Raw genomic sequence first — 70,567 nt, forward strand, 5'->3', positions numbered from 1 at the left:
GCTAAGTAATAATTTCCATGTCCAATTCCATTTCTTTTCTAGTTCTGAAACCTCTAAGCTATCAGCAAGAGGATCGTTCACATGAAAACTAATTACACAAAATCAATATTTAATCACAGACCAACAACCTGATCCTGCAGAAAAATCCTTTTAAAACTCCACCTCCCTGTACAAATACTTCTTCCCGGATGCTTATTTATGGACCTAATTTTTGGTGGGGGTAATTTTCATTTTTAATTTCAAAAAGGAAAAAAAATATCTGTAGACATCCACAACAGGGAGGCCCCACGAAGGGCCTTGGATCTGAGCTTGCTTCTGCTCTCTGAGCTTTAAAGTTGCAGGTTTTTATTGTTTGCTTTTATTTTTATTCTTATCGAAGGGGGGGGTGTTATTTTCTCCCGGAGTCCCTGAAGACCCTGCTTCTTCCTCCCCTCCCTCTAAATTGAGCCCATTTTCCTGGCATTTTCTGTTCTGGAACACCCAGCGTCTGCCTTCCCAGCAGTAACTCTGGGGAGCGATGAATCCGCACGCTCGTCCTGGTAACTTTTTAACTCCCCGCCCCGCGACGGTGAAGTGCAATCTGAGGTTTTTAAATAAAAAGGGCTCAGGGGTTGGTTTTATTATAACGTTTATTTCATTTCAGATTTCATGCACAATTTAGCAAACGCTAGACAGTCTTGGGCGATAAACACTTTCTTTTGTTGGGGGGAAAAGGCATTTTTATACACCATGCTTAATTTTATTTAGATTTAATAGCGATATCAGGGGCACTTCAAAGAAAGTTCCTTTTTCTCCCCTTCTCCTAAGAATGCTGGTCTGCTAGCAAAATCTCCTCGTGCTATTTTATGGCAAGGAAAATTAAAAGCCTGCTCCCCCTTCCTCCCGTACAAACGCTTTAGGGAGGAAAATACACACATGCAGGCACAGAGAATAAATACTTCCTCTACCCTCCATCACCTCTAACTCCCAACTTCTAATTGCAAGACAGATTGCAGACTCAGTGGGGATCAGGAAGATCTAAACATTTTAACTAAGATTATTGGGATAAATATTTCATAAAGAGCAGGGCAGATATTAAATTACTCCTATTGATTTTAGTATCACAACCCAATTCCGTTCTTTGGGCTCTTCAGTTTAATTGATCTCTTAAGGAGGCCAACCTCGCGCCCCAAGAGGGCCTGGGCCTTGACCGGGGTGCCTGAACTAGGGTGCTCCGGCCGGCCAGTGTGGCCCTCTGCGCGCTGGTCCTCTCGGGGCTCCTAACTGCCTGGCCGCTCTGGCGCTGGGCTCCTCCGATATGCCCCCCATAAAGTGGCCCAGTGGTTATGGTTCCTCCGGGCGGAAGCCGGCCATTGAGAACCGGGAACCCTAGACAGTGGGATATGAAACAATTGTGCGCGCCCTAGTGAGGGAGGCGATCCCTAACTTCGGGGTTCCCCGTCTGCTTTCACCTCCAGGGAAATCCGAGGGCCGGCTAACTTGGGTGCGACAAGTAATCAGACAGCGGTGGAGAGCCGAGGGTTCGCTCCAGCTGAAGCGCAGTCGACACTTAGCGACTTTCCGCGGTGAGTCCAGGATCTTTGCCTGGCGACCCCATTGTCTGAGCGCCCCGCACCGCTTACCGCCCACCTCCCCGCCCCTTACTCACACCGCAGGTCTCACTTCAGTTGGGGGTGGGGAGTTGGGAACTGTGGTGAATGGGAAGGGGGGTGAACAAAGCCAAGCTCCCGCCATTCTCTGCCTGCGCCCTCTCCAGACCGATGCGCGAGGAGGCCAGGGTGCGCCCGCAGCGCACTGGCACCGGACCCCGAGGCTGACCGGCGCTGGGGACCCCCGAGCTGGCGAAGTGCGGGTTCGTGGTGGGGGCCTCAGCAGTCAGCACCCAGGACCACCTTAAAAGCGGGCCCCGCCCCGGGCCCGGAGCTCGGGCTGCGCTGATTGGTGCAAATGTAATGGCTGAAATTGATTGCTGAAATGCAAAACTTGTTGCTGCTTCTCCCGGCTCTGGGAGAGAGGCAGACACAGAGAGGGGACCCGAGACCCTCGGAACGCCCCACGCAGAGCCCCCCCGCCAGCCAGGAGAGGGGTGCGCGGACCCCCCAGCGCTGCCCCCGCCTCCCTCCCATTCCGGGCTCCGAGAGCGCAGACGGAAAGCCTTAGCCTGCTAGCCCAGCGTGGCCCCCAACCAGCGTACGCCCCCCTCCCTGGGTCCGAGGGCGACTTGCGAAGCACCTCGGCGGGGAGGCAGGGAACCCTAGCCTTGGAGCGACCCAACCCCTCGTTTTGCTGCCCGCCCGTGCCTGGAACGGGGCGCGGAGATCCCTGCGAACTCAGAGACCTAACAGCGGAGGACAGAAGCGTCAGGCGGCGGACGTGGCCGCGAAGCGGCGCGCCGGGGTGCAGCGCACCCGCCGCGGAACAGGGGAGCCGCGCCTTCCACCAACCCTCGGTTTCAACCCCGGGCACCCGCCTCCTCCTCAGCCCCGCTGAGCTCTCGGCTCTGGGACCGGCACCGGTGATGCAGAGCGGAGCCTCCAGTCCTCCGACTCCCTGAAGAAGCAGTAGTCGTTTGCTCGGGCCGACGGGGACTGTGCGAGCGGATCCTGCTTGGCTGAGGCTCGGGCTGCGGAGCGCGGGGACTCCGGGGGGAGGGGGGAGGGACCGCTCGGTCTTTGCCCCGGCGCCAGCCACGGCTTTGAAGGGTCTCCCTGCTTGGCCCCTTAGCAGCTCCGCCACGGACTCCGGGAGGCTTCAGGCAGCGTCCAGGGGCTCCCCACCCAAACCGATCGGACTTAAGAAGGTGATTGCTCTGCTTTCCCTCCCTCCTTCCCGCCTCCTTCCCCCCACTTAACTTTTTGTCTTCAGTCACCCGCAGCTCCGTCCCTCCCCGCAAACCCACCCGCGGCTGTGCTAACGTCCCAGGGCATGGGCCCCCCAACACGGCTCCTGTAGGCCCCGCGGCGCCGCAAGATGTGAGAGGCCCGCGTCGGGCAGAGCGAGAGCTTCGGGAGAGGAGCTGATAACCCCCAGCCTTCACAAGCCAGGCGAGGTGGCGGTGCGCGCTGCGTCCCTGCGCTGCTGAGCGTCTCGGAGCGCCCAACCCAGGGCCGGAACGAGTAGCTGGCCGGAGGCGCGCCGCGGAGAGCAGGCTGTCATGCCCTATTGATCTCCCCGCCCCCCGCCAAGTATGTTTGGGCTGGACCAATTCGAGCCCCAGATCAACAGCAGGAACGCTGGCCAGGGCGAGAGGAACTTTAACGAGGCCGGACTAAGCATGAACGCCCACTTTAAGGCCCCGGCTTTCCACGCGGGGGGACCCCCTGGCCCCGTGGACCCTGCCATGAGCGGGCTGGGCGAATCCCCGATCTTGGGCATGAACATGGAGCCTTATGGCTTTCACGCGCGCGGCCACTCGGAGTTGCACGCGGGGGGGCTGCAGGCGCAGCCGGTGCACGGATTCTTTGGAGGCCAACAGCCGCACCACGGCCACCCGGGAGGCCACCACCCCCACCAGCATCACCCCCACTTCGGGGGCAACTTCGGCGGGTCGGATCCTGGGGCCTCGTGCCTGCACGGGGGTCGTCTGCTCGGCTACGGCGGCGCGGCCGGCGGCCTGGGCAGCCAGCCGCCCTTCGCCGAGGGTTATGATCACCTGGCGGAGAGCCAGGGGCCGGAGAGCTTCGGCCCGCAGCGACCTGGGAACCTCCCGGACTTCCACAGTTCGGGCGCCTCAGGCCACGCCGTGCCTGCCCCATGCTTGCCGCTGGACCAGAGCCCTAACCGAGCCGCCTCCTTCCATGGCCTGCCCGCCTCCAGTGGCTCCGATTCCCACAGCCTGGAGCCCCGGAGGGTGGCGAACCAAGGAGCCGTCGACTCGCTGGAATACAATTACCCGGGCGAGCCGCCCTCGGGACATTTCGACATGTTTTCCCCCTCTGATTCTGAGGGGCAGCTGCCGCATTATGCAGCGGGTCGTCAGGTTCCCGGGGGCTCTTTCCCGGGTGCCTCGGCCATGCCTAGAGCTGCAGGCATGGTGGGCTTGTCCAAAATGCACGCCCAGCAGCAGCAACAGCAGCAGCAGCAGCAGCACGGAGTGTTCTTCGAGAGGTTCGGCGGGACCCGCAAGATGCCCGTGGGTCTGGAGCCTGCAGTAGGCTCCAGGCACCCGTTAATGCAGCCTCCCCAGCAGGCCCCGCCGCCGCCTCCGCAGCAGCCCCCGCAGCAGCCGCCGCCGCCGCCTCCGCAGCAGCAACAGCCGCCGCCGCCGCCGCCGCCGCCGCCGCCGCCTGGGCTTCTGGTCCGGCAAAATTCGTGTCCGCCTGCGCTCCCGCGTCCCCAGCAGGGCGAGGCGGGCACGCCCAGCGGCGGCCTGCAGGACGGGGGCCCCATGCTGCCCAGCCAACACGCGCAGTTCGAGTACCCCATCCACCGGCTGGAGAACCGGAGCATGCACCCTTATTCTGAGCCTGTATTCAACATGCAGCACCCTCCTCCGCAGCAGACGCCCAACCAGCGGCTGCAGCATTTCGACGCGCCCCCCTACATGAATGTGGCCAAGAGGCCGCGCTTTGACTTCCCGGGCAGCGCGGGAGTGGATCGCTGCGCTTCGTGGAACGGCAGCATGCACAACGGCGCTCTGGACAACCACCTCTCGCCCTCAGCCTATTCCGGCCTACCCGGCGAGTTCACGCCGCCTGTGCCCGACAGCTTCCCCTCGGGGCCACCCCTGCAGCATCCGGCCCCGGACCACCAGTCCCTGCAGCAGCAGCAGCAGCAACAGCAGCAGCAGCAGCAGCAGCAGCAGCAGCAGCAGCGCCAAAACGCGGCCCTCATGATCAAGCAGATGGCGTCGCGGAACCAGCAGCAGCGGCTGCGCCAGCCCAACCTGGCCCAGCTAGGCCACCCCGGGGACGTGGGCCAGGGCGGCCTGGTGCACAGCGGCCCAGTGGGCGGCTTGGCCCAGCCGAACTTTGAGCGCGAAAGCGGCGGCGCGGGCGCCGGGCGCCTGGGCACGTTCGAGCAGCAGGCTCAGCACTTGGCGCAGGAGAGTGCATGGTTCCCAGGTCCGCACCCGCCGCCGGGTGACTTGCTGCCCCGCAGGATGGGAGGTTCAGGCCTGCCCGCTGACTGCGGCCCGCACGACTCCGGACTGGCGCCGCCCCCTCCGCCCGGTGGCTCGGGGGTGCTGTTCCGGGGCTCTCTGCAGGAGCCGCTGAGGATGCCCGGAGAGGGCCACGTGCCCGCGCTGCCCTCCCCTGGCCTGCAGTTCGGGGGCAGCCTGGCCAGCCTGGGGCAGCTGCAGTCGCCCGGGGCTGGGGTGGGGCTGCCCAGCGCTCCCTCCGAGCGCCGGCCCCAGCCGCCCGATTTCACAGCGCCAGCGCTCGGGGGCCAGCCTGGCTTCCCGTTCGGCGCAGCGAACCGGCAGGCCACGCCGCACAGCGGCCCAGGCGTGAACTCGCCCCCGAGCGCGGGCGGGGGCGGCGGCAGCACGGGCGGCGGCGGCGGCGGCGGCGGCGGGGGCGCATACCCGCCGCAGCCTGATTTCCAGCCCAGCCAGCGCACCTCGGCCAGTAAGCTGGGCGCGCTCTCGCTGGGCTCCTTCAACAAGCCCAGCTCCAAGGACAACCTGTTCGGCCAGAGTTGCCTGGCTGCCCTCTCCACAGCCTGCCAGAACATGATCGCCAGCCTCGGGGCCCCCAACCTCAACGTTACCTTCAACAAGAAGAACCCGCCCGAGGGCAAGAGGAAACTGAGCCAGAACGAGACCGACGGCGCGGCCATGGCCAGCAACCCGGGCTCGGATTACTTCCCAGGAGGGACTGCTCCTGGGGCCCCAGGGCCCGGAGGCCAGTCGGGGACCAGTAGCAGCGGCTCCAAAGCCTCTGGGCCGCCCAATACGCCCGCCCAGGGAGATGGCACCAGCCTCTCCCCCAACTACACCCTGGAATCAACGTCGGGGAACGACGGCAAGCCGGTTCCCGGGGGCGGCGGCCGGGGACGGGGTCGCAGAAAAAGGGACAGTGGTCACGTGAGCCCCGGGACCTTCTTCGACAAGTACTCGGCAGCGCCGGACAGCGGGGGCGCGCCTGGAGTGAGCCCAGGGCAACAGCAGGCGCCAGGCGCAGCCGTCGGGGGAAGCTCCACAGGCGAGGCGCGCGGGGCGCCTACGCCTCATGAGAAGGCGCTCACGTCGCCTTCGTGGGGGAAGGGGGCCGAGTTGCTCCTGGGGGACCAGCCGGACCTCATGGCGTCCCTGGACGGTGGGGCAAAGTCGGACGGTAGTTCCCCGCACGCGGGCGAGTTCGCCTCGGACGAGGTGAGCACGAGCTACGCCAACGAGGACGAGGTGTCATCCAGCTCCGACAACCCCCCAGCCCTGGCCAAAGCGAGTAGGAGCCCTCTGGTGACAGGCTCGCCCAAACTCCCTCCCCGCGGGTTGGGCGCCGGGGAACATGGACCGAAGGCGCCCCCAGCCCCGCTTGGCCTGGGCATCTTGTCTACCTCTACCTCCACCCCCGACAGCTACGGCGGCGGGGGCACGGGCCATCCCGGCACGCCGGGCCTGGAGCAGGTCCGGACCCCAACGAGCAGCAGCGGCGCACCGCCGCCTGAGGAGATCCACCCCCTGGAGATCCTCCAGGCACAGATCCAGCTGCAGAGGCAGCAGTTCAGCATCTCTGAGGACCAGCCCCTGGGGCTCAAAGGTGGCAAGAAGGGTGAGTGTGCTGTGGGGGCTTCTGGTGCGCAGAATGGTGACAGCGAGCTGGGCAGCTGCTGCTCCGAGGCCGTCAAGAGCGCCATGAGCACCATCGATCTGGACTCGCTGATGGCAGAGCACAGCGCCACCTGGTACCTGCCGGCCGACAAGGCTTTGGTGGACGGCGCAGAGGAGGACAAGACGCTGGCACCCTGGGAGAAGGCCAAACCCCAGAACCCCAACAGCAAAGAAGGTATATGCACTCATTCCCTGTTCCCTTCTCACCTGGTGGATACCCGCCCCACCCCCATTGCAGGCCTTAGCTTCTGCCTTGAAGGCTCCATGAAAGGGTAGTGTCCCTTGGGGTCAGGAGGGCGCAGTTCAGAGCTGGGTACCCTTCCTTTGGTTACACCTAGGGCTCTGTGGGCAGACCCCTTCCCTCCCCCCAGGTGCTGCCAGGTAGATTCTGGTTCCAGAGGGTGGTAACAACTTAGGCGGAAGCCCTTTGGGGATTATTGTAGAGCCCCACCCCCTCAAGTTTTAGCTGAGTTACTGGGTGCCCAGAGCACTGGGCCCCTTCCCTTTCACACTCAGACCCCCTCCTCACCTTCAACATTCAGGCTCGTTCCACTTTTCAGGAGTTGTTTGCCACCCACCCCCCCCTTCCTGGCAGGACACCTGGGAAGTTGTGTTAATGCCTCCCCACCTTTTCCTAGTCAGCCAACCTTCAGCTTGAGTTCCCTTCTGTGTGCCAGCATCTTTGGGAAAAATAAGTTACCAGTTCTGGTGTCTGCAGCATCATTCAGAGGCAACGCCTAATTTGACCTTTGTTCCTAATGAATAACTGTTTTGTCTCTTCTTAACTATTAGAGTTTCATTGAAAAACTGGAGACCTGTCGGGATGGTAGGAGGCAGGCAGTCTTCAGAGTGCACCTCCCTGACATTTGATGGGGGGGGCCTGGGCTGCAGTGGGGTCCACTTGGCAGAGACCAGACCAATCGGCCAGGGCTTCATTTGTGTATGGGGATATGGATATATATTCTTAAGACACAAAGGACCCGCGTTTGTCAATATCTCGCCTGGCTTTGGTGACAGATGTCCGGTCCCGGTTCTCCTTTGCATTCTAAGCGCTCTTTCCCCACCAGGCCTGGAGGCCTTTAAGGTGGGTGGGGTGGGGGTCAGTAAATGGACCACCATTGCCGATAAAATAATAATAGTTTTTTTTTTTAAACCTAAACACGACTGGGCTGCGGTAGCTATCCATTTTATTTTTTAATGGGGCCTTTTTACGTAACGTCATTTCCTACCTCACCCCCCCCACCCCCACCCCCACAATGCCTACCTTTTTCTTTTAAATACTCACTGGATTTCCTTGGTTTCACCAGGCTGAATGTTACCATGGAGTCAGTAGCTGGCGATTTAACCGTGTCTTAAAAAAATACATCCCCCATCCTCGCCTTCTCTTAAGGTTCTTTTCCTCTGCCTTAGTTTTCCTAGTCCACATCCTGCATCTTGCCATCTCTTGACCCAGGGTTTAAGGTGATGGTAGGTTTTAGGAGAAGGGGATGGGGGCGGGAGGAGGGGGAGGGGAAGTGCGGCAGGAGTTGGGTGGCTCAGAACTCCGGGCTTTCACGCCCGCCTGTCCCGGGTAGCTTTCCCGCTTGGGTTTTCTAATTCATGAATGCGGCCTTGCTGCTTTTCTCTTTGTTCGCCTACTGCCCAGCCCGGGACGCCGCTCTCTCATTTGAAGCTGGGTGTTTAGCATGCACAGCAGACGCTGCGGCCAGCATCAGCATTCTCCAGGCTTCTCCCAGGCAAGGCCATAAATTGGTTAGTTTGGGACCCTCCGCTGCCTCTCCCTTTTTCCCCCCTCCCTCCTTTTTAAAATGGAGTTGGACCCAGCATCCTGTTTGCTCTGCCCCGCTTCTCTTTTATTTTCTTGTACACAACATCTCGGGCCTGCCGATCAATAACTGGTTAGCACAAATCCCAGACCCTGTCACTTCTACCTGGCTTGGTCTGGCTGCCCCTCCCCCTCCCCCCTCTCCCCCCCCCCCCCCCCCCGCCCCCACAGTAATTAAGACCACATTGGCCAAAATGGGGTGAGAAGAGTTAAAAAGAAAAAAAAAACCCCACGATTTAGAGAATTAATAAAGAAAAACCGGTAACGCTTTGCCTGCAAGTCGTTTGAAGGGCCTTAGGTGCAGAGGAATTGGGTGGTTTTAACGAGACTTTTTTTAAGGTGTTGCACTGTTCCCTTCCCAGTCTGACTAATGTCCTTTGCAGAAAAAAAATGCAGACTGTGAATGAAGAAATGTCATTAAAGAAATGTTTTGTTTTGTTTGTTTCATTGTCACAGTCAGACGAAGGAAAATATTTTTTTGGAAACAGATGCTAGTCACTTTGGGGTTGATTTCCCCTGTATACTAAACTCAGCCCTCCCCTGCATACGGGAGACGGAAACTTCCTCCAGGGACCCGCTTCAGGGCTGGGCGCCTTAGAAGCCTCGGCAGGGACACCCACTTGACCTCCTTTGTTTTCCACTCTGTGATGTGGGAAGGACAGTTTCCTAGATAAAGCCCCGAATTGAGGTCACTCGCAGCTTCTACAGCCTTGGGGCTGCTAGTTAAGGCTTTATAAGGTATCTGCATATGATTCCTGCTCCCTTACTGGTAGTAAATAAGGATGGTTAAACATTTCATTATGATAACACCCTGCAGCTCCATCTGCATATGTTGTATAAATAGGTACACAGAGCCTTCAACGGGCCCCCGAGTGCCCTGGCTGAAAATCAGAGTGAAGTGCACCACTTTGAAATAGAGTTGAGAAAAAAAAGAATTGAAAGGAAAGCGTCCTGCTTTTCCGTAAACACATGCCCAGGGTCCCATCAGCCATGAAGCAGCTTTGAATATACCTTTTCCAGGTTCCAGCCCCAGCGAGCACTTTCTTTGACCGCCTGCCCCCGACCTTTCAGGCAAAGCCCAATTTTGTAATGATATTTTATTTTGTCACGCCATAAAACACGCCAGTACTAATGTGATTAAATATTAACACTGTTTCTGAAATTCTTCGCTCCGATGACAAAATACTAGTCGGTCTTTAACAAAATGATCGTGCTCAGGTTGGAGAGAACGAATAAGTCTTTAGAACTGCACAAGCTGTGTAGCCACTGGGACGTGCCCAGATTGTCTTATGGGGTTTAGATGTCCTTTGGAGGGGAGGGAACTCTACTGGCAAGTAACACTTCTCACAAAGTCTAGGCCAGAATCACATGTGAGGATGATTTTTTTTTTTTTAACCAGGAAAGTAAGCCTCTCCAAATTATGCTTCCTCTGACTTCCTAACCCGCCAAACAACTCTTATATCATAAAACTCTACGTCTCATCGTGAGATTCTGTTTGCACAAAGTTGGGGTGGGGGAGGGGTGAGGTTGTGCAAAGGGAAAGACAACAACAACAAAAAAAAACCAGCCTGAGTTTGGGCCTATTCAGACATCTATTAAGTCAGCGAGGATCACATAAATTTGAAATTAGTTTGCAAAATCATCCACCTATCTTTGTAATAGCTGTGTGGCTATGGAAGAATTTCAAAACAGAGAAGGAGAAATAATGATAGTTTGTAGATAAAGGATATTAAGCCTAAAAAATTATGTCCCCTGCCCGCCCCCCCCAGCCCCTTACAATTTTCAAAACTTGAATTAACTGTATTCCTGTAATAAGTTTACCATTGCCAAACTTCTAGTCCGTTGGTTGTTCTCTATCTTGAAATCTGGAGATGTCTAGAAATGCTCTTTCACACACCGTGAAACGGGAGAGCTCTCTGTATACACTTTTGCATGCAATTCTGCCCCTTTTGGAGGTATGATATTTTTACAGTGATGCGGGAGAAATCTTTGGAATTTCATGCTTCTCTCAGTGTTCCAGTCGGAACACAGTAAGCAGTGCTAAGAAATACTAGTCAGGCAGGATTTGAACATTGAATTTCCTTAGACATGGGGCAGGCTTGGGGTAAGAGCCGGAGGGCTCCTAGTGCCGTTTTTCTGAGTCATTTCCCTCGCTCCTTACACCGTGGAGAGAATTTTTAAGACTCCCTCAGAGTGGTTTTGGGAAGGCATGGAGCCTCGCACTCCTGTTTCCCCCAAAAATTACCCAGCACGGGTTGCATGCCTTCATGTGACTTTTGCAGCATCCGGAAGATGTAACCCAAAACTTCGCAGGTGTTAATCAGGGGTAATGTAAACAGATAGGAGCCCCCTTTGTGCAGCTGACGGTCTGGGTCTGCCTGCTCCCTGGCTAGTCTGGGACATACTACTACTCTTCTTTGGTGCTTGTTCAATATTTCATGGTTGTAATAAACCAGTCTTCTTTGCCCGCATCCTGACATAAAATCCCCACCTAGCACACAACTGCAATTATACATTTCTACTAAATATTAATAAAGGACAAGGATTTCTAAGGGCCTGAAGCTTATTGGTGTTGAACTTATGGTTTCTGCCACTGGATTTTTCTGGCTGTTTTGATTTTAAATAGCCTCTGCCTTCTAATATGTAATATATACTTATATATTCTCCTATATATATATATATATATATATATATATATATATATACAATATTTATAGATTGAAGGCATTTTCTCAGGATTGCTTTCTTTAGCTTTCTTAATTTAAATCTAAATTCAGTTAGATTTCTTGTGAGGCTCCTTCAGACCGGAAGTAAGAGACTGTTGCAATGTACTTCTATTTTATTGAGATTTCTAGGAAAGGAGTGAGGGTTGGTTAATCTAATTTCTCTTTCTAGAAATGAAATTCTGTGATTCCTTATATGATTTTGTTTGCCTGACAGAGGTATTTAAATTTCCAAAGAAAATCTTAATAGGTCCTGAAAATATGGCTGCCCTTGCCAAGAAGTTACTTGATACTCTCTGCTGATATAAAATATACATCTTTAATAAACAGTCCAGGAGGACCAGGTGAAATTAGAGGAGGGAAATTCTTCCCACTCTGGAAGGGCAAACTTGAGTGTATCCTTGGGATTTCACAGGATCTCCTGAACTCACTCCATGCTGGAAGCTTTAGCAAAATCACCTTTCTGTCCACTTGAGTGACAATAACCTTGGGTCGTGTTCTTTGCCCAGGGAGTGATATGCTTTGCCGAAAGCATTTAGGAGATAAATATTTCTAGTTAGGAATATGGTATTTGCCTCGGTTTGGTTAATCTTAGAGATTAAAAGTCGATAGCTTTATGTAATAGGATCAAATGTCCGGGGGGTGTGTAAGGGCAAGTAGGCCTCCCAAGCACACTGCAATATAAAAACACCAAACCTCTTGTGCCAGAGGGGACCTGAATCTATTGGGGGGGGTCCCCTGTAACTAGTGGGTGCACCTTGTATTCTTCCCTCGATGCCCCTCTGCTTTTTCCACCCAAGTCTTCAGTCTGGAAGGGCAGGAATAACCCAGCTTCATCATTTTGACTCAAGTCAGATTTTGACTTGCCCAGCGATGTGTTTGTTTTAGGATGATGTCTATTTTTAGGCGTGTCTTGGGTGGACAGATTTGAGTGTGGGTTTTGATTGCTAGTGGCGGACATGTTGATACATACATGAGTGCATGATTGAGAAGAGAGACATTTGGGGAAAATTTTTCAAGTTTCCTTGCCTTCTGGTACACCCTGGGGCCCAGCAAAGTGGTCTGGGGGCTGGCTTGAAAGGGTGTGGCTGAGGTGCCATGTCCGGTCTGGGTCTATCTGCAGCCCACAGGAGGAGAGCAGGGCCCATGCAATTCAGCGTGGGAAGGAGCCCCCCACCCCCAAACCCCTCACCCCACCCCAGCGTACGCACATATACATATGCACGGCCAAGTGTATTTCCATCAAATCATCCAGCTACTCCTTTAGTTTACCGTTAATCTGCTTTCCAAAAGCAGAGTTGGGGGGCGCGCGGTGGCAGGGAGAGAAACTAAACCTTCAGTCTCTTTGGCCTTAGCTGACAGGTTCTGATTCTGTAAAGGACTGAATGAGCGCAAGTCCTAAAAATAGAGGAGGATTTTGAAGATCCTAATTATGAAATCTCGGCCTCCCGGGCCTCCTGGGCTGGGGGTGACTTTGATCTGGAGTATTTCGGTAGCAGACGTACGTCGCCCCTTGCTGAGTTTTGCGCGTGGAGGTGTCTCTGTCTGAGTTCAGCTAACACCACTCTCCAGCCGGGAGAGGAATCTTTGAATCGGTGCCCACCCACCCCTCCCCCACGCCCCCTCCCAGTTGTGGGAAGCGGGCGCTGCTTCTCATTTATGGAAATTCCTCTCCTTTATTGTAATCTTTTGGTACCAACGACTTGGCGGAGAGGACGGTGGGCTTTTGAATTAGTCACAGCTTTGCCTTCAGGGACCCTCTCTGTCCTGGTGCACAACAGCTCAGCCAATGGTCTCCTCAACTCATGAATGGGACCGGAAGGAAGAGATGGTTCTGGGACCCTGGCACATCACGTTTTGCTGGACGGGTCGCCCAGTGCCGAGGCGGCCCTGATCATTTACTGCCATCTTCCAGTGACAGGACAACACACATCCACACGCAGCCTCACGGGGCCATCAGTGACTTTAGGGTGTGGGTAAGAAGCTACCCCACGGATGTGCACTTCAGGGGCCCAGAACCCCCAACTTATTTTGTGACAGGGATGGAAAAGCAGAGTTAAGTTTGATATACTTGAACGAGGAGGGGCGTTTGAGAGCCATCATTCTCACGGGGGGTAATTATTGTGGGACTCCGAGGCCTGCTTTGTTTGCTGGCTTGCATTTTAATCAGCGTCCTCTGAGGTTTGGGAAGCAAGTGGAGGGTCTGCTCCCAACATGATGTTTGCCCAGAAAGGACATGGGGTGCGGAGTGGCGGAGAGGCTTCCCAGCATCGTGAAATCCAAGGGGCTCTTTGTGGGCCCTGATAGCTTCAAGTTTTGGCCCCGCAAGGCCACTTCGAACTGGCATCCCTGATACCTACTGCTGGGGGGTCCATCGTAGCCCCAGCATCCCAAATTCTCATTTTCCTTCTTGGCTGAGAAAGCTGGTAGGTTTTCACCACCTCCGCATCCTCGCCAAGCAGGATCAGAGGGAGAACTTTACAGTGGTCGTGTGCTGATCCTTTCACGATTTATGCATCATCATAAGGACCCAAATGCCCTTTAAACATAACGGCAATTGAATTTAACAGTTTGGAGGTCTTAGCGCATTCATGATAACAAACTGGCTCTCTGAATGTCCCAGATGGAACATCTTATGTGGGATAGACTTTTCCCCAAGGAGGGGGAACCTCCAATAAACATCCCAACACAAACTCACATGGTAGGGGGAAAGCAGGCTTTTACGTTCTGATCATTAAAGCTCAGGGGTCCAGCGAACTCAGCTCGCCCCACTTCCTCTGTAGCTGGTAGGATGGATTGTGTGACCCAAAGGCTCTGTCTTCTTCCTGTCTTTGACATCTCTGTGGAAGATCTTGGATTCTTCATGGAACGATTGGCCCTGGGATTCCGATTCTTAGGAGAGATCTCTGATTTTCTGGGTCTCAGTATGACTTACCTCTGCTAGTGTTCAGTTTAAGTGAATCAGGTGTGTTGGAAAATGATTTAGGAAAACAAGGAGACCCTTCTGTGAAGGCATCTTTGGGGCCCACTGACGCGGATGGTCTTTGGAAAGTTGGAGGGAACCAGCTCTTGTTTTTATCCTGCACGTGTCAAAACCCCGCTCCAGGGTGACTCAGAAATAGACGACATTGTCATGCCTTCAGAGGAGATGTGGACTAACTTGGGTGCTGAGACCCTTCTGGGCCTTACCCCACCCTGCTCCCTCTTCCAGCAGACCATCTTGTGAGAACTAAGTGGCCCGGAGGTGCAATCTGAGGACTTAAAATAAGTTTTCCCTTCTAACTGCTGATGATAATTTAAAGAGTGTTTGGGCACGAAGGTTTCATTTGCTCTCAGAGCTTGGGTCAACACTTTCACTGGAATGGGGTGGGCTTGGGCCTTTCTGACCCAGCTGGCTTTGCCTGGTATGACTGGAGGACTCTGTCTGTCCCCAGTTTGAGAGACCCATTGGTGGTGCCCCTGGTCATATTTGGGAGCTCCTGCAATGAGAGGAGACACACACACACACACGCACACGCACACCACACACACACACACACACACACACACACACACACACACACCCTGCCCCCTGTTCGTCCAATCATCCGGGGCAGGGTGAGATGCGGAAAAGATATGACCCTTTAAAGTTACCATGAAGCAGTGTTTTTCAGATGCCCTTGGATCTGGGGACACAAATATTGTCGAGTGATTGGCAACGACCACCAGGAATAAAATACTTCTGAGGGACCATCTTATGATCAGAGAAGGGCTGGGGAAGTCGGCAGAAAACATAGCCTGCTTTGAAATCCCCAGAGCTCAGCCTTCCAGAGAAAGCCAGGCTTGGTTGAGTGTTCACTGGGAAGTAAGCGGGTTCTACCCTGACCGCATGGGCTGTTGGAAAAGTCCTTGAAATTCAAGGGCCTGAGTCCTGATGTGGACACTCTGTCCTTTCCTCTGAGCCGGAAGGCAGAGAGAGAAACAGCCCCAGTTAGGAAGACTGGATGGAGATGGGGGTGCAGTTTATTTTCTCCGGGGGCGGGGGCAGGTGATCAAGGGATGGATGGAGAGGGGAGAAGTGTGTCCCTATGAGTCGAAATATTTACCGACACAGGGTTTAGGAGTGGAAAATAATTTGTAAGTGTGGAAGTCATTTATAGTAACACCTCCCGGGCGAGGCTGGGAGTGAGGGAATTGCTTGGGGGCTGGTGTTGGCCATCATAAAGGACAGAAAGTTCTTGGCTCAGCTCTCCCTGCTGGGCCTGGGGCTTCCACGTGACCGCAGATGTATGGGGGAAATAGATGTGGGGAACCCAGCCTGGGGCGGATGACCACGTCATGGGTCTTTTAGCAGTCAGAGCCCCTTTCTGTGTAGTTAGTGGCCAAGCTAGCCATGCGGTGCCGGGGCGTGGGGCGCGCGGATGAAGACCCAGATGGGCCCTGGGTGGATCGAGCCTCGTAATGTGGCTGTGGCTAACTTTTCCTGCAGAGAAGCTGGTCCCACGAGGCCTGCTGCAGAAGCATAGAGTTTCACAGATGCACCCAGATCTTTCCATAAAAGAGGGACGATGGGGGTGGGAAAAAGGAGTGACCTTTTCCCTGATGACCCCGTAAAGTGACCACTGATGCTTCTCTCCCAGCACTGAGCCTCTTTAGGGATAATCTTGCCTATTACAGACTTTGCAGGCAGGTCCCACTGTCTTAAAACGCAAGCAGTGCCCTCCCACACAATACATACATTTTTTTCCATTTTCTGAATGGTAGGCAAAAAGGGAAGGCAAGTAGATGACAAATTCAGCAAGAGGAAGATTTCCCTGACTCGAGATAAGCCGAGTGTGGAAAGGAGCTGGATGAATTAGAGGTTCACTTTCCTCCCCTTCAGGGGACCCACGGTCCAGCCATCAGCAGGCCTAATTGGCTCAAAGCAAATTGACCATTTTCGTCTCCTACGATGTAACTTTTGGTGGTTGTTTAGTATTTGAGGGAAGGGAGGCTGTGGACCAAAATTTGGCTTTTTTAAACAGGAGCAATTTCACGATCCTTATGCCGTGACTATTTCTAAATTGTCTGGGCATAAAGCTCTGGATGCCTTTTGCCGGTTTCTGCTTGTGCACGCAGGCATGCGCGCCCCTACTGGAGTATACACATGAGTGCACACACACACACATGAACACACACAGGCCTGAGAAGTCTTAATAAGAAACGAAAAAATAAATTAATTTTTTCCCCAAGAAGCAGCTCATGCAAAGTTTTGGCCCTGTTCAGTTTTAAGTAGAAGCTTATTGATCTCCGTGTGGTCAATTTTTGCCGAATTTGTAATCCTGTTAGGCCTCCAGGAGAGGCGTGATTAATTTACTTGTACATTTCACCATTTGGGGTCAGTTTAGTTAATAAGCATTTATTTTGTGCTCAGTGTGTGTGAAGCATTTTGCCGGGATTAGAAGTGTGTGTGTGTATGTGTGTGTGTGTGACTGTGTGCACTAATGGGCCCCCTTGGCCGTCACGGAATAAAGGCCCCCAGTTGAGGTTCCCACCACTTCCTCAGGACAGGAAGGGAGGGCGAGGCCCCTCCAAGCATCACTTGTCTGGGAGGAGGGAGGAAAAGCCCAATCCAACAAACTCAGCCCCCCAGAGCCTTGGACACGGCCAAAGAACATCCATCGGCTTCCTTCTGGTGTCTTGGTCCCCGGAAAGTTTTCAAGCATTAATTCTTAATTGACTGGGAGCTGAGCACAGACGTGGAGAAGAGTAAAGAATCTTAAACCTCTCTGGGGCACCTTCCATGCTGCTCCTTGACAAACGGTGGTGCTGGGTGTTTGTGCGTGTGTGTGTGTGTGTGTGTGTGTGTGTGTGTGTGTGTGTGTGTAACTTTTAAGGAAACGTGTGGTTTGACTTCCAAAGAAGGAAGAAAAAGTATGCTTAAGTCTCGAAAGCTGGGAAAAAGAAAACCAGAGCAAAACAGCCTGCAGCTTTGGCCTTTCCGAACACCGAGTCTCAGAAGGGGAGAGTGTGTCATTCTCGATGGCGGGCTCTTTAGCCAGGCATCGCTGGGTACACCCCCTCCCTTTCTTCCTGGGCTCCCTCCAGCCTTCCTGTCTCTCTATCTCTGGATGATGGGTTAAAATTCCACTTTTATTATTATTTTTTAAACGACAGATTTTGGCTTAACAGTTGTAGAGCAAATGGGTTTCCTGAGCCACCCTCCCCTCCCCAGTTGCTTAATTCCTTGAACATCAGTTCCTACTGAGTCCTTGCCTTTGCAGAGCGAGGGCTGGACAGGAGTATTTTCGGCGCTGGGCCAGCCTGAAATGAACTTGAGGCGCTGGGAAAACAGGCATTTGGAGAGATGAGGATACAATTTCTCTTTTTATGTGGGCCCGTTAAAGTCTGATGGACATCGGTCTGGCCTTAAATTTGGAGAGGGTCTTTATCTAACCCTTAAAACCAGAATCGTTTCCGGTAATTACGACACCCCTGACTAGACCACTAAATCTTCCAGCAGCTTGTCTGGAAGGCGGTGTCAGAGGTGGGAGGAACAGAGGGGCACACCTGTTACCTGTATCAGCTATAATTATGACATTTCTGGGCTCCTGGTTTGAAAGGGAGAATTTATGGACTGAGCTTTGCCGGAAGAGAGCAGCCCAAGACGTTCTGGCTCATGGCAGCGAAATCACAGGGGGCCCCACGCTCCGTGTCCATCACAGCCCTTGCATTTCCTTAATGAATTAATTTAGCTCCCCGACATTTGGTATTAAGTAAGTAGTTATTTTGGAAATCCAAGAGAGAAAGAGCTCGAAGACTTTTTTTAAAAAAACAAAAAACAAAAAACAACTTTTCGGAAAAAAGAAAAAGTATTGCATTTTGAAGTTGGAGACCACTGGGCATTCAGGCATGTTGGGGGAACCCGTTTGGTGGGACGTGGCAGGACGTGGCAAAACCGACCGGCCCCATCCCCGCCTGTGTTTTTCCTTCTCTACGGAGGGGATTTTTCCATTGTTAAAGCCGTCGGAGGCCACAACACCCAAGCTCCCTGCAGTTTGTTTGGAAGTATTGTTTAGATTATTCTCACTTTTCAAATTGAGAGAAACTTAGTTTAATGGGAAAATAGCAGTATTGCTATCTTGGTGTGTTTGCTTTAGTGTTTAAAAATAGTTTGTTTTCGTATCCTGAATTTCATCCTTTCCTTGTTTGCTTTTTTGATGGAAACCCGTGAGTGTGTGTGTGTGTGTGTGTGTGTGTGTGTGTTCGGGGTGGACACACACGCAGGCAGTCAAATGGTTGCAATCATGCAGCCAAAAATCGGTTGCAATTTTAAAGCTGGCTAAAGGGACCCAGAGCGCTTGCTTTTAACTTAAACCATCTTGTCCCTTCCTCTCCCATCAGCACACCACTCCCAACCCCCTCAGCAATATTTATTTCTTCCTTAAAAAAAGGAATGCCGGGCCTGTTTGCTGAGGTCCCTGTTGGAGTAGATTTTCAGGGGTTATGTATTAAATGTGTTTGAGGGCGATTTCAGCCCTCAGCCTGGTCGTCCCGCTACTAATGGTAGCAGGGCCTATTATAGAGAGGCAAAGAATATTGTAAATGGCTTATGCAGAAAAACCATTTAGATAAAAATGCAATTTTCCTTTCTGCATAGAGTGCTAAGAATTAATAGCATATTCTTTCTAAATGGGTATTTTTATATTATATTTTCCTCCTAATGAAATTCTTTTCCCAAACAGGAACATGTTTCATTTTAAACTTTAGAGTAAAATTGATCTTTTTTTAAGCCTGCAAAAACTGGTGTCCCAGTTTTCAGTAGGCCCCTTGCCTCCCTACTCTGTGCGCAAGATTTTTGAAGTTAGATCCTGCAGAGGATGGAATGGTGATTCTGTCTCTTCCCTGTCCACGTTCAGGCTGAGAACAGGGAGAGGGGCTGGGATCACCCACATTTTGGTTTTTTTCGTCCTTCTTCCTGGGGTGCGTTTGGGAGGGTTTGATGGTTTCCACAAATAGAGAAACTGGTCTTGAAACTTGAACTGTCTGTGTTTGGTGCCCCTCAACCCCTCACCTTCCCTGGGTAGGAGGCTCACCTCTCTCGCCCCAGGGAACTCCCCATCATCCTCTTGGTGCGTCCCTTTCTCCCCTGCTTTTTCATTGCTTCAGAGGAAGACTGGGTGCTCACTGCCTGCTCCCCTTTATGTGACAGCTGTGAAAGAGGATGCTTTTAGCCCCAGAGCACCCACCAAGGGGCGGTTTTGTGGGTCAGCTCTCTGCCGGGGCCTCTGTGGCCATTTTGGGAGGAGGAAATTCAGAACTTCTTAGAAGGCCTACTTTGTGCATTCCAGCAGATCTTTGCGGCAGCATTGCTGTGGAAAGTCTTTGAGAGCTTATTTTGCCGGCTGCCATGGGCCACTGTCTGCTGACCCAATTTTTCCTGCGTATGTGGAGATACTGGGTAGATTTGTGTTGGCAACTGAGATGTCCAGACGTGACGGAGGGTGAAGCTGCAGTGTCATGGTAGATAGATATCCTGGAAAATATGCTTGTAATTTTCACTATTGAAATAGCACGAAGGTGAACGTTTAGGCAAAATTATAGAATGGGAAAAAAACTTTTCTCATTTTTGTGCCCCTTCTCCACAACGTTTTCCAACCGAGAGATCCAAGGCCCAGAGAGGGCAAGCAACTCAGCCAATGTCACACAGCACAGCTGCACAGCAAGGATTGCACTATAGCTGAACTTCAGCCTTGACCTTGCCTTACTGCCTCTTGACCCCTCACCTGGGAGCTAGGATCTGATTTTGCTGAGCCTGTGCAAACCAGAGTCCAGGTCTTCTTAAACCAGAAGTTTCCACACCTTTTGTAGGAAGCACCAATGGAGGACACACATTCCTGATGACAGCAGCACTGTTCCCCTTCCTCTTTCAGAGCTACAGGAGGTATAGGCTGTATAGGACATGATTCTTGACCTTGGGGAAGCCACAGTAGCACCAGATCCTGCCGGGTGGGTGGCCTAGATTTCAGGCCTGGCTCTTTGACTCTTCTGAGCTATGTGACTATCACCTCTTCAGTGCTTCCAGCTTGGTTTCCTCATAAAATTGAAAAAAGGAAAAAAAAAAAATGCGTATCTCATGGAAGTATTATGAAGACTAAATGGGATGATTTTAGCTAAATAGGACTAAATAGGATGATTTTAATGATGTGGTTAAGAGCACAGGCTCTGGCAGATTACTTGGGTTCAAACCCAAGCAACTCCACTTCCCAGCTGTGTGACCTTGGGTAGGCTACTGAACTTCTCTGTGCCTCCATTTTCTCATCAGGGAAAGAGGATAATAGTTCATACCTCATGGGTGGGGTGGGGGTGGGGGAGGATTCGGTGAGTTAATATATGCCTGAGTAGATGCTCAGAAGACTGCCCAACAATGAGGAAGCGCTGTGCCAGCACCAGCTTTTATTAACCTCCTGCTGTATGCCCGGTGTTTCATTTGTAGTGTCATATGACCCTTCGAAGTGCAAGATGGTGTTGCTGCTAGCGTTTGTCCTGTCTTAAGGGCGAGGAAATGAATAGCAGAGAGGCCATGTGACTTGTCCTGGGCTATGGAGTTATGCCGGCTGGAGGGGAGCCACGCCAGTCGGTACATCAGGCCCTTAGCACGGGGCCCGGTGCCTGGGGCCATGCTCAGTACACGTTACATGGCCTAGGGCAGGGCTGGGCTGGAACCTGCTGCTTCTGCAGGTTCTGAGGCCTCACCGTCAGACCCTGTCCTTGTGGGGGGCAGTCAGACTGGGTGTGGACCTTGGTGAGCTGGCCCTAGCCTGGTGTGGGCAGCCATGGTGAGGCCCGGGTCCCTGGTGGTGGGATGGCAATGCTCTGGTATTTTTCTTTCACTTGACAGCTCTCCTAGGCTCTGAAGGAACAGTTTTCTGATACACATGAGGAAGGGTCAGCCTTCTCGTGGAAGGAATCTGTGAAATGAGCTGACCCACGGCCCCCGAGCACTTTGATAGGAGCCTGTGCCAGCCATAAACAGTCTGGGAGCTGGCAATAAAGAAGTTAGATCCCCATGTCTGGCACCTCGGCTGGGGCCTCAGGAACCTGGCAGGCTCGGGCTAAACAGGAAGAGAGCAAGCATGAGAGAAAGAGAGGGAGAGAGAGAGAGAGAATGTGCCAGGGAGTGAGTAAGCGAGGTCCCTGCTCCAGGTGAGGGTGGGAGGGCCTAGCTGTCACACAGGCCTGGGTTCGAATCCCAGCTCTGCTACTTGGGTGCTGTGTGACCTTGGGCAGGTGAATCACAGGTTACAGGACCCACAACACAGGTGTAATCCCTGTGCCCCTGTCAGAGGTTTGCTGAACCCTGTGCCCTAGGGGCAGCAAGCAGCAGGGTAGGTTGGTGAGAGCGACGGCTTTGGAATCAGCTGGAGGGGAGTCATTCTTTGTTCCCACAGGGGACCCTCGGCCATGTCCCAGCACCTCTCCCAGCCTCAGTGTCTTCAGTGGCAAACTGGGGAGAGTAACATTGCTTCCTGAGGGCCCTGGCCGTGGTCCTTACCCTGGGGTGATGTAACCTCCCAGAGGATGCTTGCCAGTGTCTAGAGATATTTTTGGTTGCCACAACTGCAGGGAAGGAGGGCACTACTGGCATTAGGGTAGAGCCCAGGGACGCTGCTAAACATCCTGCAGCACACAGGGGCCGTCCTCACTCCACCTCCTCCCCGACAAAGAATTATCCAGCCCCAAATGCCAGAAGTGCCAAGGTTGAGAATCCCTGAACTACAGTGAGGGATTGAGGTGAGGTTCAAAATAATACTGAAAGCATGGTAGTAAAGTCTGAATGCAAAATGCCCGGCATATTTATTCATTCAACAAACGCGTATCAAGCACTTACCATACGGCAATGCTGTTCTAGGTGCCGAGATGCAGTGGGGAACCAGATAGGCAAAAGCTCCTGCCCTCACGGAGCTTACATTCTAGGGGAGGGGACAGACCGACAGACAAACAACAAACAAGAAGAATGTCACGGGGTGAGCAGGGCTGCAAACAGAGAATCAGAAGGGGATGGGCATGAGAGGTTCTAGACGGGGCCACCAGGGAGGCCTCTGTGAGGTGGTGATGGTTAAGCTGAGCCCTGAATGATGAGGAGTCAGTCAGTGGTGTGCTGCTAGCCGTTCAACAACTGGCTCTCCAGGGAGGGGGAAAGTTCGGCTTAGAGCATTTGCCGATTCCCGTGGTGTAAATACTCCCACCGTGGCCCATGTCAAGCTGTAATGTCAGCTGTCAGCCGGCTTGCAGAATTCCTGAATATTTAACAATAGGTTCCCACACCCTGGAGCCAGTCTGGTCCAGCTCTGCAGGAAGGGTGTTCCAGACAAGGGGAGAGCAGGAGCCCTGAGGCAGGACTGAGCTGGCAAGTTCCAGAAACAGGAAGGGGTTGTGTGGGGGGAGAGCCTGTCCAAGCAGGAGGGGCCGGACCACTCAGGGCTTGTCATCACACTCAAGTCAGGAGGGTGGGTTTGATGGGGGGGCAGGGGAGGGCCTTGGGCACAAGAGGGATGGGACCTCACGGCACATAGTAGATATGTGATTAATGGTGACTAATGGTGGTTGCATCTGAGCCCAGAGTAGCTGAGAAATGTGTTTCCCTTCTCTTCCTTCCTGCCTGGCCCCTTCTGAGGAGGCAGAAACTCTCTCCCAATAGTTTGGCAGCACCCGGGCCGGGCCACAGGTTAAGGTAGGGCGTGTCCGCACCCTCCCCAAGGACAGGGGACTCAGGCCCCAGGGGAGCATTCAGCCTGCCACAGGTGGGGGTCTTGCGGGATGTCTGTCCTCCCCCTGATCTGGGCAGGGCATGGTTCACGTCCGAGCCCAGGGAGACTGTTTCCTTCTTTTCCTAGGCATTGTTCTCCAGGCCCAACAGAGGTCACCGGACAGGAAGGCACAGGACCAGCCGGACTGAGCCTCCGGGTGACCCTGGCCTGGCGTCCGCCTTCTGGAGGGTTTTCTTTTGCTTTCCTCCCTGACTCTGAGTTGCAAAGGAATCCTGACAGGCTGCAGTCACTGAGTGCCAATCACACCAAGCCCCATTTTACAGTTGAGAAAACTGAGGCTCAGAGAGGGAAGGTGACCTTCCTGAGGTCACCCAACTGGGAAGTGGGGAGCAGAGGGCGGATTCACACCTGGGCCTGTCTGACTTGGGAGCCCGTGCTCAGAACCACTAAGGATGAGCTGAGAAGCTGATTTCTCACCGACAGAAACTTGAAAACATCACTTTGCTCCACACCCGAAACTAATGCAATATTGCAAATCAACTATACTTCAATAAAATAAATAAATAAAAAATAAAAAGAGAGACTGGCAAAAAAAAAAAACCAAACCAAAGACCAGCTCCCAGTCTTACACACCGTCCTCCTGACAGCTGTCAGTCATGTCACTGATTATCCAAATCTTCACCATCTGTTCCCCATGGGTGAAGGGGCAGCAGTCAGAGCCCCAGGCCTGGGGGCCAGGAGGTGGCTTGGTGTGATTGGGGCAAGGCTGTGCTACCTTGCTGAGCCTCAATGTGCCTGTCAAGTGGGTCAATTCTGGAATCCCCAGCAGTCAGAGCCCCGTGAGCAGGGAGCCTCTGCCTGTGTATCGGTCACGTTCTTTCTCTGCACCGTGCTGGAATCGGTGCTGTGAACGAAACAGACGCCACGCCTGTTGAGAGAGGGAATTACCCAGTGAATATATAGAGAAAAAGGACAGTTGCATGAATGATCCACAGAAAATTGGCCAGTGTAAGGAGAGAGGGTCTGGGGTGGGCCCATTAGCCAGGATAGCAGGGGACTCTGCTGTGTGAGTGGAAAATGAAGACGAAGCAGCATTTTTCCCCCAGGACCTGGCGTTGGCTCCATGGCCAGTAGATGCCCAGTGATTGGATGAATGAAGGAAGGGGCTTTGTCAGCGGTTGGGGTGCATTCTTATGTGGTCCCAGGGCTGGGAGTCAGTGCCCCCCGAATTCTCCTGAGACCTAGCAGGGATGGTGGGGGTTTCCTCCAGAGGAGCTGGTCCAGGGTCAAGGTCCCAGCCCCCGTCTCTGCAGGGGTGAGGAGGAAAGGGAGGGAGCCATGGGCATCGGAATTCCTCAGCCCCACTTCACTTGCCCCCTCTCTCCATCCCCAACACTGGTCCTCACCATCCCCTCCCTTCCATGGGCTCTGCTTGCCCGAGACCCAGGGGCCCAGGATATAGCCCCTGTCCCAGCCAAGGCTTGTTAGAGACATCAGGGCCTGACTGACCCTGGTGGGCTGTGAGAGGAGGCTGGAATGGTCTCCGTTAGTCACCTGACCACTGGCCATTGGAACTGGCTTTTGCATCCCAGGCCTTGGGGAGGAGGACAGCGCAGGAAGTCAGTGCTGCTGCTGTAGCAGCCCGGCCTCTCCCTGCATCTATCCCTTCACCGCCTGCCCTGGGCCTCAGTCTCCTCATCTGTTTTTTGGGTTAAACGGGGTCTTGGTGAGGATCAGGGGAAATAGTGAGAAGCGCTCAGTCCAGTGTCTGGCACATCACAGTGGTCAGCAAACCCTGGTGTAAGTAAGATGCAAGAGGAATTGAGAACCTGCAAGGGGAAGAGGTGGCACACTGCAGAAAGTAGGGGAGCGGGGGCCCCTTGGCAGCATCGCTCCTTTCCTGTGAACCCTGGGAAATCTGCCTGCAGAGTTTTGGAGGGTGATCTTGGGTGCCATGGATGGTAGCGATGGTGGCCACTGCAGCTGGCAGAAATTCCCCAGGCAGCAGGCTAGATGTTTTAGAATGCAAGTCAGTGAGAAACAGCTCTGAGATAAAAGTCGTGCATTTTCTGAAGCCCCTTAGGGTTTTCAATACCCTGGCCCCGCATACCCACTTCTTAGCATCTCTGTTTGTGTAAGGTTTGGAAAATCAGTCCCTTGCTAATGTTAGGAAACTTCGAAAAATCACAGTAGCAATGCTAATAACATGTAAAGCATATTAATCGCACTGTATGTGGATGGTGATGTGTACGAGACAAACCATGAGTCGCCCTTCAAAACTGCCTGGCTGGGAGGAAGCGCCCATAACTCTGACCTGCTACTTTGTCATTGGCCTGGGTCAACGACTTGGGACAGAAGTGACCCGTACCCTGTAGGACTTCGCTTCTTGCTTGTGTTTCTCCCCAGATCCACGTGACAATGAGCAAGTCCGTTTGCTGGAGATTTTTTCCTAGATTTGGCTCTTGGAAAGAAATCTCTTCTGATTCTCTGCCTCAAGCATTAATTTATAGTTTAATCAAACCAAGCTGGGTGGGGTGGGGGGCAGTGAAAAGGGTACATATAAAGAGCAAAATCCTATCTGCCCAGAGTGGGGTACATCCATGTCCCCCTTGTGTTTTAAAGACTGGTGCAAAAACTTTGCAGGCCATTCCCCGAGGGACAGAAAAACATCTCCAGCTGTGGTTCCCCAGGTGTTTGCCCCATCTCCCTCTCTGCCGTCTCCCCCCTCCTCCTTCTTTTTCCTTCTCTGCCTTTCATTCCTGGAACAATTGTCCGGGCCAGTTCCTTTGGGCTCCTCCACATTCCCTGCCAAAAACAAAAACCATTCTTAACCCCAGATGACCAAGGCCTGTAGTCATTTTGTCTGGTATGTGGCGTCCGCCTGGGGTTGGGGCTAGATGCATGCTTCCAATTTATATTCGGCGTGCCAGCTTCAAGGGGAGCAGGGGCTGGGGGAGAAAAGGCTTCAAGGAGCAGAGAGCCCAGAGCTACCAGATTGCAAGAGAGGAGAGAGAAGGACCACAAGCTCAGGGTCTGAGGCCAGCCCAGGGGGCACAAGCCAGCGCATTCTGGGTCAGGCCAGTCCCTGGCCCTTCATACCCCCTGCCCCCCTCTACTTGTTAGCCACATTGTGGACTTCAGATTTTCCTCTGTATTCTATTTGGTTATTATTAATTTTTAATGAGGTCAGACTGAAAATCCATCTGCCTGGGCCTGCCTGCCTAGGTTTGAAGGCAATTAAACTGGAGACTAACCTCTTAATTAGGGTTTCCCTGTGTAAATCTCATTTGATAAATTCCTTATCATCCTTGGCTTTAACTGCAGCGTGGCCTGGAGAGGGGATTGAGCTCCCCCGGGACCTCTAAGTGAATCCCCCCCAGAGAGGCTGCCCCGCTCTGAAAACGGGGCTCTGCCAGCCAGAACCTCCCCCAGGAAGGGCTGGGAGAGCAGCCCCTTTCAGGGTTAATTAATCAGAAAATGTAGTGGTACCCGGTGATTCCAGAGAACTTGTCTGCCACCTTTTCATTCTTCTGTTCCCCTTTCTGCCTCCCTTCTAGGTCTTTCTTTAAAAAAATTTTTTTTGGGGTGAACTGAACTCAGTTAAAGGAAATCTGCAGCATCCCCCCTCCTTCCTTGCCTGCCCAAACTGTTTGTCTGTGGGGATGGTTAAATTTTTTTCCTTCCCTTTTTTACATACAAGTGTGGCTGGGAGTGGAAATGTCAGGGGTCAGGCTTCATGCAGCGGGGAGCAGGGGGGCAGCCTCAGCTGCTGTCTTTGCCATTTGGGAGAAATCAGAGCTGAGCTTAACCCTTTGGAGCCCAGCCCCTGCCTGTGGGTTCTGGGAGCTTCCTCCTACTCTTTTTCACTAGAGTCGGGGGACTTTGTCACCGAGACTTCTTTTTTAAGGTTTTGGGCTGAAAACTACTCCCATGGTGTTGAGGGGAAGGGGAGTCACCGTGTGACTCCCAAATTCACTGCTCTAACCCCGTCAGCATCCCAGGAGGCATCCTACTTCACAGATGGGAAAACTGAGGCCCAGGAGGTGTGGTGACACACTGAGTCTCCCAGCTGATAACAGGTGGGGCTGGGATTGGGGCCCAGCTCTTTTTGTTCTGAACCTTTGATTCCTATTTACTGGAGTTCCCCCCCGCAAACCTCTAGGGTCCAGTAAAAGGAGAAGCCTGACTCAAGGATGGCGTTTGGATTCCTTAATCACTCTGCAGCCATTGAAAGGGCAGGGGGGGCAGTTTGAGAGCCGAGCTTGTGCCAGTGCCTCCTGTGAGCCACCCATGGCATCCTCACCCCACCATGAAGCAGCTACTTCTGTTGACCCATTTTACAGACGAGAAGGGTGAGGTGCAGAGAGGAAAAGGACCTGCTTGTGGGTGTGGCCGGCAGGTGGTGTAGCCGGATCTGTGCCCCCCAACACCCATTTTCTGCCCATTGGGCCAGGCTGCCCCTAAGCATGGGGACACTGACAGTCCATGGAAACAGGAAAAACAGTACAGAGCTCGTGCCTCGAGACCACTTGGTCTCCATCACCCATGGAGTTGCCCAAGGGCAATGGCGAGGCCATATGGTGTTGATCCCCGAGCCTCGGTTCTTCATCTGTGAAGTGAGGATGATGGCAGTGTCGACCTCGTGGGGTTCTGTAGGGGGGGCTATACCCATTCATACACATTAAGCCTTATGATCAGTGATTTGTACCTGGTAAGCTTCAATACATGTTACTTGTTGTTATTATCATTATTTATTCCTAATCATGGAGGGACAAAAATGTAGGCACTGATGAAATCCCAAAGGGAAGAAGCCCCATGTTATGATCAGCACCTCTTCGGATAGCCAGGAGCCAGTGAGAGTTGGGAGTGGGGGGCTCTGACCCAGCCCAGTTCTAGGGTTTGACCTTGGAGCCCAGCTCTGTGGCTCTGGGCAAGTCACCTCACCTCTCTGTGCTCCCATGGTGAGGAGGGAGTGCCAACTTCCTTGGTGGGCAGTGGGATGAATCTGGACCTTGAGTCTGCAGGGGGAGCATAGGAGGGTTGCTTCATAACTTTGCCTTTAATTGGGCAGCGGCTTTGTGATCCACCCTGCTGGCTGGGCCTCAGTTTCCCCGTCTAGAATGGGGAAGCTGCTATGAAGCTTCGAGGAAGTGATATACCCAGACGTGTTTGGCAGCCGCCAAGAAAGCTGCTCAGATGTCAGGGATTATTAGAATAATAGGAAGTGGGATCATTCTCTGCAGAGCGGCGGGGAATCTGAGCTCAGGGGAGGCACAGCACCCGGCAGCTCCACATCTGTTCAGGGCTCCGTTTGCTTGGTATGTGCCCCTGAGAGGGTACCTTGAGGGTGGTGAATGGTAGTTATGTAGATAAAAGGACCAAGATGATGTTTTGGCACCTGAGTTTGAATCTCGGTGCCCTCTTTTGTTGTGTGGCCTTGAGTGAGTCATTTTGCTACCCTGTGCATCAGTTTTCTCATCTGTGAAGTGGGCATAGTAGAGCTCCTATTTCCTAGGGTGGTTGTGAGGCCTAAGTGAAGTGAGGCATTCAAGGTGTCAGCCTGGCCTCCCACATGATGCCCTGCACTTGGTCCCCAGGCACTGGTCAGCATGACGACTCAGGCTGAGCCGAGCCTGGAAAGGTCTTTGGAGCCGCCTGAAGCGGAACTTGAATTCTCTCCTTGCCGGCCTGTGGCCTCCCTTCCTCCCTCCCTCTGAAGCCAAAGCCCAGCATCTGTTTCCCCAGGAGCTGTTTAATATTCCACCGCGGTAAAATGAACTCATTGGAGCCACCCGAAAACAGCTGAATGAACCCCCGGCGCCCGGCGCCCTTTCAGAGCAGCTCCAGACCCCCCTCGGGCCTTGGGGAGGCTGGCAACGATAGCAGCTGTGGGAGAGGGGGCCCCCTTTTCTTCTTGGTGCCCGGGGGAGCCTGTGCCCCCAAATGGGGGCTCCTGGAGGGCCGGGTTGGGGGCTGGAGCCTGGGGAGGGGCGGCCTGGGTTTCCCAGCCTGTTCGGGGCCTCATTTGTACTTCTTGGCTCAGAGGTTCTGTGTGTGAGGCCTCTGTGGGGAGGCCGAGAAAGCTAGACTTTCTTCAGATTCTTCTCCTGATCCTCCGCCAGCCCAGCCTCAAACGGGGGCCCGTGGAGGCAGGAGGCCCCAGGCCGCATGCAGCGCTGCTGGATGATGACGATGACGAAAGTGCCAGCAGCATCCTTTGAGCGTTTGCTGAGCGCCCCTTGTGTTAAGTGTGTCATCTGCACCATCTTATTGACCCTTCAAAACCACTGGGGCAGTTCACTGTCCTTATTCCCATTTGACAGATGAGGAAACTGAGGCCCAAGCTGGCTTGTCCAAGATCATACCGCTAGGAAGTAGCCAGGCAGGGCTTCAACCAGGCTCTCTCCTTGATGGCACATAGATGTCTGCTCCTATTACTTTGGGATCCAGTGGCCTCTTCTGTAAATGGAGGGCATGGGGGGCGTGTTCTAACATGCCCACCTACAGGAGTGTCCTGAGTTAAAGTGACATCATACGAGGAGCATTTCACACAAGCATACAGTTGGCACTCACTGAAGTGCTAGCCGTTATCTTCACTCGATTACTTTGTGATGCCTGTTGCTTGTTGAGTCCCAATCTCAGCAGCCTCTCCCTTCTCCCCTCCCGTGGTTGCTCCTGGGGGGCATCAGTACTCACCCCAGCTCCCTCGGAAAGCAAATGATAACAAAGTGCTTCCAGGTAAAGCTGAATTAATTTCATGTAATTATCCTTGATAAAATTAAATATTACTTACAATTCGTCTTGGATGCAATTTCTATACCAAGAGGTGGTGAAGCACTGGGGTGAGAACAGGCTGAGTTGGTGCCTGCTGGGCCAGGTGCTGGGCTTGCTGGTGGCTGGGTGTGAGCTGCCCCCAAAGGTGCTCGACACCAGGACTTAAACCCGCAGTGGTGATTTCTCCCCAAGGTAGAGAGTGCTGGGGAGGCCTGAGCAGGAGGACACAAGCAGCCCCTTTCCCCATATTTTATATCTGAGGAGCCTCAGCAAGCAGTACCGGGCTTGGTTTTTCCAGCAGGTGGCCCTACATGCGTCCTGTCCTGCAGACCTCTCTGGAAGATCCCAATAGTTGACCTCCAGAAACGGAATCCAAGGTTTAGTGTTTTCTCCCCAGGGTTCAAAGCCCAGCAACACCACTTCCCAGCTCTAGGACTTTGGCCAAAACACCTTCTTTCTCTGAACCTCAGTTTTTCTCATCTGTAAAATGGGGGCAATTTTGATCATTCCATGAATTAATGTGGGGGATTGTGGGATCCGTCTGCTGTGCTGGCCAGAGAGGACCTGGGGGAGTGTCTTGTAAGATGAGACCAGCGATTGTCTTGGGTTGGAGTGAGGACGATGGAACTGCGCATGATCAGTGCTGAGTGCTCTGAATGCCAGCTATCAATATCAGATTATAATTGTCACTTAGTGATGATGTGACCTCGGGTGGGTCCCTGTGGGTCTTCAGTCTCCCCTTACTCATCATCTGGAAAACGGGAATAATGATGTGTACATTATAGGTTGTCATGAGACTAATGGAAGGTACTGGTGAGAAGTGAGGCTTGGGGTCAGCCACAGAGCAGGTGATCAAGAACCTGGCATTGTCACTATTATTGCTAATATTACCATCACTCTTCTTAGTCTTTAGTCACTGTGTTTCCTGGCCTCTTTTTCTGAGGACTGTGAACTTGGACTATCCAGAGCTTTCATGGGGGAGATGTGATGGGGAGAACAGGAAGCAGGAGGTGTGAGTTGTTTTTTTTTTTGCAGTACGCGGGCCTCTCACTGTTGTGGCCTCTCCCGTTGCGGAGCACGGGCTCCGGACGCGCAGGCTCAGCGGCCATGGCTCACGGGCCCAGCCGCTCCGCAGCATATGGGATCTTCCCGGACCGGGGCACGAACCCGTGTCCCCTGCATCGGCAGGCGGACTCTCAACCACTGCGCCACCAGGGAAGCCCAGGAGGTGTGAGTTTTAATCCTAGCCTGACCTTGACCCATCGTCTGACCTCAGGGAAGTCACTTTATTTCACTGGGCCTCACTTTCTTCCCCTCTGTGATTGGACTAGGTCAGATTTACAGATTCAATGTCAAGTGCTAATCTGGATGGATTGGTTCTGGCTGCCTAGAGCATTGTGTTGAGAAAGACTCTGAGGCTGTATCTGGGTTCCATGGGAGGGAGTGCCAAGGCTGATGAGCAATGTCTGCCGTGAGCTCAAGAGGAAATAAGTTTCGGTGTGAGTCCCAGGTGGTTGATGATCCTGGAAAACATGACCCTTGTGGCTCCTTCCGGCCCAAAGTTTACCTCAATCTATGGAAGCTTCCTATCTGAAAGACGATAGGGCTTTCCTTTTGTAAGAAAACTAGTAGTCACGGCAGCCGCTGACGCAGATTGGGAGAGACTTTGTAGATTATAATTCTGGACCAGCGCTGTCCAATAGAACCTTCTGCAGTGATGGAGACGTCCTATATCTGCACTGTCCAGTACGGTAACCGCTAGCCACGGACAGTTGTCAAACACTTGAAAAGTGGTTAGTTGTGAATGAGGAATTGATGTTTACATTTTATTTAAATTTAAAACAATTCATGTGGCTAGTGGCTACCATATTGGACAGCCTACTTCTTGACTCCTAGAGCCCCTGAATTCGTAGCGGCCCCCAAGATCATCAGCTTGTTATACCCCAAGCGTGCCATGAACTCTGGATAAGTCGTTGGGTGAAAGCCTGTTGCTTAGCCGCAGCCACCTGCCCCCAGGCAGCTGGAAACACCTCTGCAAGAGCTTTGCTCAGGTGGGTGAGCTCTGCACAGGACGATAAGTGCTTTTCCCTTCTGCTCCGCTTGCCTCCCCAGGGGGCCTGGTTCCCCAGGACTCAGACCCTGCAGTGGGCAAGGCCTGGTCTGGATCAGATCCCCCCGTCAGGTCATGACATGGAGGCCAGCATCTCCTCATCCTGTGGTACCCCAGGAAACAGGCAGGTGTTTCCAGACACAGAGTGGATGGGCCAAGAGGGAAGGCCAGGTGATGGCCTTTAGGAGAATGAGAATCATTGTTTACTCTTTCTTTCCCCTCTCTCTTCCTCCCTCCCTCTCCCTCTCTTTCTGGCGTGGGGCAAAAGTAGAAAGTCTTTGGAAACTGACTTGGCTTCACCCTGCCTTGGTCACTCCCTAGCTGTGTGATGTCGGGCAAGTCACCCTGCCTCTCTGAACCTGTTTCTACATCCTTTAAAAGGAATAACGTGTACACACGATGAGCCAAACAAAACCCAAGGGCAAACACTGAAAAAAAAAAAAGGAATAACAGCTCCGCCCTCCAAAGCTTAACAAGAGAACCCAATGCAGTGATATGCAAGAAATGTGTAGAATGGTGTGGTTCCTTTCCCTGCAGGGTAATTTAACTGATTCCCATGCCTGGTGTCAACTTAAAGCTCATCTCAGAGGTTATCCCAGCAGGTTCAGGCTCAGGGTCTGTAGGCAGGAAGGGTGGCCGAGCGAGGGTGGTGGCCGGGACTCCCTGGGTCATCATCCTCCAGCAGGAGGAAATGGCTGGCATTTGTCAGCCGACCCTTCGCGTTTTCCTCTCCATTAAAGGCACCTGCTTCTTGTGCCGTCCTCGCACACCAGTGGGGTCTAAAATAAAAGGGGAGGATTCTAACCTCCGGACTTTGAAGGAAATCTGTTGGCTGGGTTGGGGATCTGGAGAGTAAGTGGCTGCAGTTCCTCCATTTCTGGATAGTCTGGAGGGGGTGGCCCTCCTGGGTAGATTTTGGGGAGGGGCAGTGGGCAAACCTCCTAATGAGGTCTTGCTTCATTGGCACCCAGGAAGCCTTGAAAAGTTCCTATTTAGGTCTGTCTGGAGGCCCAGGTGATGTGGTTTGAATCTTCCTTATTTTAATGATTCTTTAGGGTTTGTTCCTGCCCCCAGGAATGGGTACAGTCAGCACATATTGGTTGAGAGCTTTCTATTTGCCAGGTGCCAGGGCCACAGTGGTGAATAGGAGAGACAAGGCTCCTGATTTCATGGAACTCACCTTCTAGAGGCAGTAGCACAGAACAGGACAATTATGAGAAGTTGGGGTTAGCACCAGATGTTACAGCCTGGTGGGCATTGGAGCCCACGGAGGGGCTTGGAGAGACCTACCTGAGTAAGGAGAAAGTGGAATTGTTAGTTAGGTGAAGGGAGAAGTGACAGTAGTGGTCCAGGAAGAGGAGAGAGCTGGCAAGAGCAGCATTGCCACCACTTGGTGACAGCGTACTGCAGACTCCACTGTGAAACCTTCTGAATGAGGAGACAACTGAGTGCTGGCTTCGGCAGGCAGGCCAGAATTCTCTGATTTGGTCACACTTCTTCCCCCAACTTAACCTTCTCTGGCCTCAGTTTCCCCAGTGTATAGCACCAGCCAGCCCAGTCTTCCTAGGATCCAGTTCTGCTTTCCTCAGATCACAGGGACAAAGGTCTGTGACCTCTGCCATGGAAGGAGAGGCACTGAGTCTTAATCCTGCTTCTCCATACCTGAGACATAGGCCAAATCTAGAAAATCCTTCCAAGAGGTGGGGTACAGGTGTTGCAAAATGTGTCTGGTCCTGGGAAAATGTGACAGAAGGCGAGACTGGGGTCGGCTTAGTCACCTAACCCCTACCCTTGTGCCTGCCTCTTCCCACACTCCCTGTCTGGAAGGAATGCAGTGGCCCCTGCCTTCCCAGGTTGACCTCAGAGACACACTGTGTGCGTTGCACGCCCAGTAGGAACACACAGGGCCAAGCCTGTCCCCTCGGCCATTCCAAGGTAGAGGTTAGCTAGCATTTCCCATCAGTCTATACTATAATTTAGGGTAGGGAGCACCTAGTTGGGTGGCTTTTTTTTTTTAATTAATTAATTAATCTCTGGCTGCGTTGGGTCTTCATTGCTGTGCGCGGGCTTTCTCTAGTTGCAGTGAGCGGGGGCTACTCTGTGTTGTGGTGCGCGTGCTTCTCGTTGCGGTGGCTTCTCTTGTTGTGGAGCACGGGCTCTAGGCGCACGAGCTTCAGTAGTTGTGACACGGGGGCTCAGTAGTTGTGGCTCTAGAGCACAGGCTCAGTGGTTGTGGCGCACGGGCTTAGTTGCTCTGCGGCATGTGGGATCTTCCCAGACCAGGGATCGAACCTGTGTCCCCTGAATTGGCAGGCGGATTCTTAACTACTGCGCCACCAGTGAAGTCCCTTGGGTGTCTTCTTTAGGTCATAGAGTTACAGGCCTGGCAGCCAGGACTCCTGACACTTACAGTGGCAGCCCAGAGAGGGCAAGCGATGCACCTGAAGTCACATAGCCAGCTGCAGGTAGGGCTGGTGCTTGTCTTCCTGGAGTAGGGGAGGAGAGCCCAGTGTGGAGGGAAAGCTGGTTGGGGTTTGTTTTTGGCAGACACACCTCTAACCCAGAAAGCCCAAGTCCGGACCTATTGGAACCCCTGGGTGGGTGTGCCAGGCCGGGCGCCCCAGGAACTTTGGTCCCTGTTGTTTGGATGGGAGTGACCAACCAGCTTCTTCCAAGCCCAGACCAGCTTCTACTGCTCCACCCGTCTCCCTTCCCAGGCCAAGCAGATGCCACGGGGTGGTTAAAAGAATACAGACTCTGGACTCACACAGACCTGGGTTTAGATTCCAGCTCTCCACTTTCTAGCTGTGTGACCTTGGTCCTCATGGGGCTGTTGAGGTGATAAATGAGATCAGCCAGTGAGAAGGTCCTGGCCCAGCCCCGGGGTGGATGCTCTGCCTGCCTGGCCTCTCACCGTCCACTTTGCGCATCACTCTGTCATTCCCTGAGTCGAGGCTGAGCTGAGAGGGCGTACTCAGGGGCTGTGAGTGCTGGGTGGCTGCCCATCTCCTCCCGCCTGATGTGGGCGACTCACATTTCTGCAGAGAGCTCACCTTTCTCCTCTTTCATTGCATTTATGGATGTGCTTTTGAATGATTAAAAAAAAATTTTCTTTTTTTTACAACAACCCCTCTCCTCTACAAGCAGCATTTTACTGTTTTATTAATTTTTAAGCAGGAAGGCAGGACGGTTTCCACTATAGCCAGAGAAGGAAGACCAGGGCCACATGAATGGGGAGGACATTTCTGATTCCCGAAGGGTCACCATGCAAGTCCTCACAGATCAGAGTTGTTTACATACAAACACCTTTCTCAGGAGCATGTATTGAGCACCTATTGGGTGCCTGGCTGCTCCTTCCTACTTGTGTGAACTTGGACAAGTGATATCACCTCTCTAAGCCTCAGGTTCAGGGGTTGGCAAACTTTCTCTGTAAAGGGCCTGATAGTAAATATTTAAGGTTTGTAGGTTATACAACCTCTGTCACAATGACTCAGCTCTGCCACTGTAGCATAAAAGCAGCCATAGACAAAATGTAAACATTTGAGCATGGCTGTGTTCCAATAAAACTTTATTTATAAAGACAGACGGTGGGCTGGATATACCCTGTGGGCTGGACATACCCTGTGGGCTGTAGTGTGCTGACCCTGGCTGGCTCTTCATGAAATGGGGCTAAGAGAGTAGAAGCTGCCCTCCAGAGTTATGGTGAGGAAGGAGTGAGTTTAAAAGAACAAACGCGTGATAGGTGCTAATTAGCTTTTGTCTGTTGGTTAATTCTATCAAATGCCAATCTCCCAGCAGCACTGCCCAGTTGGTGTATGGTCTTATTTCACAGGTAGGGAAACTGAGAAGCAGAGGGATCAAGTGACTTGCCCTCAACCCTTCTACTCATTAATAGATGACCTGGGATGCAATCTTGCCCCCTTTGTGCCCCAATTTCCCCACTTGTATCCTCAGAGAGGATTCACTGACGTAAAAGCACAGGGCATGATGATCTCATCCATTGTGCGGAGGGGACGTGGAGGCACAGAGAGGTGGAGTCTTTTGGGCCACCAGCTGAGACGTGGCAGGGCTGGGATTAGGACCCAACCTGGATTTCTTGGAGACGTGGGTTACAGGCGTCTGACTCAGAAGCTGCCAGGGAGGAATGGCAGGTCCTGCTGGACCAGAGCTCTGTCAGAGTACCATTCTCATGGGGCTGCAATCCAATCCTCCCACTTGCTTAGAGCTGGGGAGCAAGGGACCTTGTCCCCAATAAGGGGGTGTGTTTGTACGTCGGGTGTCCTATGCCAGGGCCGGAATGGATAAGGTGCAAGCCTCTTGTTAATTCTGACAGATTCCTGATGCCCCTCCCCTGCTTGAAAACCTTTTTGTCTCCTCTTTGCAGGAACAAAGCCCAACGCTTCCAGTCCTCCATGACTGACTCCATTTGAGCTTTGCTGCCTCCTCTTCCTCTGGGTCCCCCAGGCCCTAAATCGGGGTCCCTGGGCAGGCCTCTGGCTCTTCTGAAACAGTCACAGCAGAGCTTGGAGCGCCCCCTCTCACTTCTCTTGATGCAGAGCTTTATACTCATCCTTAAGTCCCCCTAGTATGTCCTCTCCTCTACAAAGTTTTCCCGGATCCCCACCCGTCCCCTGGGTCCACTTTGCTCCGACAGGGATTGTCTCTGTTCTGCAGTTCCGTGTTTGTCAGAACATCTGTCCACCAGGCTGGGGGCTCTCTGAGCCCAGCGCCCAGCACACAGCTGGGAGCACATGTTTGCTTGTGATGCTTTAGCTGTTATCACTGTCTCGAGGATTCCCTCTTACAGGCTGCCCCAGGCCCGGGTTTGGGGAAATGATTATGGTAACTGGATATCGAGCGTCCCCTGGGCACCAGGCATTTCATCCGCCTCTCCGCAAAGCAGCAATGACCAAAATCACTTTTTAGGTGAAGGAATGGAGACTCGGGGAGTCAAAAGCAGCTGATCGTGGGTCAAATAGCCCGGCAGCGACAGGGTTTGCATTTGAACCTAAGCTTCTGTCTCCTAAGTGCATGACTGTCCCATGACTGACCCCCACGCAGAGCCCTTCCTCGAGACGCAGTGGCGCTATGGGAAGTTACCTGGGCCTACGGGCCACTTGCCTCCCTGCCGACCTGCCATGGAAAGAGCACAAAGCTTCCACAGCCCAGTGGATGGGTGACCAGGGCAGATGCCCCCAAGAACCTCCACCCAAAGCATCAGTGCTTCGAAAAAGTACTTTTTAAAATTCAGACTTGTCACTGAATCTGTTTTTTTTTTCCCAATGGGCTAAAAGGAATGCGGTTCTAATCCTATAGAAATACATGTGTATATTTGTCTTGTTTTATAAAGATAACGGTTGAATGGCTTACCGCACAGCCGGCAGAGTGGGGAGCTCGGTGAGGTGTTGGCCCTTCTGTAAAGTTGCCCCCAGTGTACGGGTAGGATACTGGGGCTCAGAGAGGGACAGTATCCTGCCCAGGGCCATACAGCACTGGGCCCAATGTCATGGGGGTGAATTGTGGGTGAGAAGGCAAGAAAACAGAGTGGGAAGGGCTCTGCTGGAGACAGGGCTGGAGAGAATCTCCAATATAATAATCATACTAGAAATACTAATAGCAGCTACTATTTCTTGGGCAGCCTTGGTGCCTGGCAGTGTGTTAAGCGCTTTGCTTGCATTATCACTGGACTCTTCCCAACAGCCCTATGAGAATAATACCGTCTCCAGCCCTATTTCATGGGTGAGAAAACTGAGGCTGGGAAGAGTTAACATCCCCAAAGCCAATCCTGAAGCCTGGTGCTCTGGACGCGCGGTGCAGAGCTCCCCCTGCACAAGCACCCTTGATGCACCCCTGTGGACACTGTCAGAAGGAAGGTGCAGGCTGAGGGGTCGGCTCACGGCCCCCCATCCTGTCACGTCTCGGCAGCAGGCAGGCGGGGAGTGGCCCGGGGTGCACAGGGCTGCATCTGTCACAGGTCATTGGCCACGTGGCCGCAGGCGCCAGAAGAAGGAGCCTGATGGAGGCACTCAGGCCGGGGAGAGGGACCTGCCCTGTCCATCCTTGGGCTCTGGTCCTCAAACACCACCCCAGTGCCTCCTCCTTTGGGGCTGGGGAGGATCCCTGGAATTCAGCCTCCCGCCCCAGTCCCGTTCCGGCCCCCAGCTCTCAGCAGCCTGGTCCCAGTGATGCCCTTGCTGCTTTGCCTCAGTGGAGCCCTCAGCCAGTTCTCAATCTAAATGACAGCTGCCCTCAGCCAAGTCAACTCCAATTAATTTCCGAAGGCTTTCAGGGGCCTGGCTGAGCCTCTCCCCAGGCTGAGCTACCCCAGCGGCTGGAGCGAGGCCCCTTCCTCACCCTCATGGGGCCTCCCGATTGTTGGTGGGGGCCCTACCAGCCCCTCAGGAGCCCCCATGTGTGCCGTGTGCTGCCCCCCATCTGATGGGGCCAATGTGGAAATGCTTGGGCAGCGTCCATGGAGAAAGCACTGAATGGGGCCTCGGGTTTTGTCCTTGGCTTCTGTGTCACCTGGGGTCCTTCTCATCCCATCTGTGTGCTTTAGGGCCCTTTCCCCAAAAGCGGGAGTGTTGATCCAGAGGGAGAGGGTGGGAGGGAGGGCGGGGGAGGGGGAGGAAGAGAGAAAAAGATAAAGAGGGAGGGAGAGAACAAGAGAAAGAGAGACTGAGCAAGAAGGAGAGGGGGGTGGGAACGAGAGAGCTGGAGAGAGGAGGAGGGACTGGGTGTACCTGCCATTTGGCTGCGACATTTTACTTTTTCATGTGACTTTGGCATCAGACAGACCTGGGAGTTACCCTGGCTCTGCCACAGGCCGGCTGTGTGACTGTGAGCCAGTGACGTCCCCTCTCTGAACCTCAGTTTCCTCCCCTGTAAAATGCCCTCTCTGCCTGGGTGTTGTGTTGGTCCAATGAGATCGGCCAAGGCCCGGCCCCATAGGGAGCCTGAGGTCAGTGTATCTTACTGTCCCTTGTTTTGGGAGGGCACCTGCCTTAGCCTCCTGCCTTCTTTGAATGTAAAATCCAATCACCCGAAAGCGATAGAAAGATTCAGGGGGCTTGTACATCTATCTACTCACCACCATTCATTTCTGAGAGGCCTGGAGAGGGGGAGTGACTTACCCAAGGTCACACAGCAAGGAGGTGGAGAGCTGGGATGAGAATGTGAGTCTTCATTCACATATTTCACAAATCCTTATCATGCCAGGGCCGGAGAGACCTCGGAGAGCCCCATGGGCGTGTCTGCTCTCAGGGTCTCCATCCAGGCCAGGCTTGTGTGATCTTTACTGGTGGGAATGTTATCTGCTTCTACAGGTGGGGAAACTGAGGCTCAGCAAGCTGAGCTTGCCCAAGGTCATGGAGCTTGTGAAGGGCAGAGTTGAGACTCAGAGGGAGGAGGGAGGATTTGAGTCCAGGTTTCTGAACATGCCAAAGCTGCTGGGTATGGGGAAGGAGAGGGGTGGGAATTTGGGTGTGCCGTCTTCCTGCACGGTTGGTGGCATTATAGACCATCTTTGTGCCACCTGACATCTGGCTTAGAGTCGCTGTTCCTGCCTCTGAGGCTAGAGCCGGTGAGTCCCCCAGACCCCGTCTAGCTCTCTGAAGGAGGGGACACGACCCAGGGACTGAACGTGGACAGGCAGCCAAGGCGGGGTCCTCCTTGGGGTTGTGAGGCTCTTCAGAAGGGTTCCAGTTGGGGTATGGGGACCAGTTCCACTAGGGTTGGGTCCCCCACATCCCCAGGGGCGGGTTCTTGGAGATGGGCCTTTGTGTTGCCTTAAAAAAGCCTTGGACTTTGTTAACCACCAACAAGACTCTCTACTCCTGCTCTGATTGCTTGTGGCCTTTACCTGATAGAACCTGACGGAACTCGGGGAGGACCCGGGTGCTGACCTTATCCTATTTCGTAGGGAAAGAAGCTGAGTCTTAAGGAGGAAAAATGACTTGCCCAAAGTCGCCCTGCTGGGAAAAGTGCCAGGGACCAAGTTACAGGCTTCGGTCATCTGACTCCAAAGTCTCCCCATGATGTCTTCCATCTTTGGTGACCTGTTGCTAAGGGGCTCGGAACTCAGGATTCCCCCTCTGCCCGGGGAGATGTGTCAGCACTTCCCTGTAGCCAGTGAGGCGGTTGCTGGTGGCATCATTACTATTATGGTGGCTGGTGGTGGGGTGCCATTTGCAAGCGGGGGTGTTGGAGAAACATCACCATGAGGCTGACAGCCAGGTAGATAGATGGTAGGAGTCAGCAGAGGTGAGGAGTGTGTTCTAGGCGGGAGAAACATCAGGAGGTGGGAAGGATCTCGATATACTTCGAGAGACGGTATAGCTGAGAGGTGAGGCTGGAGGCCCAAGATGGAAGCAGGCCGCGTCATGGGAAGCTGGAGACTTTATCTTGGAGGCACTGGGGAGCCATGGAAGTTTTAAGCAGGAGAGGGGCCTGCTCTGGTTGGTGCTTCAGAGTTTCTCACTCGGCTCACAGTGGAAGATGGGCGTGTGGGTCAGTGTAGAAGCAGAGAGAGCAGCAAGGTTGTTGCTGCAGGCGGGAGTGGGGGCCTGGACCAGGGTAGGGGCAACGGGACGGGAGAGCAGTGGATGAATTTTGGAGGCAGGCTCTCCCCTCCCTGGTGCTCGACTCTAGGCTTGGGGAAGCGTGATGCCCAGAGCCAGCCTGGGTGTGATGGCCCGGCCTTTCCTGGAGATGGGGGCTAGGAGCTAGGAGCTTCTGGGGGGACATGGATGTGTCTGGGGGCCCTAAGGGACTCCCAGGCTGCAGGACAGAGGTGCCAAGAACAGGTGGCTCAGCCCTGTGGTTTCCAGGCCGGCCGGCCGGCCTGCCTCTGCTTCCGGGCCCAGTGGCCCAGCCCCCAGCTGAGTGGCAGCTGTCACAGACACCAGCGTCTTCCCCCCCCACACCCACTGCCAGGTCCAAATAAAGGAAAAACCAAAATACATTTCCCTTTGTCGGAATCTGGCGAGGGTGAGCCCGTGAGAGTCATTCGCTATTGTGTTCTGGGGCCCACACTGCTCCTTACATAAGCTTCAGGTTAAAAATACTCACGGAATTCTAATTCCTCTGCCTGGGATCGCACCCCGGGGGGCCTCGCAGCCTCGGAGGGCAGGGGGTGGGGCAGGCCCCTGGCACCCAAGGAAATGAAGAAACTGCGCCACGCACAAGGCGGGTGTGCGGCAGTATCAGCTCTGCCTGCCCCCAAAGCCCTGGGCTGTTAAAGTATAGTAACTATAATAACCCTGAGAGCGGCTAACCTCTTCTGAAGGCTCGTCATGTGCTGAAGTTTCCACCCGTGTGATCTCACTTCATCGTCCTCCAAGCCCGTGAAATAGGTTCCCATTTTACAGCCCAGGTTAACACCTTGCTTAGGTTATACCCTGGATTAGCACCCAGGGAGCCCCTGACCTGGGTGCAACTTGGAGCCCACATTTGACCCCCATAATCTGGCCTTCCCTCTGGGGGGCAGAGGGACAGGAGGTGGCCCGGCAGAAGTCCCCTTTCTGAGGGTTTGGGGACAGAGTGGTGGCTGTGCGTACCACCAAGGCAGCACTTCAGCTACTGGAGTGGGGGGGCGGCAGCTACCCCAACCCCCTCCCCCCGGAGCTGAGGATGCCTGAGCGTGTGGCCCACCCAAACTGGAACCCATTCCCGGGGATACTGAGTGCAGGGCAAGGCAGTGACAAGGCCTGTTTTGCTGACTTTAAAAAAAAACTCAGCCCCCTCCATGGGTGGCACCTCCAGAAATGAAATTAACAATGAGATGTCCCCAGGTAAAGACATGCACATCTTTTCCCTTCTCCCTTTACCTCAGCCGTGGCCAGCCAAAGGGTCAATCAGCAGTCCCAGTTAGCACTCCAGCCAGCCGTCCCAGCCCCACTGGTCCCTGCAGGCTGGTCGACAACCACACAAGGCAGCCCTCTTGGTGCTGGTGGGAGCGCACTGTGTGCTAAGCACTTTACATGGATCATTTCACTTAATCCTCGTAACTGCCTCCATGACGGCCAGTCCTATTATTTCCCCCATTTCCTAGGACTGAGGTTCTGAGAGCTGAAGTGATGCACGGAAGTCCGTGCTCCCCAGACGGTAGGCATGATCATTGTGGAACCCGTAGGAGGAGTGGAATTCCGTCCGTTATCCACGCGGTCACTTTTTGGGCACTGGCTCAAGGTTCTTTCCTTTCCTTTGTGGAATTTACTACCCCCTTTGTGGATAGGGAAGCACTGAAGACAAAATCTGATGTGGTCTCATGTTGGTGGCAGGGTGAGCCCAAAGCAGCCGGTACCTGGATAGCATGATACCAAGTCTGCAGCGTTCAGCGAGGGGGTTCTGGGAAGGGGCTGGATGGGTCAGCCAGGGCTTGTGTACGTGGAGAAAGGGCGGGGAGAGACTTTGTGGGGAGTAAAAGCGAGGTATCCCAGCTCCAGGCCCCGCCCCTGTGCGTGGGGACTCAGGTGGTCTGTTCTGGCCAGTAGGGGGATGACCTTAAAAACAGTCCCATGGTCCTTCCTTGCTGGGCAGGCACACCAGGAAGCCTCTCATCTCAGCTCCTGTGCTTCCCCGGGGTGAGGCACCTCATGGTTATACATTTTGAGTCAATGTCACCCCTGCCTCAGGAACTGACCACCCACAGGCAGGGCGTGGGTGGTCAGCTCTTTCTCTTGTATGGTCTCCCCCAGCTGCCTTGAGCCAGGCCCATGGGAATCACCATCCCCAAGTTACAGATGAGGAAATGGGGGCCAGCTGCCGAGGTTGGGGGACCCGGGATTCCATCTCGGCGTGACCTGCGAGGAATCCTGGGCTAACAGGAGAGGGCTGGTCCCAAAGCTGGTGACCTGGCCTCGGGTGACCCCTGGGCAGCTCCCTGTCCCTTGGGGTCTCAGTCTTCCCATCTGTTAAATAGGGCTGAGCGGCCCTTCACAGTCAAGGCACAAGCCCCAGCTGAGCTGAACAGGCCAAATCTGCCCCTCCCCGACACAGCCACAGTCTGATAGGGGAGGCTGACAGCCAACAGTGGAAAACAGGACAACACCCATCAGGTTCTGTGGTGTCTGCCAGTGCCGGGCGCTGAGTACCTCCAGGGTCTCCCCAGCCCTGGGAGCTGGGCGAGGGGGCGGTTTTATCTCTGGGTCCTGGTGTGGGGGCCGGCATGCCTGCTGCCCTGAGCAGTGGGGATGGAGGGCCTCTCCTGGGCCAGGCCGGGGCAGGCCCTGACTTGAGGCGGCTCCCGTGGGACTGATTTATCGGCAGCCACTCGGCAGCCCAGGGGAGCCGCAGTGCTAGGGTGTGTTGGGTTCCCCCAGCTGGAATGAATCCTGCGGGAGGATGAGTTTGGTCATGCTTGGGTTGTCAAGAACTGAAGAGTCATATTCTCTCCTAAAAACATTCCCCATGGATACCAGACTCGCTTGTTTTTTCCAGGCAGAGGCTGGGGAATCCTGTGCCCATGCTCTGTGATGTGGGGCAAGGCCCTCACCCTCTCTGAGCCCCAGGTGCCCGCTCTAAAGTGGGGAGAAGGGTCACCCAGCTGCCGGGCTTGCTGGCGGATGGAATTAGATAATACACAGAAGTGTCCAACTGTGTGCCTGTGACGCCCTCATTAAATCCACCCCAAGTAAGAAGAGCAGCTGTCTGTGGTTTTGGCGCGCGGCATGCGTTTGAGTCGTCTGTAACTTGGGAATAAAACATCTTTAGGAAATGTGGCCGTTTGGAGCAGTCTGGAGCCGCTGCTGAGCAAACCCAGCTCCCATGAGTGTCTTAGTCCTCCAGTGTCTACCTTCCTGGTGCTTCAGCCACAGAGCAAGGGAGCCGGGTGTCAGGAGCTCACGTGTGGGTCTTGTCTTTGTTTAGCTCTTGCAAACTTTGGCAAGGGGCCTCGGTTTCCTACCTGTAAAATGGGCACAAGCATTGTTGCGTTGGCTCCTTGAAATAATGTGTGTAAAGTGAAATAAGGAACTCCTTTCAGAATTTCTCTCTCTCTCTCTGACAGATGCTACTCCTTCCCCCAATCTAGATCTCGCAATGTTCAGAACAAAATTCCTTTTGCAGGTATTAAGCAGCAGGGTGTCACTGGGAGCAAGGCAAGCGTGGGCTCAGGAGCAGAGGTGTGAGGGCTGTGCGTCAGCATGGCTGGAGTCCAGGGCCCACTGTGGGTGAGGGGACCCTGAGTCTGGTATCTCTAGCTAGCTGGGGTCACAGCATCCCAGCTCCACCACCTCTAACCAACTTGGGAACCTCAGGCTCAGAACCTCAGCCTCCCCGTCCATGAAACGGGTACAAAGACTCCAGTTTTATGGGCAGGAACATGCCCAGCTGGCCAGTCTCAAGGAAGGGACAAGGCTTGGAGGCTTCTAGATTGTTGCAAGGACCCCTCACCTCCTGACTCCCCTCCCCTACCTCAGACATGAATGACAGTCCCAGCAGCCCTGTCTGGGGTTGTCTCTGTATGCCAGGACATCTGTTACAAGACCCCAAGGGATTCAGCATCACCCCCACTTTGCCAGTGAATAGAACTGAGGCTCAGAGAGGGAGATTGTTGGATCCCATCCACACAGTGGTGGGGCTTGGATTCAAGCCGCAGTCTGTGACTCTAAGATGACTGTGCTACGATACTGTCTCCCAGCTTCACCGTCAGATGCAGGAGGAGGAGGAAGACTGTGCCTTGTTTCCTGCTGGAATCTGCAGGCTTACACCACACCTGGCACACAGTAGGGACTCAGCTTATTAATTGAATGAAGGAAGGAAGAGGCAAAGGAGAGAATCTTCCCTCCCAGCCCCAGCTCCTCCCAAGAATGCAGGTCCCAAAGCTGGGTGTCTCTGGGGCTCCAGGGTGGGGGCCCCAAACCCAGTTAGTCACACCTGGTCTTGGTTGCCTGGGCCCATCCCTCTGAGAGGATTTTCTCTGCAGGCCATGGCTCAGCTCTTGGGGGAAGCCTCAAGGCGGATCCCAGAGGGCGGGATGGGCGGGGTGACTCCTGCTTGGCACCAGGCCCTGGCTGGGCCTGCAGTGTGCTGGGGAGGGCGGGCCAGTCATGGAGCTCAGTATCTGGGTGTGCTCCCTCGGCCGGAGCTGAGCCCCCACCGCCAGTTCCAGCTTTTCTCACTTCTGCTGAGTCAGAAGTTCACCATCAGCCCATCTTCAAACCCAGCTCTGTCCCATCCTGGCTGTGTGACCTTGGGCAGGTCACCTTGCCTCTCTGAGAGTCAGGCCCCGAAAAAGGAATAATGAGAATAATCATGATTCAGTAGGCCTCAGAACAGAACTATTGGTCACTGGGCAGCAGTAAATTAGAAGTCCTCTGAAATGACTGCTCCATTCCTTCCCTGCCTCAGGACTCCCGATTCCTTGTTCTCTTCTAATATAATTCGTGCTAAGGTGTGAATGGTTGTCAAATTTCTTTCCTGTCAGGTGAGTCTAATCCAAACATTACTATGGTTTGTGCTGTTTCTGGTGCTGTGTGACTGAATGAGAAGGAAATTGAGGGGATTTTCATTGAGGGTGTAGGAGAGGAATAGACTCCCTCACCCTTATCACCTAAAGTCCTTTCATGCAGCAGCTGGGGAGGGGCAAAGGGCACTGGTGTGGTTGGGGAGTCCACACTCTTAGTCTCTGTGGCTCTGAGCAGTTTGGCACTGTGTAAGGAAGTTACCAGCACATAGCAGGCCCTTAGCAAATGTCTGTCTGGAGGATGACAAGAGAATGGGCTGTATTCGAGACCTGGACAATCCTCCCCTCCTCCGTTTCACTGCATCTGATGAACTCCTACACATCCTTCAGTGCCCAGTTTGGATGTGTCTCTTCCAGGAAGCCTTCCCAACTAACTTCAGGTCCAGTTAATCTTTTGGGAACTCTAGTCCATCAGAGATGGGCAAACCCTGAGTTTATCCGGCCTAACTCTCCTATTTCCCAAGGGGGAGGGGAAAAACAAACCCAACAGGAGGTCTTCCCTTAGCTAAGGTCTCACAGCCCAAGTCAGAGATGACGGCAGGAGGATTCGAACCAAACGTCTTTAGATCTCCTTAGACCATCTTTAGGCATGAAAAGAGGGCCTGGACATGGCCTCTCTTCTGCTTCTGCCACTTTACCCCCATTAGGGCCTCCTGCAGAGTCAAGCACGCAGCTAACGTCCTCTCTTCCTCCTTTCTCTGCAGCCCACGACCTCCCTCCGAACAAGGCCTCGGCAACCCAGCCCGGCAGCCACTTGCAGTGCCTGTCTGTCCACTGCACAGACGACGTGGGCGATGCCAAGGCCCGAGCCTCCGTGCCCACCTGGCGGTCCCTGCACTCCGACATTTCCAACAGATTCGGGACATTCGTGGCCGCCCTAACTTGAATTGACAAGAAATACCCCCTCCCCAACCAGGCCCTTCCCTCCCCCTTTTCTCTCCTCTCCCCCCTCCACCTGACCCCACCCCTACCCGCCCTGTTAATTTGAAAGGGCCACTATTGCTGAGTGGATGATTTTTTTTCTAGGTTGGTACCTGCTTAGTGGCATATGGACCGGAAAGGGTTAATTTAAAGGGAAAAAAAAAAAAAAACCTCAAAAAAATTTTTTAAAGAAGAAATTTGTCTGCCACGGTATGTTACCAGTGTTAACCCTTCTGCAGTTAGCAAACTTTTGCTGAAGCCTTTTTCCTGCTAGATAATTCCCATTTTTCTGTAATCTTGGCATACGTTTTTTAGATGACCTCTTTCCTTGTTTTATTTTCGTGCTGCTGTATGTCCAAGTATTGTTATTTCATAATAAGACAAGAGTTGCTTTCCTTTTTTATTCTCTTTTAGTCTTGTTCCTCCCCACCTCCCTCCCCACTGCCTGCTTATTTTTTTTTTTTTTTTCCTTTTTGCTTTGTTCACTGCTTATTAAAATGGAAATCCTGGAGACTAGTAGTTCTGGAATATTGCCGGGTGAGAGTCAAATTGTCATCACAATATTATATATTGACACCCTACTGCCATCAGTCAGGCTGGAGCCAAACAATTAATGCCCCCCTTAGGTATTCCGCCTGGGATTTTGTTTTGTCTGTTCCCTAAGAAAATAGAGAGATATATTTTCGTTCCCACAAACACACCCTCAGCCTTCAGCTCCGTTCTCTCTTCTGCTGGAAGCTGCCTTTCACTGCCATGGAGGTGATGACGTATCCAGTCCGCTCTGTGGGAAGGAGCCGGAATGTTCAACAGTGGTGTTTTCTCTCCTTTTCTGGGCCTCTGTACAAACGCCCAGGCTCTGAATTTTCATGCTGTGCCGAGCAGCCCTCATCCGCGTGGGGATGGTGCCTGTCCAGCTTGCAGAGCCTCTAGAGGCTGCAGGCTCCCGGCTCTGCTACGGCCAGGTCAGCTGGGTCTTGGGTGCTGGAGTTGAGGATCAATTCTTAGCCCTGACCTTTCCTGACATCTGTTCCCAGCCAGGCACTGGGGGAAGAAGGAACAGGACTGGGTTATCTCCCCCACTTCTCCCGTTCCATCTCCAACCTGGGCAGCCCCCCATCCCTGGGAAGGACCAGGCTTTCGCCGGCACTGTTCGAGGGGCTTGTTGAGTGAAGGAGCCCCCAGGCTCTGCCTACCAAGCTCCCCTCCTCCAAGCCTGTGTGTATTCTCTGCAGGGGTTTGCAGACTCCTGAGGGCTAGAGGAGGGAGAAAGGAACCGGAACTAGTGACTTTGATTCTTGGGCCTTTTTTTAAACCCAGGAATCCTCCCTCCCCCTTTTTATTTAATCTCAGCCTGTTGCAAAACCAGGGCCACGTCCTGTGCATCTCATGAAGGAATAACTTCTTTGAGCAGAGGTGAGGGAGCAGCTGGGTGAGCAGGGCAGCAGAAAGCAGGGCTCCTGGACCCATCTGAGGCCTGTCACCTGGTCCTCCCAGGGCGGTGGTCAGTGGAGGCCCATTGTTGGCGGGGGTGGGGGGGCACCTTTGGGTGCTGTTGATGACTCCCAAGGGCTTGTGTGACTCATGGGGGTGGTGGGAGGCACCCAGATTCCAGGGTGGGCCAGACAAGAAGTGACTGATATCACTTCACCCAAATCAGTAACTCTTGTAGTCGATTTCAGTTTCTGTGAACAAGCATCTTGCTAAATGTGCCATTTTGAGCCTTGCGCCCCCTCCATCCTCCCCCCGCCCCACGTCCCCAGAGTTTGCAGACCCGGCTTTTTTTAGCAAGTGACCTGAAGGCTTTGGGCTCACCGTACAACACTCACGTTGTTTATTTCAAAGAACTTTTCAGCAAAGGGAGAAGAGCGTACAGAAAAATCTGTCTCTTTCCATTCCCTGCTCCTGTCTTTCCTTGGGCTGGCTTTTTTGGCTCGGGTCTGAGTCTGGACGGTCTGAGGTTCTTACACCGGCAGTCTGACCAGGGTTGACCCCGGCCCCCACAGAGGGCAGGCAGAAACAGGTGGTGTGAACTGATCAGTGAGAAGAAAGTGGGAGCTGACTCAGCCCTGGGTTCTGCCACCAAAGGAGAGAAAAGGTGAGGAAAAGCACCCCCCCACCCCCCCGCCAGGGGCTGCAGGAGAGCCAGCCATAGTCTGAGCGAAACTCCACTACCCCTCTGATTCCACAACGTACAGCTGTTTGAGAGCTTCATCCTTTTATTTCTTAAACAGGCATGATTTCTCCTTAATTGCTTAAGGCCGGGGAGCCAAGTGTCTTGACTTCTGTCTTTGACTTGCCCTGTGTTGAGTCCATCAGCACATGGCCATCGTCTCATGGTCCTAGCAACCTCGGAAACCCCTGAAGTTTTAAACTTTCTCGCTCCCCACGACCCCAGAATTGAACAGCTTTAAAAATAGCCTTAAGCAAAAGGATGTTATTTCATTAAATTTGGTTTAATGGAAAGAATAAAAGCAGATTAAAAACACACCCAACCCACAAGACTCCACAAACACTGGTAATCGGTACTGCATAGCAAAACTCTTCGGGAAAGAATATGAAAACGTTATTGCACATGTAAAATATGAAAACTTAACTCTGCTGTGTGTTAGGCAATCCTGTAATCTTTCTGACTCTTAAAAGAAATTCATTTCTGAAATGCTTGGTTGGAAGACTGTGACAATAGCTCATGAAATTGAGTGTTATTTTTTTCTTTCTTTTTTAAAAAAAATATGTAAAGTGCAGTCTTCTGTATTCATGCATATTGTATATACCTGTATATGTTTTCCTGAGCAGCTAAATAACAATAAATATGACGTTAATGGTGACTGTGGTACATTTGTGGGCGGGGCTTGCTTCATTTTTTTCTCCACCCCCTCCCCTTTTTCCATGGGTCTCTTCAAATTCCATGGGGGTCTGGATGATGTAGTGTGTGTGTGTGTGTGTGTGTGTGTGTTGGTGCTGTTCTAAATTGGGTCATCTCAGAATTTCTCTAGTTTGCACTATTGATCTTTGGGCTGCATAATTCTTTGTAGTGGGGGAGGGGCCGCTGCCTTGTGCACTGTGGGATGTTTAGCAGCATCCCTGGTCTCTACCCACTAGATGCCAGTAACATCTCTTCTCCTCCCCCCTCCCTGTGACAACCCCAAATGTCTCCAAACATTGCCCAATGTCCTGTGCGGGGCATGACCCCTGGGGCTGAGAACCACTGGTGCAGGAGGGAGGGGAGGGGCAAGGGGGGGAAGCCATCCAGATGGCTGTGCTGTGTGATGGTTATTCTTTTGGGTCCCGGCGTTCAGATCCCAGTAAGCTTTGTTACCTCTTGCAAGTTTCGTAGGCTCTCAGCTCCTGCTTTTCCTCATCTGTGAAATGAGTACTCATGGAGTAATTATAGGAGACGGTTTGTGTGGACGCAGCCCGTGGGAGGGCTCCATATGCATAAACTGTTAACGTCATGCCATGATCAGCTCACGGCACAGCTGACAGTGTTTTGGAGGTGGGCTGTTCTGTGTTGGATGCTGCTTCCTCGGCTTACAGCCGTGGGCTATGGGCAAGTGGTTTAACCCACCTCCATTTTCTTGTCTACAATAGAGCAAATCGCATCTAGCTTGAAGGTTACTATGAGCATTAGCTCACAGGCCCTGTAAAAGCTCTGGCTGTCCTATGGGCCACTCTTTGGGCAGCAGCTTCACTCTGGCAACTGTAGACTCAGACTTGAGGTCATTGCAGAGCCTTAGTCTACAGGGGGGGAACTGTGGTGGGGAGGAGATAAACAAGACGAGTAAATTGACAGGTAACTGTGAGGGGGATATGCCCAATAACCCATGGTGGTACAAGGGATGAATGTCAGTCTGAGAGATCCATGAACCCCATGTAAGAGGCATAGGTAAGGCTTCCTCCAGCAGGTCATGCCCAGGTAGGATTTTGAAGGATGAATAGGAGTTCACCTTATTCATCCGAACATACAATGGACCCTAATTTGGCAGAAATTTTGTTGAATTTCTTCCCTTCAGTTTCTAAAGTTTTCTTTTTCTAAAATATTATTTATTTATTTTGGCTTCACTGGATCTTAGTTGTGGCACATGGGTTCTTAGTTGCACCATGTGAACTCTTAGATGCAGCATGTGGGATCTAGTTCCCTGACCAGGGATTGAACCCAGGCCCCCTGCATTGGGAGGGCAGAGCCTTAGGCGCTGGACCACCAGGGAAGTCCCTAAAGTTTTCTTCATACAGTTGACCCATGAACAATGTGAGTTTGTTGTGTGCAGGTCCACTTATATGCAGATTTTTTTCAATAGTAAACACTACAGTACTACACGATCAGAACTGGTAGAATCCATGGATGCAGAGCCGCAGATATGGAGGAAACACATATAAAGAAAACTGACTGTAAATTATATGCAGATTTTCGGCTGAGGACAGGTCAGCACCCCAAAACCCCTCATTGTTCAAGGGTCAACAGTATATGCAACAGCTTATTTGTTAGAATATAAAGTTTTAAGGACATGGCCTCTATGTTCACTGTAATTTGGAGGAGCTTAAAAATCTCTTCAACCTTTAAAGGTCTCCGCTCAAAGTGACAGTGGTATGTGACGGTGTTCAGTACCCAAGGAAAGGAAGAAAAGTGACAGAATGGTGACCACTGGGGGGTGGGCATTTGGGAACCTTCAGGCTGGTGTGAAATGAATGGATGAATGAGTGAAGGGATTCATGTCTCAGAGGGTTCGTGAACCAAAAGGACCACGGACTGGTGTATTGTTGGCGGGGTGAATCATGTGACACGGATGGGGCTGCAACACTGGGGTGTGTGTTGGCCCTGGGGAGGGCAGGTGGGACTCCAGCTTCAGGCTGGTGCGTCTTGCAGGTTGGAGGAATGGTTGTCTCCTCCACCAAGCCGTGACAATTCCAGGGGCTGAGGGGCTGTCTCACAGGGGATGATGAAGGAGCAGTCAGGTGGAAGGTGGCCCTCAGCCCTTCCAGAGCTGGGAGGTGGTACAAAAAAGATACCCCATCCCACTTTCTTTTTAAAAAGATTGGAAAAGGATCCCAAGACCAGAGTAAAACATGATTTCCCTAACTGACGAGGGAATTAGCAGGAAGGACCCCACTTGGGGCACCACAACTGCACTGTAAAGGAGATAGAAGGTGTGAGAGATGCCAAGCTTTTGTCACCAGACTGGGCTGACCTGACCCGGAAGTGATTGGGAGCGAATACCCAATTCTGCATTTATAGCAAAGTATCATAGGATGGGGATAAGACCCTAATATGGCAATTATAATATAGTCTGATGAGGTATCCCAGGAACCTTGGAAAAAATTTTTTGTTGAGATAAAAATTTGTATAACACAAAACTCACCATTTTAATGATTTTAACCTGCATAATTCAGTAGCTTTTAGTATATTCACAATGTCATGCAACCATCATTGCTGTCCAATTCTAGAACATTCTTATCACCCCAAAGAGAAGCCTCATACCCATTTGCAGTCAATCCCAATTACCCTAGGTAGCCCCTGGCAACCACTAATTTACTTTCTGTCTCTGTGGCTTTGCCTATTCTGGACATTTCATATAATTGGAATCATATAATATGTGGCCTTTTTGTCAGACTGCTTTTACTTAGCATAATATTTTCAAGGTTCACGGCTTTCTATGGCTAAATGATATTCCATTGTATGACTATACCACATTTTGTTTATCCATTCACCAGTTGAAGGTGATTAGGGCTGTCTTTACTTTTTGGCTACTGTAGGAAGCGCTGCTATGAACATTCACATACAAGTTTTTGTGTGGATGTACTTTTTCAATTCTCTTGGGTATCTCCCTAGGAGCAGAACTACCTGGTCATAGAAACTCTGTGTTTACCTGTCACACTGTTGGCTGCAGCAGCTACAGCATTTTACAGCTTGGAAGGAGGTTTCGGTTTGTTTACTTAACCAGGGTTCCCCACTCGCCCTTTTTCACATTAAAAAAAATTGAGGAATAATTTATGTACAAAGAAATGCACAGATCCTCAGTGTGTAATCTGATGTGTTCTCACGTGTCTACACCTGTGTAACCCAAAGCTCTATCAATATTATACACTATGACACACTTCCCAGAAAGTTCCCTCCTGCTCCTTTCCAGCCACCAACCCACCCCTAAAGTAACAATGGATCGGATTTCTATCACCATTGCTTTGTTTTGCCTGTTCTTTAATCTTGAATGTCCTGTAAATAGAATCAAACAGCCTGCACTCTTAGGGGTCTGATTTCTTTCACTCTGTATAATGCTTTTGAGGTTGCATGAGTCAGTAGTTTATTCCTTTTTATTGCTGAGTAGTATTTAATTGTATGGATATAACACTGATTATTCATTCACCTGTTGATATGCACGTCAGTGGTTTCAGTTTTGGGTTACTAGGAATAAAACTACTATGAAGACTTGTGTACAACTTTTTGGCTGAATCATATAGGAGGTGCATGTTTTCCTTCTTAAGAAACTGTCAAACCATTTTTCAAAGTGGTTGTGCCACTTTGCATTCCCATTGGCAGCATCTGAGAGCTCCAGTTCCTTGTAACATCCTTGCCGACACTCGCTACTATCTATCTTTTTAACTTAGCCAGTCTAGTGTGCGTGTGTGTGTGTGTGTGTGTGTGTGTGTGTGTAGTGATATCTCATTGTGGTTGTAATTTTTATTTCCCTAATGATGTTTCATGTACTTTCATGTGTTTATTTGCTCTCTGTATATCTTTTTTGGTGAAATGTCTGTTCAAATCCTTTGTCCAATTATTTATTCGGTTGCTTGTCTTTTTGTTATTGAATTCTAAAAGTTCTTTATATATTCTGGATACAAACCCCTTCTCTGTGTGTTGCAAATATTTTCTCCCAGTCTGTGGTTTTTCTCGTAGTGTCTTCTGAAGTGCCAACGTTTTAAAATTTCACAAGTTCCACAAAGTCCATTTTATCAAGTTTCTTTTATGGTGAGAGCCATTTGTGTCTTCCCTGGGATCCTGCTTTCTTCTAGTAGCTTTATGGTTTTACATTTAGCTTTCACATTGAGCTTTCTATGATACATTTTTTAAAATATATTTATTTATTCGGCTGCGCCGGGTCTTAGTTGCAGCATGCAGGATCTTTGCTGCTGGGTGCGGGATATTTTTAGTCGCGGCATACCGGCTTCTCAGCTGCTGCATGCGAACTCCTAGTTGCGGCATGTGGGATCTAGTTCCCTGACCAGGGATTGAACCCAAGCCCCCTGCATTGGCAGCGAGGAGCCCCAGCCACTGGACCACTAGGGAAGTCCCTCTATGATACATTTTGATTGAGGTTTGCCTATGGCATGAGGCAAAGGTAAGAGTTCTGTATTTCCAGAATATCCAATTGTCCCAGCATCATTGGTTGAAGAGATTTTCCATTCCTCCATTAGACTGTTTCGGCACCCTTGCTGAAAATCATTTGACTGTATATGTGGGGGGTTATTTTTGGACCCTCTGTTCTATTGGTTTAGTTGCCCCTCTTTTGCCACATGGATAAATGTTAAGCTGGGGGTCACATGGGAATTTTGGTATGCTTTCTCTGAAGAATGGACAAGAGAGGGAGTCTAGAAGAAAGGGATCAGTGTGTCCTACCATAATTCTAAAATAAACACTTTGAAAACATGACAACGTCACTGTTGCCTGATGAAGGCCCCTGGCCTGAGAACTTGTTTTTTGAAAATGAGGTCAACTCATCTGAGAAAGATGTTGGAGACTGAGCAGCCATGAGTGGAGACATCCTCCTTGCACCAATGGAAAGGCTTGGAGAGAGTTGAGAAAGGAGTGACTTCATCATTGTGAGGCTGGGGATTGCTCAAGGCTGCATTTGGGCACCTCATGTGCCATCCTGCCCCAGGCTTCCCAGAAACATTGCTCAGTCTCTCCATTTTTTTTTTTTTTTTGCGGTACGCGGGCCTCTCACTGCTGTGGCCTTTCCCACTGCAGAGCACAGGCTCCAGACACACAGGCCCAGCGGCCATGGCTCACGGGCCCAGCTGCTCCGCGGCATGTGGGATCTTCCCGGACCGGGGCACGAACCCGTGTCCCCTGCATCGGCAGGTGAACTCTCAACCACTGCACCACCAGGGAAGCCCAGTCTCTCTATTTTATACGCAAAGAAACGGAGGCTCAGAATGTCCAGTTCAAGGTCATGCAGCAGGTCAGCAACAGAGCCAGAACCAAATACTCTGCCTCCCTGCCTCCTGCCACTAACTGTCCCTTGTCCCAAGACCTGGGCCCAAGCTAACTGGAGGGCAGGGCAGCTCCACACAGGAGGAAGTTTGTTTTGTTCACCTCAGTATCTGCAGCAGCCAGCACAGGGCCTGGCACACAGTGGAACCGCACTAGATATGGGTCGAATGAAAGGTGCTGTTGGTGGTTCCCTCTTTTTTGCTCGAAGACCTCCTCGCCTTTGGCTGCTGTTGGGTTAATAGGTGGAGAATGGGGCTTGTGTCTGGGGGTGGGAGCTGATTGTTCAGACTCTGACTCTGGCTGATGTACACTCCTGGGGCCACTCACGGCTGTGCTCACAAAACCCACAACAGGTGATAAGTGAATCCTGTTATGAGACGGAAGATAGAGGAAGGAGAAGGAGATAGAGGGTGACAAGGGATTGCTTAGGAATGCCTCCCTGAAGAAGGTCAGGGAAAGAGACAAAGAAAGTCAGGGAGTGAGCCAGGCAGATATCAGGACAGAGGGAACAGCACGTGCAAAGGCCCTGTGGTGGGAGTATCTCTGGCACATTGGAGGAAGAGTGAGGTGGCCAGGATGATAATGTTCTGATGGGCCGAGAGTTTGTAGAGAGGCAGAACGGCAAGGGGCTTTCAGAAACTAGTCCCCGTCCTCTGAATCTCTTCCTCTGGTACATTAAAAGACAAGAACTGAAATAAACATCCTCTTTTTCTCACCGTTCTCTCCTGGGATTCCAGAGTTTTGCTTCTGACCCCACTTGCTACCTTATTACCTGGGCCTGACCTGTGTCCCAGGGTCTCTGAGTCTATGGCTCCACTCAAACGTCACTGGTTATCAGCCGTTCAACCCACTTTATTTTGCCGATGGAAGTGATACAAAGATCTGTGTGTGCAGAGGTTGCCAGGCCCAAGGGGACAGCACCAGGGTCTGGGGATGCAGGGAAGGGGACCCCCGGAGGTTCCAGGGAATGGCTGTGACGCTCCCTGACTTGAGCTGGGAGCTCAACTTTAGGTATTGATGGTTTGGGGTTTCAGTACAATTTCTGGCTTGCAGGGATGGGGGGGGAATTGCGAATAATGCTGCTGTTGCTGCTGACACTGACTGCCGTTCACTGAGCACATGCCTGGGGACTCCCCAAGCATCAACCATAAGCCCAGGCTTCTTGTCCCCATTTTCTGGGATTCTAACCCAGGCCTGCCTGACTCCCCATCCACAATTCTGCCTGCTGCTCTGCAACCACCAGAAGGCCCTGGTCCAGCAGGGTGCACGAAGTGTGTTTTGAACAGATGGTGTGAGGAAGCCTGTGCTGAATTCCCCCCTAACCAGCCAAGGTTCCCCTCTCCAGGCCTTAGTTTCCCCATCTGAAAAATAGGCTTAAGCAAGTACCTGCCTCAGAACCTCCCAAAGCAAGGCTTCCCTGAGAGCAAAAGAGAAAGGGGGAAAGGTGAAAATGGTGAACTCCAGTGGGAGTTGGGGGAACACCCTTGTCCGTTATCAGAACCTGTCCAGCCAAGGGTTATTGATCGCCCGCGGTATTCCAAGTGCTGCCTAGGTGCTCGCCCAGCACATTCAATGCTCAGGTAGATGTGAGAGGCGGTCTTGGAATCCTTCCTAGTTTACAAATGGGGAAAGTGAAGTTTAGGGACCTGCAGTCTGCAGGCTGAGATCGCCCAGGAGGTGAGTGGCTGGCTGGATGCACATTTGGGAAGCTCAGAGCTCCGAGCTTGGGGCTGGCTGTGGGGGTGATGGGGCTCTTCTTCTATTTGTACTTTTTATAGGGATTTGAGCAAACAGGAATAACCTTCCCCTTCCTACAAGGTCCTATGACTACCTTGTTTTTCTAGGGAGGATTTTTCTAGGGGACTCAGGAGGAACTGGAACCCAGGTCTGGCATTGTCCCCTTAGCTGTTCAGATAGGGGTGTTAGCCTCATTCTATGACGTGGGAGGTAACGGGGAGAAGGGAGGGGCTGGGTGGCAGACAGCCCATCAGCTCTAAATCTTGCTCCCTGGCTGACGGCTGCTCTCTGAGCCTCAGTTTCCTCATCTGCAAAATGGGGCTGATTTTAGCACCTACTGCATAGAGATGCAAGGATTAAATGCAGTAAGAGGGTTTTGCACAGGGCTGCTCTGAGCAAGCATCCGGTACATGTCAGCTGCTCTTGGTGGTAGAATTAAACATTATGTGCCTTGGTTTCTCCCTTTGCAAAATGGAGGTAGTGATAATGAACAATAATAGGAAACACTCATGTGATGCTATGTGCAAGGGCTTGATCGAAGCATTTTACTTCCACTGATGAGTTATAATAACAGCTTAGGAGGCCAGCTCTATTATGAGCCCCATTTTCCAGAGAAGGAAGCTGAGACACAGAGAGGTGAAGCCACTTGGCCGAGGTCACCTGGGCCAAGCTCCCCATCCTGGGGCCTAGTCATGCTCAGCGTAGGGCCAGGATTGGCCAGCCCCTAATGAGTGATAACAATGAAGCTCAGAGACGTGTAGCCACTTACCTGAGGGCACACAGCCTGCCAGTGACAGAGCACAGGCCCAATTTGGGTCTTTCAGGTTTAAGGCATCAGGTCGTTTTTGCTCTGCCTGCCCTGCTCTGTGCCCTGCATGCAGTAATCACTGGACCACTGCTCTCTCTGTTCCCTGTCCAGGCCAGGTCCTGGTCAAATCTCCCATCCTTTTGACTGCTGTTGGCTAAGGAGGTGAGGAGAAGAGGCTTGGGTGGAGGAGCCTCCTGATTTTCATGCCTCCCCTTGCTCTGGCTCTGGCTGTGGCAGCCTCCCCTCCTGCCTTCCTGTGGGAGGTGGGAACTCCCTCCTCTTGGGGCTGGAGCCTTGCAGATCTGGCCAGTGGGATGGGGGCTGGAGTGGGGGGCTGGGGTGCCGCAGGGACTGCGGATCAGTGTCACCAAGCACTGTGGCTGCAGCCTTGGTCCCATCATCATAGCCCCTCCTGCCGTGTTGGGGAAGCCTGACCCCACGGGAATCTCACCCGTGGGAGCACATTCTTACTGGCTGTGCCTCCGGAGCCCCGCCAGCCACCCCAAGCAGGCTTTGTCCCGGGGAGGAACCCTCAAGAGTTCTGAGCCCCTCGGAGGACAAGGGGCTCACTGAGGCTCCAAGGCCAGGCAGAGGGGGAGGGGAGGGGGAGGACAGAGCCACTGACAAGGGCTGACAAGGCTGCTTGTGCCACACAAACTCCGCAGGACCTTGAAGACCTTGCCTCTGGGAGCATTGATTTACCCATCTGTGAGATAGGGTGACTGGGAGGTGCCGAGAGTCCACAGTGGCTGCTCATTACCTGTAGCTGTTATATTCATAATGTAAGGGGTTGAATATTGTTGATATAGATACTGAGCCTACCATCTTGTGTGGAACTCCTGGCACCAGCTATGTTTCCAAATCTAGAATTTGGGAGAACTTAGAAAATTTGGGCAAAGTAGGACCTATATCACATGCTCAGTGACACGCCTGGGGGGCTGCGGTCAAATGTTAGAAACCATCAGAATAGTCTCATTAGTGGGATCAGTGGGACCTCCAGGCATGAGAATTCGACAAGAACTTTCTGTGATTTCGGGATTGCATATAATGGAATGTGATCTTTTATTGCTATAGTTCATTCACTCATTCATTTATTCATTCATTCTGCAAATATTTGCGCATCTGCTGTGTGCCAGACACTGCTTCAAGTCTGGAGGACCCAGTAGGGAACAGAGCACCCCCCTGCCCCATGGAGCTCACACTGGGGTCTGGGGGAGTGATGGCTACGCCTGCGTCTACAGGCACCTGCAGGTTTGTGGGGTCATCACACCTTGTTTACGGATGAGGATGCCAGTGTTATGCACACCGAACACTCACATTTTCTTAGACTCTTTTCCCTGTATCATGTTAAAGGTGGACATGGGGGTGGGATAGTGATGGGCTTCTGAAGTGGACCCCATGGTCACGGTCAGCTTGAAGATGAGGGAACAGGCCTGCCATGAAGTGACTTCATGGCAGGCAAGGCAGGGCCTGAGTGGTCTGTGGCCCCCAGAGTCCAGCCCCACTTGGGGCTGGAGGAGTGCTGTGTGGATGTTGGGGTGTTGGATGGGCTTGGGTTTGAGTCCTGTTGGACCTCCTGCTGGCTGTGTGACCTTAGGCAGGAGAGGCTGCCTCTGGGGCCTCAGTTTTCTCAGCTGTAAAATGGGCTAAACGATTCCTTTGAAGAGCTTCCAGAAAACTGAATTACTGAGCTGGATGCTTTAGGCCTGTAGCAGCTCAAACTCTGAAACAAAGTGGCTTTTGTCTCTGGGGTTTGGAGCAGGGTTTCCCCCTTCAGTGAGCAGCTGTACCACTTGGAGTGAGGGCAGAGGGACATATAAGAGGCTGCAGAGGCCCAGATCCCCGTCCAGATGCTCTGACCTGATCCTCTGGTTGTGGGGTCTGAAATGCTGACTTATGGGCCATGTGGTGAACCTCAGGTTGAGAGCACCTCCCACCCCCAACTGCTCGGTCCTGGTGACAGCTGACCCTTTGTAGTGGGGAGGAGAGTGGGTGGCCAGGCCAACTTGGGATGGGGATAGAGGACCAAGGGCTGTGGACCATGAGCTCAGACACAGCTGGGCTGGCTTCTTGACCATTCAGGATAGGTTGGCTACATAATTTGGGGGGCCCACTGCAGAATAAAAACGTGGGCCCCTTTTTCAAAAGGCAGGAAAAAAAACACACAAAAAGGCACTAACATACAGAGCTTCTCCCTTTCTTCCGTGGTGACTCCCTCAACTTCCGGTGTTTTTTATTTGTTATTTAACGTGGGTCTAAGTGAAGAAAAATTAAACTTGTGAATTATTAGCATGAATTTCACCACTCATCTTTATATTGTGCAATGCCAGTTCAAAGAACAAATATAAGAGCATTTAGTTCATGTGTGGAATAATCGAAATTACACAATTTGTATTTGTACTTGGTACGCGCACGTGTACTTTGTTTCAACCAGAACTGTGGAAATGCTGCTGAAAACGAACTCAACTGTCTTTTTTTTTTTTTTTTTGGAACTCAACTGTTTTTATTTCACTTCTTGATACACGCACATTCTACCAAGACTCTCCCTTTGGAAAGAGGCTTACTGAAAGGAGGAGGAATCGTGGGTTACTCTCTCTTTCCTTTGCCATCATTTTCGGCATCGGTAAACACAAATTGGAAAGGATGCCATTGTGTTCCTTGGCTGTCTGTGTTTCTTAGCGCCTTCTGTGTTTGAAGTAAGCTTGGTGGAAAGGGACGTTTCTCCGGGCTGGCAGCACCTGCACTTACTCAATCTTAGATGCAAACTGCTTACCTTGTACTTGATTTGCCTCTCACTGAATTCCCATTACGTAGGGGTGTCTGCCCAAGTTCTGTGCTCACAGAGCATCGTGAAAGCTACACGGGTACCGGGCAATAAGAAACAGCAGCGGACATGCATTATATGTATCTCATCTGCTTGCACACGTGCTCCTTTGTCCCATGGGACTTCACTTAACAAAACACGTTTGCAGATAAAACTATGAAGAATTTTAAGACGGCGACAGCAAAACATTAAACCAAGCGTGGGGCCCTGGTGAGCGTGGGGTGTGTAGGCTGTACACGTCACATGCTGGTGAAGCTGGCCCTGTTCCAGGGGCACTGCTTCCCTTGCAGATGGGGAAACTGAGGCCCTGAGAGGGGAAGGGACCCAGATGAGGTCATAGATAGCCAAACTAGGACCTCTCTGTACCTCAGCATCCTCACGGTTGGATTGGATTTGCCTCATGGGGACGGGTGCTGGTGAGGAACAGAAGTGGACTGAGTTTACAGAGGACAATAATCTTCCTGCCTGCTGCACTTCACCCTTGCTTATTTCTTCATTATATTGGCTGACTATTTACTATGTGCTGATCCTAGCCCTGAGGAACTTCCCATCTGGGGACAGGGCCCTTCTTCCAAGCCTGGAGACACTGTGTAGTCCAGACCCTGTCCAGACCCTGAAACCAGAGGCCACAACTCTGATCACCCCTTGCTAAGTGGCCAGAGGGTGGGACATTAATGCCAGCATCTGACTGTTGTGTCATTGGGGACAGGCTGCGAATTTGCTGAGCGTTTCAACAGCTAAAGAAAGGGCATTTCAGGAAGAGGGCATGGCCTGGGCAAAGGCTTAGGGGTTAGCAAGGGTTTCAGGGGAACACTCTCAAAGCCTAGAACCTTGAGGAGGAGAGGTGTAGGCAAAGAAGGAGGTTTGAGCCAGAGACCCCAAAGGAGAGCCTCAGGGGTCACGTGACTCTAAATCCCATCCCCCACCCAGACAATTCTTGGGCCAGGCCTCCAGCCAAGATTTCTCCTTGGAACTTGGCTCTTTGTACAGAGCTGAAGGATCCCTGACAACCCTGGCTTATGGCCTAGATGTGCCAGATCTATCTTTTTTTCCCTTTCTTTCTTCCTTTCTTTCTTTCTTCCTTCCTCTCTTTCTTTCTCTTTCTTTCTTTCTTTCTTCCTTTCCTCTTTCTCTCTCTTTCTCTATTCTCTCTTTCTTTTCTTTATTCCTTCCTTCCCTCTTCCCTCCCTCCCTCCCTTTCTTCCTTTCTTCCTTCCTTCCTTCCCAGGCCTGGGGCCTAGAAGTTCCTCCACTGAGTCCCTGCACGAAAATACCAGTGACTTTGCTTATCCAGCTGACAGTGTGTTAAGCGCTGGGCCAAGCCTGTGTGTCTTCTCCCCAGATCCTCTGAACCCCATCATCTTAAAGATGAGAAGCCTGAGCTCAGAGAGCTGAAGTGACTCCCCCAAAGTCATTGTGAATGGGGGAACTGGGTTTAAGCCCAGGTCATTTGGTGCTCCCCTGTGGGCCTGGAACCACCAGGTCACACTGTCACAGGCCTGCATGCTCCCATCTCCCTGCCCTTTTTGCCTCCTTACCTCTTTTCCCTCCACCTATTGAACTCCTACTCATTCTTCAGAACCCTGCTCAAAGGGCCTTTTCTTTGTGTCTTTAAGCCCCCAAGCAGGGAACATTCCACTTCTCCCTCCCGCAAATATTTGAGTTCCTCTATGTTCCAGGCATGGTGCCAGGTCCTAGAGAAACACTGATGAATAAACTTACCTGGTTCTGCCAAGTAAGTAGGAAGTAAGCACAAACCAATACATTGTTACTAGTTGTGAAAACAGGTATGAAGGACATGAACTGTGTACTTTAATAAAGAATGATAGGTTGGGATTACTCTAGGTGATCAGAGAAGTTCTTTTGAAGGGGTGAGATTTGAAAGTGCCTTTCAGGCCTAGTAACTGGCAAGTGCAAAGGCCCTGAGGCAGGAAGTGCTTGATGTGTGCGAGAACAGCAAGGAGGCCAGGGCAGTTAGAGTGGAAGGAGAGAAGAAAGGGTGGTTGGAGATGAGCCCATGAGATGGGCAAGCCTCACATAGAGTCGTCCCCTGAGGCACTGAGGTTTTGGGGTCTCTGCTTCCCTCCTGGAGCAGAGGGATCAGATTAAATCCTCCTGGTGTCTCCAGAGCAGGGCCTGACACTAGGAGGTGGTCAGCAGGTAGGTGACAGGCAGCTCTGCCCCCTCCCTCCTCTCTTCTGCTCAGGAAGGCAGCTGGGCCCTCCCCATTTGGCTGCCCCCTCGGGGCACCTCCTGAGGGGCACAGTGGGTCAGCTGGATGGGGGGGCATGAGGGGTGCTGATGTAGACCCGAGAGAGGGCCAGGGAGGCACTCTTTTGGGAGGCAGGCGCCATCTGCAGCTCATTTTCCTGTGTCATTTGCATTTTCTCTGAAATCATTTATTTTTTACGGTTCCAGCCAAATGCTCTGTCACGAAGGCTACAGCTTTAAAGGAGCATCAGGGGAGCTAGTGGGCATCGGGTGTGGCCCCTCTGGGCGTCTAGCCTTACTGGGTTCCCTCTCCAATCCCTTCTCCTGCCCAAGGCAGCTGCACTCTTGGAGCAGAGGGGATAAGAGCCGTGAGTCATGCACAGTTAGTGTTTGTGGAGGCTCCCCCGTGCCAGGCTCCATGTTCAAAAAGCACTGTTCAGTCTCCACGAGAGCTGGGCACAGGATGGAGGCCGCTGTCCACACAGGTCAAAGCGTGCTGTGTCCAGCAAACTGGCAGGGAAACTCCTATTCTCATGTTAAGGGTGGGCAACTCTGCCAGGTAGGTCTGCCAGCTTCACACCCTGCATCTCCCTGCTCAGGACAGGAAGGGTTCCCTGAGGTCCTTTGCTACAACCAACCCTTGTATAGTTGAGGAGACTAGGTCCTTCAAATAGACGGGAAAGGGCACGGAGTCGGGATTTAAACTAGGAATGTCTGCTTCGGAGAAGGGTAAATGATATAACTTCAGCCGTAAATAAGGCGAAACTTCTAAAAGTGTGGGACTGGCTCTGCTCAGAGGATGTTGGGGATAGAGTCCTGCATGAAGCATCTGTGGGGCACGTCACAGCTGCCACTGTGTCTTGAAGGGTGGGGTGCAGTCCCCTCAGTGGGACATGTCATGAAGCATTTTGAATTCCCTAGTGAGACGGCTATTCCTTCCCAGTTCCATGACATCAGGGAAGGACTCCTGCGGGTGCGAATGTGTCTTTAACATCTCTCTCCACCTCTTACTCATCTCCCTTTTTAACAAAGAAGCCCAGAGTCTTCTGCAGGCAGTGCTGTCTGGCTAGAATTTAGTGGCAGTTTGGTTAAGAAGGAACCATCTGAGCTGATCCCAGAAAGGTCACTGGGAGTTTGCCAGGGAACAGGCAGAAGCATTCTGAGTGGAGGGAACACCTGGGGTATAGACCTGGAGGCCTGGGGGTGTGTGGCGTATTTGGGAGAGAGGGGTACTATTTGATGTGACTAGGACTGTAGGGTGTGGGTGACAAAAGTGGGAAGGGTCTCGAGGGGGAAGGGCCCCAGTACCATATACAAAAGGGCTTGGGATTTGTTCTATGGCTGATGGGAGTTGGGGAAGGGCTTTGAGCAGAACCAGGGGTTTTGGGCAGAGTGAGACTGGAGGTAGGTAGGCAGTCTAACAATGATATTGACTTGGAGGAGGATGGTGGCTTTGGGGAAGAAGATATCAGAGCTGGCCTGACAAGTAGGCTTTGCCTAATGGTAATGGTGATGAAGTGTTGATGATGGTAATGATATGGTGACAATAATGGTCATGATGAGACGGTGATGATAATGTGGTGGTGGTGGTGCTGGTGGTGCTGGCGGTTATGATGGTGATGATCGTAATGATGGTGATGATGGTAATGATGTTGATGGTGGTAACGATGGTGTTGGCTATGGTGGTGGTGATTGTGGGGGTAATAGCATAAACACTACTATCAACTGACATCGACTTTTATATTCCTCACTTCATTGATATTATTAAACCACTACTGTATGGGATTGACATCATTTTTATCCCCATTTTTCAGATGAGGAAACTGAGGCTTGCCCATGGCCAGCTAGCTAAAGAATGGCAGAGTTGGGGTGGGGTGCCAGGCTGGCCTAACAACTGAGCACTGAGCTCTGGACTCCATGCCTCCTGCTTCCAGACAGTAGGTCGGAGAGGCTGTGCCCTAGCCTTCCCCCAGCCCAGGGCACCGAGATAACAGGTTTCCCTCATCTGTGGCCTTTGTCCTTCTCTGACCATATGAGTTTAGACTTTGAAGGCATTGACTGCACCTTTGGCTGGGAGCTTGTCATCCTCTTGGCTTTGGAGCCTGTTCTCTGGTCCCCAGGGAAGGAGAAGAAGCCTTTCCATAGTCCTTAGTTCTTTTGTGCCAAAACCTTGCCCATGTGAGATGAGTGTAGAGGAATTTGGTCCATGTGGATCCAATTTCTCTTGGAATATACAGCAAATGATGCTGGACAAAGGCAGGCGGCCTTGGCTGGACCTAAAATATGTGGGCAATTGCTTCTGAGATGTTTGACAACTCCAAGACTCAGCAGAATGGCCGGCAGCACTGGGCTATGGCAACCGGTCCAGACGTGAGGAACCAAATGCCACGGCTCATCCTGTGCCTGTGCCAGGGACACATGGACACAGGGACCAAGATGCAGGGGAATTCAGCCAGGCTGGGTGAGGCGCTGAGCAGGGCTGCTCGGACACGAGAGACTCTTCCCTCTGGGAAACACAGTATCACATTGTGTCGGGAGTGAGGGTTTTTTTTCCAGTGTGTGACCTGTGTCCCTTGACCTTGTTTAAACTTAAGGGACTCTCTCTGTGAAATGGGGCAGGCAGAACTGGGGAGTATCAAGCATGGCCAAAGCAAGTATTCTGGTTTTATCCAACTTCCTTTTCCTTCCAGGCATCTGTTCCTCCTCTTCTTAACACGTGCTTTTGATGGGGGCTGCCAATCATAACATCCCACCCTCTGACTGCAGTGACTGGGCTAAAGATGGGCATGTGACCTACACTGGGCCAATCAGAGCCTTCCCTGGGATTTCTGCTCTTGGGCTGCGTGAAGGTAACTCCTTTTCCTCCATAGAGGGAGCTGTTCCCTGCTCTGTGGAGGGTTTGGTCTGAAAGAAAGAAGGTGACCAGTAAAGAGAGAAGCAGATGAAGACAAAGGAAATGTCCAGGTGAGGTTGGCATCCTGGAGGCCTGCCTCACACCTGTCTTCCTCACAGAATTTTTGGTGACAAGAGCCAAGAACATCTTTTGCTTTGCTTAAGCTAATTGGACTTGTGTTTCTGTCCCATAAAACTAAAACAGTGTTGATAAATGCAAGCTTTTCCTGGCTTCCAAGGTGTCTCCATGGTTCATTACCCTCATTGTTCCTCAGAGCCGCTCTCTGAGATAAGTATTAACATTCCTATTTACAGATATTAATGATCATAATCACTCCTATTTCCCAAGAACTCAGTGCTGTATCAGCCACTGAACTAAGCCTCTAGCTGGAATATTTTATTGCATTATACCCTGCCCTTGGAGGTAGTGTTTATTAACAACTCCACTTTACAGATAAGGACATAGAGATGCACAGGGGTTAAGGGACTCACCCAAGTTTACACAGCTGGCAAGTGGCAGAGCCAGAATTCAAACTCAGGCCAAGTTTTCAAGCCTCTTATTACTGGTCTGTGAGGGTGGTGTTGATGATGGTGAGCAGAGAGTTACTGAGCACATACTGTGTGGCCATCACTTCAAATACAACGTCTTTTAGTTCTCATGATGACCTCATGAGGTAGATCCCATTTTTATCCCCATTTTGCAGACGAGGAAAAGAGGCTTAGCGAGGCTGGCAACTTACCAAATGTCACATGGTGTGAAAATGGCAGACTCGGGATGCCTGTGCTATTCCAAGATGGTGCATGTAAATTCTATACCGGGGTGGCTGGTGCTGTTAGATTGATTGAAAAAGACCTCAGTTCTTTATCCAGGCCCCTTCCTCTATCAATGCCTCTTTCTGATGTGGCTTTGCATCTTCCTCCATCCAGAGGCGGAGTCTCTTCCCATCCCTTGAATCTGGGTTTGGCCATGTGACTTGTGTTAGCCAACAGAATGTGTTAAAAATGGGACTATGCCAGTTCCAAGCTGGGTTTAAAGAGGGTTTGTCGGTTTTACTCTTTCTCAGACCCCTGCCCAGCTGCCATGAGAATAAGCCTGGGCTAGCCTTCTGGAGCATGAAAGTCACGTGGAACAGAACTGAGTCACCGAGGCCAGACTAGATCAGCCAACAGCCAGCTGAGCTCCAGACCAGAGAGGAAACCCAGCCAAGCATTGGATGCCACTGAGGTTGTCATTCTTTTGTCACATGGATTTATTGGGACCAAGAGAACAAGAAGTAACAGTGGGGGAGAAGGGGAGAATATCTTTCTTAGGCCAGCTCTGGCTGTGCCTTCTTTGTGGACGCCATAATGAAGGATCACGAGACACCGTCTTCATCCCCCGTCACACACCCACCCTTTCAACAGCTGAGAAGGTATGACACAGGTTTCTAGAGCTGTGCTTAAGTGCCTTAATTAATAGCAGGTTTGACTCAGCAGGCCTGTCCTGACTGTCCACCCCACTCAGAGTGGAGTTTGCAGGAGCTGAGTAATTGTATTGTTTATTTCACTAAATGGAACATTAATCAAGCAGCATAAAGGCGCTCAGGCTGTCCCCATGGGTCATGCTCTTTGCCGAGTATCTTGATGGGAAGTAGGGTCTCGTTGGACCTGCATGATGGATGTGGGGAATTCCAGTTCCAACCTTCTAGATGCCTCCACATCCCCTTCCCCCCTCTGCCAATGCCTCTCTGGTCTCCTTGTGTTATGGGACCCATTTTACAGATGTGAAAACCAAGGCCCCGAGAGGTCAAATCACTTGTGCAAGATCACCTAGCAAGGAAGGGAGAGGGAGAGGACTTGAACCCAGGTGCGCTGGTGTCCAGAGCCAGGCTATGAGCGCTACCCCCAACCCCCCAGGCTCCCCTGGATACCAGCTGGCCCCTTGATGACTGCAGGCATTTCTTTTCAGCCTCGCTGAGTCCTGAGAGGAGAGAGAAAGAAGCTGGCAGGCGTCATATCACTGATCCCCAGGATGACTTGCCTAAAGCAGCAGGAAGATTCCCGAGCTCAGGGCTTCAGTAAATCTCCGCAAAGTTGCCTCGATGCAGCTCTGGGTGGTGAGGAGGGGGCGGCAGTGACGGGCACAGCTCTGCCACGTGATGGTGACTTTCCACCTCACTCCTGTGGGTGGGGAGGGGGTGTCTCTCTTCCCTACACCTCGTGACAAGGTGGCTATTTTTAAACCCCTCTTTTTATAGTTAAAACATGTTCACGTCAAAGCCACCATGTAAGGAGCACCCCAGGCATCCTGGGAAGTGACAATCGGGCGGACAGAGGCCTCAGGCTGATGTCAGAGCAGCCCGGCTGGCAGCCTGGAGTGGGGCTCTGATGACTCATCACTCTTCCTCACATCTCTTCTATCCATGGGGCTGTCTTGTTGGAGTTTCCTAAGGACAAGGGACCCTCCACTCCATCCTCTAACCGGAGTCCTGGCCTCTACTGAGCACCAAGGGCTGATGGTGCTGTCCTTTTCAGCCCCAGGATGACCAAACCCCTCCAGTCCAGCCACACCCTCTCCCCAAATCCATCACCCATACCATGGCCAGAGGACTCCTCCTAAAGACCAAATGTGATCACAGCTCTCCCCTCACTGCCTCCCTCCTCCCCCTTTCACAGATATTTCCCCAGAAAATTTTATTAGAAAGAAACATTTTGCAGCTAAAGAGAAAAATAAAATGATTGAAAACCTAAGTTTTCAAGTCAGGCTGCATATGTTCAAATCTTTGCTAGCTCACTTAGCTGTGTGACTTTGGGCAAATTACTTAACTTCTCTGAACCTCATTTTTCCTCATCTGTAAAATGGGAATAAGAATCCTACCTACCTCACAACTGTTTTGAAGGACGTGACAGACCGTATTTTCCAGAGATGATCCCAACACTATTTCCCATCCCTCATGCCCTTGGAGAACCTCACCAGTCCCTCAGCAAGAGGTGGAGTCTAAGTCCCCTGCCCTTGACCTGGATGGGCATTTGTGATTGCCTCAGCCAAAAGAGTACAGTGGAAGTGATGGTATGATTTCCAAGGCTAGGCCATAAAAATGCCATTTATCGATACTTGTGCCTGGTTTTTTTGGGATGTTTATCCTTAGAACCCCTCCACCATGTTGTGAGGAAGCCCAAGCAGCCTGGAGAGAGGAATGGAGACCTCCCAGCTGAGCTTCCAGCCAACAGCTAGGACCAACCTGCCAGCCATGTGAGTGAACCCTTTTGGAAGTTGATCCTCCGCCCCATAGTTGAGTTGTCTCAGCTGATGCTGTGTGGAGCAGAGGTGAACTATACCTGTTGAGCCCTGCACAAATTACAGGTTCATGAGCAAACAAAATGATTGTTATTGCTTTAAGGCACTGAGTTTTGGGGTGATCTGTTATGTAGCAGTAGATTACTGGAACAGGAATAAGTGACATAATAATGCACATAGGGGGCTTAACCCAGGACCACGTGCATAGGAAACACTTTTTACACAGGAGAAATTGAGCACAGAGACAGTGGTGGATTGGCCCAAGGTCACACAGCTACTGTGCATGTTTCCCATCTACTTCTGCTTCTTCTCTACAAGTAGAAGGCATGACTGTTGGGTTCTGAGCCCATCCCAGAGATGGGGCTCTAACTCCTCTCCCCAAAGATTTAACTTGCTCCCGTTGCTCAGAGCAGGGTTTATCAACCACGCATGGGCACCTCTAGACAGATTTGCTGCAAACCATCTCCTCCCTGACCCTCGATGGCTGCCCCTGGGAGGTGGGGCCAAGTGGTCCAGCTGGGCATTGGCAAGTGAAGGGCCCCAGAGGCAGGGAGGGGAGCATCTCTTGGCATCAGCCCCTGTTTCCTGTCTGCCTGCAGCTCGTACTCACAAGCATGAGTTGCTATGAGAAAGGAGCTGGGTGACTCTTTCCTCTTGGCATTAATAATACTGTTAATTAAGCGGCCAAGAGAAGAACACGGCTGGAGCCAATGAGGGGACAATGGTTTGAAAAGGGAACAGAGAGACACATCAACAGCTTCCCATGCAGGGCTTTCAAAAGAGCAGCTGTGGGGAGCAGGCAACAGAAAACAGAAGGGACGTCGCCAGAGCGGCGATCACAGCGTGGACGTGCAGGGCAGTTCTGCAAGGAGCCCACGCCAGCTGCCCAGCTGTGCTCCTCTCTGGCATCCCTGCCTGTCCAGCTAGACAAGGGCTTCTCTGGAGCTTCTGGAGAGGCTGGGTGAATCAGGCAGCCAAAGGGCACCAGCTGGTCCATATGGACTTCTCACGGGACTTTCTTTTGTTTCTATTTCCTCATCGGCAAGATAGATAGGTTCAACTAAATCTCATTTCTTCTTCTGTGTCGTTATTGATTGGAGGTGGCTACCTGGGGTGTTGACTTGAGGATATAGAAACCAAATCAATGCTCCATGGCAAAGCATGCTGGGATTGATTAGTGATGTCTGCCACGGGCATGGGATTGGCAGTTTGGTGCCTGAGTGATATCCATGGATTGGATGTCCAAGGCCCATTCATTCATCCAATAAGTTGATTTTAAAAACACCCCCTTTTCTGTGCTTGTCTCTCCAGGGGGAAGTTTGTTCTTTGCCTCTGGGCTATGGAGATAAAGAAAGTGGGAAGAACTTTCTTTAAGTAGGAAGAGTTAAAAAAGTGGATACACACTCTCATCACTCCACGCATCTCTCTTTTGAAACACTCCACGAACACTATCTCTCCCAGTAGTCTGTGAGCTCCTGGTTGGGCCCCACACTCACACGCACACATATCACACACATTCCCACGCTCAGCCTGGTCCGCACACCTACAAGCACCCACACTCACAGTGACATCTAGTCCTCAGACACAAACACATACACTCACGCCCTCAAAGATCCCTCCAGTCACGCCCCTGCACACACTTGCACGCGTGAACCTGCAGTCACGTATCCTGCACACACACATCTCACATGCACACTCTAATGCTCACACACAGTAGATCACACAGAAATCAGGACATTTGCTCCTTCTCAAGTGACATGGTCTCACGGCCTCCTGCTCTCTGGGTGTGAATGTCCAGCTCTGGCCAGCTTGACCCTGCTGTCGCCACACCCCAAAGGCATGCTGGTGGGTCTGCTTGAAGCCTTGCTCGGAGCCCCCCCCCAGGAGTCTTGATACCTCCATAACTGGCAGTGTTGGGCGGATCAATCAGCCTCTGTGTACACTGGCCATGGGAAACATAATTAACAGTGTTTGGGCTCTGTTAATTGCACTGGTTAGGAATTCCAAACAACCTAATTTGGGACTTCACTTCTGAGTGCATCTTTGCCTCGATCAAGCGCGGGAGACTGGAACTAGCTGCAGAGGGCGATTTACGTGAGTCAGGAGCCAGCAAACCCAGGCCCAGGCCCCAGCTGGGCAGACAGAAGGCCTATCTGTTGTCATAGGAGGGAGTGGAGGTCACTGAGGTAGGGGAGGAGAGGCTTCCCTCCTCCAAGAAGTCCTCCTAGATTGCCACAGCCCCCTCCATCAGCCTCTGGAATCTCTCCACATCCCAGTTCAGCTTGTGGCCTCC

General features: G+C 52.2%; 1 protein-coding gene across 1 annotated transcript; it reads left to right on the forward strand.

Moving 5' to 3' along the window:
- Window positions 1-3,187: 3,187 nt before the first annotated feature.
- On the forward strand, window positions 3,188-46,664 carry MN1 (MN1 proto-oncogene, transcriptional regulator). Its single transcript, XM_029233974.1, has 2 exons — window positions 3,188-6,950; window positions 46,106-46,664. The coding sequence occupies exons 1-2, from the start codon at window positions 3,188-3,190 to the stop codon at window positions 46,285-46,287; spliced, it is 3,945 nt and encodes a 1,314-aa protein (XP_029089807.1). The 3' UTR covers window positions 46,288-46,664.
- Window positions 46,665-70,567: the final 23,903 nt, after the last annotated feature.

The sequence above is a fragment of the Monodon monoceros genome, unplaced genomic scaffold (genome assembly GCF_005190385.1).
Source record: "Monodon monoceros isolate NGI ecotype Baffin Bay Population unplaced genomic scaffold, NGI_Narwhal_1 Super_Scaffold_1, whole genome shotgun sequence".
Classification (NCBI taxonomy): domain Eukaryota; kingdom Metazoa; phylum Chordata; class Mammalia; order Artiodactyla; family Monodontidae; genus Monodon; species Monodon monoceros.

Excerpts from the sequence above, each read along its gene's own strand:
- MN1 (XM_029233974.1), top strand. The coding sequence starts at position 3,188 with ATGTTTGGGCTGGACCAATTCGAGCCCCAGATCAACAGCAGGAACGCT. Across the intron at positions 6,951-46,105 it reads GAACCCCAACAGCAAAGAAG|CCCACGACCTCCCTCCGAAC; the intron begins GTATATGCACTC and ends CTTTCTCTGCAG.